Source organism: Rhinolophus sinicus, chromosome 18 (genome assembly GCF_057876585.1).
Source record: "Rhinolophus sinicus isolate RSI-liver-muscle chromosome 18, RSI-T2T, whole genome shotgun sequence".
In the NCBI taxonomy this organism is placed as follows: Eukaryota; Metazoa; Chordata; class Mammalia; order Chiroptera; family Rhinolophidae; genus Rhinolophus; species Rhinolophus sinicus.
The window spans coordinates 104,486,871-104,558,959 of NC_142518.1; the positions used below are offsets into that span (position 1 = coordinate 104,486,871).

The following is a 72,089-nucleotide window of genomic DNA, read 5'->3' on the forward strand; positions in this document are numbered from 1 at the left end:
GGGAGATTAAAAGTACCTCCAAGCAAAGCTAGCCTCCATGTGTGAAACTCTAACACAAAGAAACTTCCAGAAAACCATCAAATCCAATCTTTATTCTAAAATCATACATGAGATTTCTTGAAGCAATTTGAGCTGAGGGTGATTTTACAAGAGGACCAGAAAAGGTCAGCTTCTTCCTGCTTTTCATAGACGTACCCAACTAGCAGTGAATTAGAAAGAATGTTTTCACCTGAAAACTGGAAGATAGGGTTTCCAGTCCTGACTAGTGACAGTAATTAGCTATGTTGAATGTGAAGAACACACTTGAAGTGTCTGGGCCTCAGTTTCTTCATCTATAATTTGAGAAGTCTAGACTGGAGAGTCTTCAATGCTCCTTGTGGCTCGAACATTCTATGATTAACAAGTAATTTTTTTTTCCTGTCCCTTCTCCACGTGTCATACATAGTAGGTTGGTGCAAAAGTAGTTGCGGTTTTTGCGATGATTTTCAACCTTTTAAACTGCAATTACTTTTGCACCAACCTAATACTTCTGTGGCTCCCAGGAATTACTCTTTGATTGATAAACAGCTTTTAATATTCATTTAGAAGACATAGACTTTTTAATGAATCAAAATGTTCAATGTCCTATTTTGACATTTACAAAGATGAACGTAATATTAAACTCGTTTATTTTGTGTTTGACTATTCTATACTGCACTCCGAAGCTCACGGTCATGTGGGAAACAAAAGACACAAACAGGCATTAATGAGCAACATATCAAGGCATCTGGAGACTCTTCAATTAATCTGCTTTCCAGACTATTCTCTCAGGTTTCATCCTCTTAAAAACCTGCTATCTTTCCTCCAACAAGACAAGTCTTCACTAATAACTCACCAAAGCACTCCACTTGGCTAAAAGAGAGTAATTCACATAACTTACATAAGCCTTCCACATAGGTACATACTGAGCGATAAAACTTGTCTTCAACCCATGATGGAGCCAAGTGAGTGAAGAGTGACATTTCTGTGCCTACATATCAAGTAGCTTAGCAAAAAAACAGAGGCATTTTTATACATCTCCACGGGGAGCTTCCTACAATACTGGGACAAGCTATGTATCTAGGTGTCTGCTGAACTCTTCTTACGGGGATACGACAAAAACCACAGACTAGATTTTGTGATATAACCGCTATTTCAAAAAATTTTCCAGGGTCTCCATAAATGAACAGAATATCTTGAATATTCCAATAGTCTAGTATTCAAACTGCTTCTACCAGCACGTGTCTTGTAAAAAAGTAAAACACAGATCTTTCGTGTCACCACTCTGTTAGATCCCACCACATCTGGAAGCATATTCAGATGTGGTCTATTACTAGAGAGAGAATACTATTAGATCATAACCATACTCATCGTCCAAAGGATATGCAAAAGTTTCCTTTCCCATCTGGTTGCCTTGTATTGAAAAAAGAGACATTTTCAGTGAGCGTAAGAAGTTTTCTTTCCTCCATGTTTCGCCCCATCTCCTCTTTTTTACCCACCTCCTTCTTTCCTGGATTCCATCCCAGGAAGGTCAAAATCAGGGGACCTTTGTTTCCCAGCTTCCTCATGGGAGATTTGACTCCTTACATTTATCCTTATTGCCCACTCCAGGGTCAGCTGAGGACTTTCAGAAAAACAATGAATTACAGTTAAAACCTACATGCTGGGCACTGTCCAATCACTTTTTATGTACATTTGTTCCTCACAACCCTCTGAGTTAAATGCAATTATTATCACCCTCATTTTACAGATTAAAAAATAACTGAGGCACAGAGAGATTAAATGATTTATCCAAGGTTACATAGCTAGGAAACTGTGATACTAAGATTCAAAGCTCTGTTTGCAGTCCACTTCTAGAGTCAAGGTTCGTGCTGCCTGTTAAGACACAGAATGGAACATTACATGATCAACCTATTTCATGCAAATAGTGACTGCCTCTCATATCTCATTTTACAATGTTATTATGCTTAAAACACAAATCCTTCCCAAGAGATGTGGGGAAAGACAGGAACAAAGGGGGCCAATGGTTTTACCGAATGGAAAGGGTTTGTCCACCCAGCGCTGCAGACAGCCAATTACATTGACATTGGGATACAGCGAAAGAAAATGGCATTAATTGTATGTTGCTACACAATGGAGAACGGGCAGCTTGCGCTGAAAAAACCCGAACTACTAGATGTTTACGGACAAGGGGTTTTTATAGAGCAGAAATGGTCATGAGTAAGGGGTTGGGGGTTCTGGGTCTTGCTGATTGGTGAAGAGTGAGGTAAGGGCAGTAAATCATTATTTCAGGACTTGAGGTTGGCTTCTGTGTCCTTCTGAGACAGGTTAGTTAGCATGTTTTTAGGTAAACAGGGAAGTCGCTGGTAGAATAAATAAAGGCAGCCATATCTTGGAACTCCAGGTTCTGGAATGACTCATTCACTCCAGGGTAACACTGTAACATTCCTCTAGGGATAAATGGGTTATTTTGTAAATCTCTAGGTTGGACAAACAGAGCAAATCTGTTAGAGCGAATGCATCAAAAGGTGCCAGCTCCCTTCCCAAAGCATACAAGAAAAAGTATAAAATAAGAGCTTTTTGCCTTAGCAAGTGGGCATCCAAGTTTCAGGTATCCCCTCTCATAAGAGAGCTGTACTTTCGCTTTAATAAAAGTCTTTGCTCCTCTACCTCTCCTTCCGAGTCCGTGTTCTCATTCTTCGGGGACGTGAGACCATGATCTCCGGGCACCAGACACCAGAATCCTATATCATTTCTGTCTGGTTTCATGAGGATGTGGCCAGGGGGTGGGTCTGCTTTAGGGCTCAGGAGCTGGAACACAACTGAGGCCATGATGTTATCCTTAGCTTAACAGAAACCCATACCTATGGCCCTTAGTCCAGGCATGGCCACTGTTTCTGGCTGCCCCAGGGCATTAATGACCGGAAGGAAAAGGGCTAAAGCTCACAGGGCCCACTGTGAACAAATGAGAGAGTGCAGGGGATACGTATTAAATCAAAATCACACAAAAATCAGGACCCTGGGTTTCAGTGGGACACAAAATCCTGCCTTAATCCATTCACACATTTTTTATTTAAGTTTTGCAAAATCTGGTCAGTCCAGAGACATGTCCTCATGCCCTCCAGAAATAAAGCCTCACACATGCAAGTGGCCTGACTTACAGTACAGGTCAGCTACCACCTTGGGAGGAGGGCAAGATGCTGCAAAGTGCAGGATGCAATCTAACACAGAGAGGGGGGGGAAACAAAAACAGGATTGGGCTTTTCCTCGGTGGCCATCTTACGTATTCAAGGGGAAAGTTACAAATAATACCATCTTTACGTTAATGAGAAACATAGAGTTTCCTTTAAAGAAGTAATTTAAAGTTAGGAAAAACTGGACCAACAAAACTGTGTGACGTTAATTTTCTAAGACCTGTTTTTTGGTGTATTATTTTTCCCTATGTTCCTAAATAATTGTGGGGGGAGAAAAATAATTTCCCTCTACCTTTCTAAGGTTCTTGGCTAAAACCACCCTACAATAAAAAACATGTTAATAGGAGAAAAACAAACAGTTTAATGACATTAATACCTCCTGTATACAGGGGAGAGACTCAGGAAAATTGGATATCTCCTTGAAAAGGCCCAAGCCATCAGCTTAATTTACATCTCCAGCTAAAGACAAAAGATGATGGTGGGGGTGGAGCCTCAGTCAAAGTAGGTTACCAGGCAAAGCTCAGTAAACAACGGTACTGTTGTTATGCAGATTTAGGTCTTTTCCTTCTGCATTGGTAAGAGCTTCTAGACATTTAGAGTCTTCCTCCTCTTCCTGGTACTGAGAGTGGGGGCACCCTTACAAATGGAGATTTCCCTTAGGAATGTAAATGTCTCTTACAAAAGGGTAATTTCTATTCTGTTTTCACAGTTTTCCCTATGTCTGCTGTTTCTTAAAAATAACCAGCTCAAGATAATTCTTATGTCAAAAAGACATATTTTGGGGTGGCCAAATCTGCTCCCCTTCATAATCAAACATGGGAGAAAATTAACGCAGAAGAAAATATTTTTATATTAAGTTGAAGGTTTCAAAATCATAAATCAACACTGGATAAAACATTAAGTGATAACAGATGAGTATAGATACTCTGCTATTACTGCATCTCCCCTCATTTTTAAGCATATGTACCTCACAATGGAAATATACAGAAAATGTGGAGCTTCAGAAGACATAAAACAGTATTTGAATTTCTACCTCTTTTCTCTCAAAATTTGAACAAACAGAATATTGTTTCTGTCAGTTCCCAGTATTAGGCAGGAAAAGATTTAATAATGCAGTAAGCAGGGCTTTCCCATCTTTAAATGACATTCTAAGTCAGGTTTTACTGCAAGCTTAATTTTTTTTTCCACCAGAATTCCTTAACACACAGAATAAGAAAAAGAAAGCATTAGTGAAACCGGCACCATATTCTTTATTAAGAAAAAATATTTCAGAGATAAAATATTTTATATGTCAAAGAATGCATAACCTATACCTATTTAATGTATGACTCCCATTGGATTTATGGACGAGAAAGGGGCCACATACTAAACCTGACAAGCTCAAGGGAGGTCAGCATGGCAGGCCCTACACCGAAATTAACCACACAGGGTGGTCTGAACATAAAAATTCCCAACTAAAAGCGGGTCATGGCGGGTAGTGACATCCTAGGCCTGTAGCTTCCTTGACAAAGGTCAGTCTTTACCTTAAATGAGCCTGTCTAGTGTCTTTTTGCCTCTTAGATAACATACCCTTGAAATGTCAGAGTCATCCCCTTTTTGCGGACCCCTGAGGGCACAATCCACAGACACCAGAGCAGGAGACCACAGAACCCCTCATTGTTATCTTGTTCCCCGAATACCAACTCTATGTGCTGTAATGGTAATCATTAACTATCCTGTACCCACCAATGTAAAATAAGTCCATGTCTCTCCATTTTACTTTTTATCCAATCCCAGAGATTTCCCAGCTGTGCTTTCTCCCACCCCCTTAAGGATCTACCACCCATGGATTTCATGTAACCCTCCTTATGTCTCCTCCTTTGATTCTAAGTATGAAATAAGGTGTGAAACTACCATTCTCCAGAGCATTTTCTTAATCCATTCAGATTTTGCTTCCCGGCAATTGTTACCAGTTTGGCTCAAATAAACTCACAAAAATTCTCTACAGGTTTGGATGTTTCTTACTCCGACAGATTCTTTGTACAAAGAATGTGTTTCTCTTTAAAAAAAAAAAAAAAAAAAAAAAAAAAAAAGCGTGGTATGAAAAAAAAATCCCTTTGAAGACCAAAACCCTCTGGCATGTAATTGGCAGGCATATGCATCTACAGCTGGTCTGTATCAGACGTGCACCAGCAAAAATGTTCTAATACAACCACTCTGTTTCCTGTCCCTAAGTACACTAGAAGCCCTGTTTACTAACCTTGTCCACCACAAGTAGCCTTTGTTTGTTGATTGTAAATAGGCACTCTGGTGCCCCTGTGAGAGAAATCCTAAAAGACGTCAGCCACCATTTACTTGGTGGGTTTGAAAGATTTCTGAACAGAGACTTGGGCAAAGCATACCAGGGCCACTCTGCTCTCTGAGCTTTCAGAACTGGATCCTGTGCATTGTCCACTGGCCAAAATAACTCTCAAGAAAATTCACCAAAAGAGCAGTTTATTTGGGAAAAGAAAAAGAAAGGAGACAACCCCAGCAGTGTGTGAATGCATACCACCTCTGGCCGCGGCTCCAATTGGCCACCACCTGCAAAACGTATGTTCCCAAGATGGCCTCTATATTTATTTGGATCCCTCTCCCCCCAGAAGTTACCACAAAGTTTAACAGGAAGTCAGGACTAGAGAGTTGACAAGGGGCCCATCTCCACCCATAGTCCTCCCAGCTCTGTGGTTAAAATCATCTTAAGATGCCAGTTCACTTTTATCAGCACACACCTAGGTTCAGCACCCCCCCCCCAGTCTCAAGGGGTTTCTGAATTGTGGAGAAGAAATTTGTTTTTCTAAAATCTACCACCATCTTCTCAGGGTTTACTACAGAAGCAACCACATGGCACTGCCTTCTGTGGTAGGTCTTCTGCTTACTGACCCCATGGCGCATCAATGTAAACTGTGGTCGTCTGCATCCGTTTCCGAGTTTTACATGACCTGCCCACCACCCACTCATTTCCTCGCCTTACCCTGGCCTCTAATGAGAACACCTACTGTAGCCAGGGTCCCCTGCCTATTGCTTAGGAAACACTAAAATATAATCAAACACAGTGTCTACTCTCAAGGAGTTTACAGTTTAGTTGGGGCGGGAAGAAATTTAGATAAATAACTCTAATACAAGGTAAACATGTAGAGGCTCCTTATTGTACTGTTCAGAAGGAAAATATCCTTTGAATTCAGAGGAATTTGGAACATTTTATGGACGTGGAAGAAGCATCAGAGAATATTTCCCGTTGCATGTGCTATTCCATTATTTCTTCCCAGAGTGCAAATTTCTCCCTTGCAGACCCCACCCAATCTTCAGACACTTTACCTTCTGCATATCTTGCATATTGTAATGTATATTCAAATTATTTGTTGACATGGGTGCCTCCATATAATTTCTTGCATCCCATAAGAGCAAAGACCATACCTTAGTGACTGCTGTATCCCCAACCCCCAGCACAATGTTTGATGCATAATGATTGCTCAGTAAATACTGAATTGAATAATGATGCTGTTCCAGATGCCTTACACAGACATTCTCATTGAATGTACTCTGCAACACAGTGAGATTGAGACCCTTCCTACCGTATTTCCCCGAAAATAAGACTGGGTGTTATATTAATTTTTGCTCCAAAAGACACATTAGGGCATATTTTCAGGGGATGTCTTATTTTTCATGTACAACAGTCTACATTTATTCAAACACAGTCCTGTCATCTTCTGGAACATCATCATACCGTACTAAATGCGTCTGTCTGGCTGACGATCTTAACTGGGGCTTATTTTCAGGGTACGTCTTATTTTTGGGGAAACACAGTATCTCCATTTTAGAGACTAGGAAACAAAACTAAACCACAGATGGGTTGTGTAATGTCTTCAAGGTCACACAGCTAAGTTATCAGTCAAGACATGAACTCAGGCAGTCTTTTATCCAAGTCTGAGTTTTCAATAATTCTCCAGTCCTGCCTCTGTAAACATAATAAATACATGAGTTTGGCCTTAATGGTAGGATTTGGAATACATGGTTGGTAGAAAGAGATTCAAAGTGGAAGTTTTAATATTAGGAAAAGCGTATAAGAGGGAAAGTGTGGGGTCACATGAGGCAGAGAGGAGTTTGACTGGAATATGAGGTCTGACAATTAAGTTCATGAACTTGTTGCAACGATGTTGCTAACCGTTTTTGATATCAGAGAGATTATTCATTATGAATTTGTACCAACTGGACAAACAGTTCACCAAGTTTACTATTTGGAAGTGCTGAAAAGGCTGCATGAAAAAGTTAGATGAAAACGAGCTGAACTCTTCGCCAACAATTCATGGCTCTTGCATCACGACAATGCACCAGCTCACACGGCACTGTCTGTGAGGGAGTTTTTAGCCAGTAAACACATAACTGTATTGGAACACCCTCCCTCCTCACCTGATCTGGCCCTCACTGACTTCTTCTTTGTCTGAAGAAAAAGGAAATATTGAAAGGAAGACATTTTGATGACATTCAGGACATCAAGTGTAATACAACGACAGCTCTGATGGCCATTCCAGAAAAAGAGTTCCAAAATTGCTTTGAAGGGTGGACTAGGCACTGGTGTCTGTGCATAGCTTCCCAAGGGGAGTACTTCGAAGGTGACCATAGTGACATTTAGCAATGAGGTATGTAGCACTTTTTCTAGGATCAGATCGCGAACTTAATTGTCAGACCTCATACGATATGCGTATGTGAAAAATTGTCATGTATAAGACTTAAGAACTTAAAGGAAATGGCAGATGAAGACTGGAACTTCTTAGGGCCATCATTCCCCATCGTTCTTGAATAAAAGTGAGCTCTCTTTCGCTCCCTGCGTGCCTGGCTCACCACATGTAATCTCCCTGAGGTCCCTTGACTTCTACATTTTTCCTTAAATCCATCTCTTGTCCATTTCCCCCGCCTCTGAAGCAGAGCCCAAAAAATCACCAGCTTGGATTACTGAAAGCGTCACAGAGCTGCAATGTTTGCAGGCTTGAACCTTTTGGAAGCGCAACACTCTTGATTTCATTCTACCTGCCACACCATTACTCAAAAACCCTCACATCGGTCCTTGAGGAACAAAGTTGTGACAAAATTCCCCCCAGTCACTTCTGTCCTTATTCATGCTTCTGTGGTTGGTTGGTTGGTTGTGCTTAGGTCGTACTTATCGGCTTTTCATGGGCGCATGTGCCAGGTTCTGGACAGACGCTGACAGAACTCTTCAGGGAGACTCAGTGATACAGTTCAGAGGCTGAGCCATTTCACCATCCAAAGGCCAAAAGGTGGCACAGAATCGGAGCCCTCAGAGGTCTTGCCCCTCACAATGCCCTGGCACCCTACAAACTTGAAGCTTTGGAACAACCGGAAAACGTGAATTTGGCGGGAGTATTAGTGTTCTCATGATAGACAGTGATTAAGGGGAAGCTTGTCCAATGTGCCTCTGACATGGGGACCAGAGCAGGAGAGGAACAACAAAGCAAGCCAACACGAGGCATGGTGACTGCAGCTGCTACCCTGGTTTGCAGACTCACGTGAAGTGTCAATCTAGGGACTCCTCAACATATCAGGAGGACTTATTTTAAGAGTTAATTCATAACCAATTTTGAGGACATTCATGCCATTCGAATTTTGATTTAAAAAATAGGTCTCTTAGGCAGTGTCCTCAATGGTTCCCGGGATCTGTCTCTTGCTTCAACTGTGTTTGGACGGAACAGACCCAGGGATGCCCCTTCTTCCAGCCTCCGACCACCCTCCGACCTCTTTTCCAGTCACAACCTTCAGAACCATCTCAGCCATCCTCAGTCTCCGAGACCAGCCAACACCAGTTTTTTAGCTTAACTACTTATTGCTGAGCAGCCATGAGCTCTCAAGTTCGTCAGAATTATCCTACCGAGGTGGAGGCCACCATCAGCCTGCATCTGCGGGGCCTCCTACACCTACTTCTCTCTGGGCTTCTATTTCAATCGCGACAATGTGGCTCTACAGGGCGTGAGCCACTTCTTCCTCGAGTTGGCCAAGGAGAAGCGTGAGGGCGCTGAACGTCTCTTTAAGATGCAAAACCAGTGTGGCGGCCAAGTCTTCTTCCAGGATCTGCAGAAGCCTTCCCAAGATGAGTGGGGTAAAACTCAGGAAGCCATGGAAGCCACCATGGCCCTGGAGAAGAACATGAAACAGGCCTTTTGTATCTGCACATCCTGGGTTCTGCCCGCACGGATCCCACATCTCTGTGACTTCTTGGAGAGCCACTTTCTGGATGAGGAGGTGAAACTCATCAAGAAGATGGGTGACCATCTGACTAACCTCCCCAGGCTGGCCGGTCCCCAGGCTGGGCTGGGCGAGTATCTCTTTGAAAGGCTCACCCTCAAGCACGACTAGAAGCCTTTGGAGCCCAGAGGCCTTTGAGGGGTCCCTCTGCGTCCCCTGGTGTTGGGCTTCTGCCTGAGCCTCTCCCTGTAACCACGAGGCAGCCTTCTAACCACCCTGGAGCCCTCTCCCATGCCATGAACCAAACTGAAACAATACAACTTTTTGCAGAAGAAAGAAAGAAATGACTCTGAAACTCTTCGACTGTCACCAGAAAGTGAAAGTTGAGTCTTCGCCTAGACCAAGTAAAGAAAACATCTGTCCACTTGCTTCTACATTCTCCACACAAAACTGAGTCGCTAATCAGACTGGGTCAAGATTTGGGCCACTGATGAGGCCAGGTTTAATAGTGACCTGTGTCACTGTGTTACAAAGTCACATACGTGGATGTGGTTCTCTTTCTTCACACTCCTCCATCCTCCATCCTCCGGGACTGGTAAACTGAGCTGGGCCTGCATCCCAGGGAAATCGACAGCCACCTCAACCTCTTTTTCTTCTCTTCTATGTCATGTCTTCAAATAGCATGCTGAGACCTTGATCTCACTTGCTTCCTCTCGTGTTTAAGCTATGAGGACATCATTATGTGACTCCCTGTGGTCCACTGCTGATAATAGCTGGGTTTAGAGGGAGGAAAAGCTATCTCGGTCCACGGTAACACAGGGAAGAGGCATGAGGACTATTTTTGCAGACGAAGGAACTAGGAGTTTGGAGTCCAAGCACGCTGCCTGTGTGCTCCGAGACACAGAACTCAGGCAGACGTTAATCAATGACACAGAGCAAGCTCTTCGGAAGACTAGAGATTCCATTAGGACCCTCCCTGTAGCTAAGCCCACGGCAGATAAAATACAGGTTGTGCTTGACAAGAGTTAAAGACAAATCTGCCCGTATGCTTCTTGCCACTTACAAAGTTAAACTTCTCATTGTTCTTCTTTTCCCGTCTCCCACTCCCATACCAATGAATTTTCTGTGGAAGCAGAAAATACAGAGAAACCCTAGCCCGGGGGATGAAGGGGGGTCTCTCTTCCACTAGGGATTGGAGACCACCTCTCTATGGGCTGGCCTTTGTTTTCTTACTTACTCTCTGCTAAATAAACTTACTTTTACTTTAAACTCTCTATCGGCTCACGTTTGAATTCTTGCCTGTGTGAAGGCAAGGACACTCTTTTCCTGTAACAGTAGCACAGAACCATGTTATTCATTCTTCATTACAAAGTTCATCACTTATTCCAAGGATGCATGGCTGGATTACTAGCAGCTGGAAAAAAACTAGCAAGTCCAATATCAGTAAAACACTGTCGCCCCAAGCTGTGCACCTCTCCTCTGAAGTAAGGCGTCCTCAAAGATCTGTTTCCCTAAGTCTCAAGCCAGCCATCTGAGATACGTGAGATGCTTGTCAAACAAAACAGTGTTCTCACTGCGGAAACCACAGAGAGACTGCCCTGCAAAGTTCTTGGTTTTCCACAACTGATTTTATAGCCCCCTCTCAGTTTCTCTCTGAGTGAACTTGACCATCCCATTTCAGCCTCTTAGACAATCAGCCTGGAAACTCAATTTCAGTGTTCTAGAGACTATCAGTCCCCTTTAGTATCTCATACAATCCCAGCCTTGATGAGCACATGATGAAACTGTGACCTCGGTAGCTCTTATTTGGAGCAATGTTTTTAGTTAATAGAAACACATCCCAAACAGGAATTTCAATATTTATCTCTGCCTCTCTCAAACATACGAGGTCTGACAATTAAGTTTGCGAACATGTTGCAAAGAGGCTGCTAACCTTTTCTTGATATCAGAGGGGTTATTCATTATGAGTTTTTACCAACTGGACAATTAACCAAGTTTACTATTTGGAAGTGCTGAAAAGGCTGTGTGAAAAAGTTACATGATGACTCTGGGTGGTGAACACACAACGGGATTTATAGATGATGTAATACAGAATTGTACACCTGAAATCTATGTAATTTTACTAACAATTGTCACCCCAATAAATTTAAACAATAAATTAAAAAAAAAAAAGAAAACGTTAGATGAAAATGATCTGAACGTTTCGTCAACAATTCATGGCTCTTGCATCACGACAATGCACCAGCTCACACAGCACTGTGTGTGAGGGAGTTTGTAGCCAGTAAACAAATAACTGTATTGGAACACCCTCCCTACTCACCTGATCTGGTCCCTAATGACTTCTTTCTTTACCCAAAGATAAAGGAACTATTGAAAGGAAGATATTTGGATGACATTCAGGACATCAAGGGTAATATGATGACAGCTCTGATGGCCATTCCAGAAAAAGAGTTCCAAAATTGCTTTGAAGGGTGGACTAGGCGCTGGCATCAGTGCACAGCTTTCCCAGGGGAGCACTTCGAAGGTGACTATAGCGATATTTAGCAATGAGGTATGTGGCACTTTTTCTAGGATGCGTTTGTGAACTAACTGTCAGACCTCGTATGAGACAAAATTCACTGTCAAGTGACACTGATCCTACTTCGTACTCCAGCCTCAGCAGCAAAGCTGTTTCTAGGCCACAGAGATGGGGGATATATCCTAAAAAGGGACTCTGGCACCAGATACTGTAAGTCTTCACCTCTGCCAGATGACATTTTTCCGCTCTATTTTCTGATATTCTAATTGTCATTCCCAAGCTCTCTGTCTTCCTTTCCCCCAAAGGGCATGTCAAGTGTTCCTGGGGCCCAGCCTTCACTCCCACATTGTGCTGGGTTTCCCTTGTTGACTTGCCCTGTGACATTCACTTAGTCTCAGTAACTCCTTCTCCAGTTTCTCTGCAAAGGTTATTTCCAGCCTTAGCCATTGAAAATGAAAGAGAAAAGGGTCATCTCTAAAAGCTTGTACCAATCAGTAGTGAACCCCCAGCTCCTTCCCCCATGGAAGCATTTTAAGAATAACTCCTGGAGCTGGGGAATACCTTTGAATCATAATTCTTCACTTTTTGAAATACTGCCTTAACTCTGCAACCGTTCCCTTTCTATTTGCTTCCTTTGCTCCTAGAACACTTTTATTAAAACCCTATCCGTTACCTATTTGTTTGTTTAGGAGCCCAATTGTTTTTTGTTTCCTTGGGTCCTAGATTTGGCTTGAAATGCTCCCTTCTCTTCCAAATTTCATACATTCTAGGGAAGTAGAGGTTTTAGGAACCAAAATTGTGTGTGGAAAATCAAATTTTTATGTACATATAATAATTACTAGAATTTGTAATTACACCAAGTGTAATTAGTAAATTGATGGCTGCCCATCAGAAATACCACTGCTACATATTAGGAAATTATATGACCTTATTTCCCCTTCCTGGTCCTCCCTCCACTTTTATGCACTGGGGAAGATGCCTTTGTTTTATACCTATAGCTACCCTACCATACAAGGCAATCCTGCTCAGAGAGAAAGTTACCCATAGCCATCAACCTAAAATGTGGAAATACCCTGATCTGAATCTGCTTCTGCCTGGATCTAGAGACTACATACCTGACCTTACTATAAGCCCACTGAAGACAGTTCTGTAATTCTAGAAAACTATCTCAGAGGGGCACAAGGTCCTACATCTGTCCAAGGCTAAGGCTAATGCTTCATCCGCAACAGCAGCCATGTTGTAGATCCTGAAATATGGCTCATTAGAATGTCTCTCCTGAGCCATTCAACCATCTGACAAATAAACATCGGCTTCTCTTACAGGACGACCTACCTCATACTATCAATGGCCTTCATTTCTTTTGACATTTGGGATTCTAATCCTGCCTCAGCTTTTTCCTGGCATATCTGGTTGAGCTAATGCCAACCCCAACATAATTTCCTCCTTTGCACTGTTTCTTTATTACAGCTACTATATTCTTACTATCCCCTCAGTCACATTAACTTCTGCAATTTCAATATTTAATACAAAATTATGATTTAGAAGTATGTGCCAAGCTCTTACTATTCTTATGAAGTAGGGGGATTTTTCTGGAACAAACATGTGCACATGAAACTGTTATATCTGAGAACCAGATGTTCAAAGATTCAAACTGATTATATATCCAAGAACACAAGGCTCTAAAGCGAACCTATTTTTTAAAAATCTTAAAATTAAGCTGGAACTATTAAGTTTGGGGCACAAAATACGCGCACGCATGCGTACACGCACACACACAATTTTGTTAGATACTACAATATACTGCACTGATTTCAATAAAAACTTAACTGAGCTCATGCTATGTTCAAGGTTCTACTAGATTCAAAAAGGAATGACATAGAGGAATCTAAGATAACACAGAGTAAGGTAGAAAAAAGAGAAAAACGTGCTGTAAATACAGATCAAAGGAGGGAGATACTACTCCGGGTTACTGATATCAGAAAATGTTTCATATAAACTTCAGTACCTGAACCAGCCTCCCCCAAAAAGCACAAACACTTCTTAGAAAGAAATGAGGAAGAAAACATTCCAAGCAGAATCACCTGGTTAAATACATAGAGGTGGGAAAGTGAGGGGAACCTCTGGGGGGTGGCTTGAGCACAGAATATATCTAGGAAAGAAATGGAAAAGAAGCCTAAAGGGACGAGTTTCAAAGGAAGTCTTAAATCACATACCCAGGAGTTTTAACTGTAATTTTTACGTATTGAGAAATGTAGAATAAATAAGTGTGATTAAAGCTTCACTAGAAAAATAAATCTGGAATGGAAAGTGAATTAGGATGAAGTAGAGATACCGTATTTCCCCCAAAATAAGACCTACCCAGAAAATAAGCCCTAGCATGATTTTTTTCAGAATGCTCGCAATATAAACCCTACGCCAAAAATAAGCCCCAGTTAAGATCGTCAGCTAGACAGATGCAGTTAGTACGTCCTTTGCAACACGATGGATGTACTGAATTATAAAATAATAATATCAATATATATTTAAACATAAGTAAATATTATTGACTTTAATACTTAAAATAAATGATAATATAAATTATAATTAAGTATTTGTAAATACCCAACTGGGCACCTTTGGACAAGAGGTAAACACCTATGTAAACAGATGAACTCGAGACTTATTGCCGAATGACCAATAGGAATACAAACACAAAGCACGAATAACGTGCACCCTTGATAACAAATGGACATGGTTGTGTCTAATATGAATCTTCCTAATTCAATATGTTGTGTGTTGTAATGGACGTACTTAATGCACTCATGTGAAATAAAGGAACTTTATTCAATTTTGGTGCCTACAATTTTTCATCACTTTCGTGTGGACCATCATTCTTAACTGTCATCATTTTTGTTGCCACCCCTGTCTCGTAAGTCTTCAATTAACACTTGGTTTAATGGTATATTTGAAGGGAGTAATATTTTGACCCCTAGACAAGATGAGTACAAAAAGAAAGAGCTATTCCATCAAGTACAAGAAAGGAATTGTGGAGGACTCCCAGGGCAAGAATCCTACGGCTTTCTGAAAAGAGAAGTTGGATCTCCGAATGGTCCGAAAATGGTGAGCAGAATCCGATAACCTCAGTCAACCGGTGGATGAGGGAAATGCTAAGAAGCTCAAGTGTGGATCAGGTCGGCAACCATTATTTCCTGAGCTGGAAGACATTATCTGTGAATGGACTGCTGACAGGAGAGCAAAGTCTTTGGTTGTGCTCAGGGCTGATATTCAAGCATTTGCCCTTGCAATGGCACCTCAGTTAGAAATATCACCAGAAGAACTCAAAGCATCACAACACTGGCTGGATGGCTTCCTTCAGCCATGTGAACTGCCTCTAAGATCGACAACACTGTTCAAACTGGAAGATACTGAAGTTATTAAATGTGCACTTGCATTCAAGTCCTTTGTTGATGGCATCGACTTTTCTAAATACCAACTCTCCAACATGATTGTTATGGATGAAACTGCAGTGTTTATGAGCCAAGGATCTCAAACGACAATTGATCAGAGGGGTGCCTCATCCATCTACATTCCCTCCACTGGTTATGAAAGTACATGTGTCACCTGTATTTTGGCCATACGTCTGGATGGAAAGAAAGCCCCACTTCTAATCATCAAGAAAGATAAGGTTGAATATGTTTCAGGCATTTATGTTCTTGAAACCAAAAAAGCCTGGTGCACACAAGCAGTTATAAGGAAGTGGGTCGATTTAATGCTGCCACTTGTTTTGCGAGGTGGCCAAAGAGGTCTGCTAGTCTGGGATTCAGCCAGCACTCACCATGCTAAAGACATGAAGAACTTCCTTGCAGAGAGAAGAATAGATCAAATAATGATTCACACAGGAATGACTGCCTATCGCCAGACTCTTGATATTGCAATAAACAAGCCATTCAAGGACTATTTGCGCATGGAAATCAATGACTACACTGAAAATAGAATGGAGAGAAATCAGCATGGAAACTTTGTGAAGCCTAGCCTGCAAGAGGTCGTGACTTGGGTGAAGAATTCCTGGGATAAAATCACTGACAGCTGTATTGCCAGTGCACTACGAGCAGGCGACATGGACAAGAAATGCTCATTTAAGGAGAGCTCTATTGCTGGACATGTGAGATCGGGGCCCATGTTTCTACAGGAAATGGAGTCACAAGAAATTCAAGCTGAAATTCGGGGTTTGGAGAGTTATGACGATGTTCCAGAAGAAGATGACATGACTGTATTTAAATAAATGTAGATTTTTGTACATGAATAAATGAATAAATGAAGATTGTTGTACATGAATAAATGTAGGTTGTTGTACATGAAAAAATAAGACATCCCCTGAAAATCAGCCCTAATGCATCTTTTGGAGCAAAAATTAATATAAGATCTGGTCTTATTTTCAGGGAAATACGGTATAAGGCAATTACAGCAATCTACACAAGAGGCAATTTATTCATGCAAGAACAACCCTTACCTGGATCTCTACAACAGCACCTACTGGTCTTTCTGCCCTCCTCTTTGGCTCCCAATACAGGAAAACTGATCCTTTAGAAGTGCTTATCTGATGCCCTTCCCTTCATCCTTAAGCCCCTTGCCCTTGCATGAAAATTTCATGATATGGCCCTGATCTGACTAGTCCCAGGCGAGGTATCCTACCACACTTCAGAACACTAGGCTTCAGCCACACTGAAGCCTTTTGGTTCCTCAAATAGATCAAGCTCTTTCCACCTCAGGACCTTTGCACATGCTGCTTCCTTTGTCTGCTATGCTCTTTGCCCATTCACTATCTGGATTGCTAACTTTCTTCTGTCAGGCTTCTGTGAACCCTACCTAAAGTTGGAACCGCTTTGTTATTCTCTATTCATTCCCTTAGTTTTTTTGGAATCATTCCATTTTAACACAATTTAATTTTTGTTTGTTTCTTACTTGTTCCTGGTCTGTCTCTTCCCATTAGATCGTAGGCGGCATAAGGGCAGAGCTATATCTGTTTTATTCACTTCTACAGTCCCAGTGCTTAGCACAGAGTAGGTGTTTTATTAAGATTTGTTGAATAAATGTAAGTGATCTACAACTGTATGGCAGGCATTACAATAGAACTGAAGAGATTGCATCGAGTAAGATAGGATTGTTTTTAAGTAGCTAATGGTCTAGAAAAGGAAGACAGAGATGGAAACATCATTGCAATGGAGGCAAGCATACAGCCAAGCAGACCAACTAGGAGACCCTCCTAATTATTTAGGCAACACACTATGAGACTCAGAGAGATGTTTAAATGGAAAAAGCTATAGCACTTTTGGGGATGACAGAAAGGCTGAGTGTAGGATGTCACTGTGATTTTTGGATGAAAGACAGTGATAACAGTGGCAAAAGAAAGGAAAGGGCCGTTGAGAAACATTTTAGAAGCAGAACTTATACATAAGGCTTGGCACCTGATAAGGGTTTGAGGAAGAGGCAGAAATGAAACGATGACTGAGCTTTGAAGGCTGGATGATTGTAAGGATGGCACTGTCAGTATCCAAAGTAAAGATTCTAAGAGAAGAGGGAAAGAAGGAAAAACATAGATTTTCCTTCTTACTTGTCACAACCGTCTCCTGAAACTTAAAGCCTGTTTTTTTTGTTTTTGTTTTTGTGTGTGTGTGTGTGTGTGTTTTATGCAGTGCTCAGGAAGCACAGTTTTAAGTCTTGTTCACAAAAGAAAATTTTGAAGTTTCAACTTGAGAACAGCAATTTTCCAAATAAGCAGTTTCATCAATAGTGTCATAAGGATAGACAGGACTATAAATAAACACGGAACAGAGGCAGCAGTCTCAGCCCACCCACTCTGTGCACAGCTTCATCGGCACCTCTATCCTAGTCTACCCTACCCAGAGGTTGGTAAATATATTTAAATGGGAAAGATTTCATGTAGAGAGAAATATACTTAACAGAAACTGAAGTTGAAGTACATAATTGTACCCATCAGAGAAAGTTGGATATTAGCCCCTTATCAGAGGCGTTGTTTGCAAAAATCTTCTCTCATGCAGTTGGTGGCCTTTTTATTTTGTTGATGGTTTCTTTTGCTGTGAAGAAGCTTTTCAGTTTGATATAGTCCCATTCATTTATTTCAGCTTTTACTTCCCTTGACTTTGAGGTCAAATTCATAAAATCCTCTTTGAACCCAAGGTCCATAAGTTTAGTACCTATGTTTTCTTCTATGCAGTTTATATTGTTTCGGGTCTTAGGTTAAGTCAGACAGAAAAAGTCAAGAAGCATATGATTTCACTGGTATGTGGGTTATAAAACTGAAAACAACAAAAGAATGAGACAAACAAATAAAGAAACAAAAACTCACAGACACAGACAATAGTTTAGTGGTTACCAGAGGGTAAGGGGGGAGGGGGTGGTAGAAGAGGGTAAATGGGGTCAAGTATATGGTGATGGAAAGAGAACTGACTCTGGATGGTGGTGAGCACACAGTGGGATTTATGGATGATGTAATACAGAATTGTACACCTGAAACCTATGTAACTTTACTAACAATTGTCACCCCAATAAATTTAATTTTAAAAAAAAAAGGAAATTGGGTGACGTTCACAAGCTTTGCGCATTCGGAACTCTCCCTGGATGCTCTGATCAATGAATTCATGGGCTAGACACGATTATAAGTGATAGGGTAATCTTTCAGAACCAAAATAAAAATTTCAAAGATTATTTTAAAAGAAGTACAGACCAAAGTGCACCTCTGATGGTTAAGTTGGCTTGAACTTTCTGCAAACGTCACTTGGAACCAACTTTCTACCGTCTAAACTTTCCTGCTGGCTATGATTTATGTCCACGAATGGTGCTAGTGTACACATGCCCAATTTTCTATGGCTACTTGGAAAAACTTGGCCTCAGAATATGTTATACTTAGTGGCTGCCCAGAACTTAATTAAAATTCCCAACTGACTAAGCTGACTTCAAATGGTGCCATAACTGAACTTACTAAAGCTCTTTTGCAGAAAAATATGACATTAATCCCGAGTCCAGCCACTATCAATCTTACTTGAACACTCCAAGCGCCATAATTCATACTGAAGCTGTCTCTGCACTTGCAAGTGTTTTCCAAACAAAATTTATGTTTAGGAAAATGAACAATTCATTTGGGATAGTCTTAACAGACCAAATACATTTGTATTGGTACAAACTGATTTTGCAAAGAGTCACTGAGGCAAAACAAACACATTCTTTGAGTAAACTTGACTTGGTTCAAACACATATCCACAAAGTTTGCAAAAAGTAGTAGTTTCAATTTACCTAGTCATCCGTGAGATTTCACCACATGACTAGTGATACTGCTTGGGCAAAAATGTATTATTTAACAGTTTAATACCATAATAAGGAGGTAGCGTGTCTTAGTGGGGAAAAAAAAAAAAAGGATTTCGGAAGCAGAGACCTAGACTCCAATATCAATTCTTCCACTTACTTACTGTATGTTTGGCATGTAATGGAACCTCTTTATGCCTCAGTTTTCTGTGTTTTCCAAAGGGAGTCCATCACAGATGCTACATCAGTGCTGCAAGAATCAAGTGAGATAATGTACATAAAGAAACTAGAATAGTGCCTGATACAAGGCACACACAGGAGACACATTTGAGATAACTTTATTTTGCTGGAAAGGAACAGTCATGCACATGTTGAAAGATGCTCATTAACTCTTTGCAACCCTTGCCATTTGCCTGCACAATACATCTCTACGTCACAGCCCTGGGAAACATCATGAAGCCTTCATGTGTCATCCTTCATTTTACTTCTGTTCATATTCAAGTTAATTTATCCATCTGTCGTGCAGGGTGTCATGTGGGGTCTCTGCTCCCGCTCCCCACATAAGAACGCAGGACATGGTGAGGCCAAAAAGGAACACCCACGGAGCCATAGGTAGGGGAGTCATACCACTATATTCTCGCTGGCGGCTGGGTTAGAGACACAGAAAGCAGGAGCCGCAATCCGCCACCTGCTTCTCTGCCAGCCAACCAACCGACCAACGTAGCCACGGCAGTTGTATCAGTGGCTAATGGCTAACCGGTAACAGCTGATGGCCAACTAGTCACAGCTGACGGCCATCTACTACCCGAACCAGCACCTTTCCATGTGAGGCCAAAAGCCTGGAAACTGCTCTCTGAGACTCTGTCCCCGCAACAAGTCACTTAATCTTGAATAATTTTCTTATCTAAGAAAGATGCTACATGGGGCGGCCAAATGGCTCCATTGTTTAGAGCACAAGCTCTGAACAACAGGGTTGCCGGTGCGATTCCCACATGGGCCAGTGAGCTGCGCCCTCCACAACTAGATTGAAGAGAATGAGCTGCCGCTGAGCTTCTGGAGGGGCGGCCGGATGGCTCAGTTGGTTAGAGCATGAGCTCTCAACAACAAGGTTGCTGGTTCAATTCCCGCATGGGTTGGTGGGCTGCACCACCTGTAACTAACGATTGAAAATGGTGACTAGACTTGGAGCTGAGTGGTGCCCTCTACAACTAGATTGAAGAATGACTTGGAGCTGATGGGCCCTGGAGAAACACGCTGTTCCCCAATATTCCCCAATAAAATTAAAAAAAAAAAAATTCTTTGCATACTTGCTAAAAAAAAAAAAAGATGCTACAAATATCCACTGTGAGAATCAAGGTAAACATTATGTGGACTATACATTATACACAGTTCCTAAAGAATCCAACTGTTCAGTGGGAAAGATCATCAGGCAGCATATTTTAAATGATATGTAGAAATGTATTAGTCTACAATCTAACAACTGTGTATGTTAAGATATTGACAAATACTTAAATAATCAGTCGCTTTTCAAAACACACAATTTTCAGACTTTGCAAATCTCACATAAACCAGAACCTTTTCATTTTTATGAGGCAGTTGTTGAGGTATCTCATTCAGCAGAAAATGAAAAGTGTATCATCTTGAAATTACACATGAGCAACTAATCCCATTGTTGAACAAACATGTTCTACTTTGTTGGTTCAATAATATCATTCTTCTTTTTTTCTCAGTTGTTTTGCTATATCACTTAATCACTATGGGAGATTTCAAAAAAGCAAAGCTGTGCCGAAATATAACCACACTGCAGTTTTTGGTTGGCTTTTAATATTATGAAAAAGTACAATCAACTGAATTGAAAGACCCTCTATTTTCCCCAAACAGGAATACATACTGAAATCCACACTTAAACATATGAGCCAGGATAGTCTCAAGGACTATATGATTTGAGCACTAAATCTCCATGAGATAGACAAGGTGAGAATTATTCACTCATTTTTTCAGATGAGGAAACAAACTGAGAAAAGTTAAGTGACTTGCTCGAGGTCATACATCTTTCAGAGCACAGATAAGGAACCCAAATCCCTTAACTGCTGCTGCCAATTCAGCAAACAACCTCTTGCTTTAATAATCATACCCTGTTTTCCCGAAAATAAGACCTAGCCGGACAATCAGCTCTAATGCATCTTTTGGAGCAAAAATTACTATAAGACCTGGTGTTATATTATATTGTATATTATTGTATTGTATTATATTATATAAGACCCGGTCTTATACTATAGTAAAATAAGACCGGGTCTTATATTAATCTTTGCTCCAAAAGACGCATTAGAGCTGATTGTCCAGCTAGGTCTAATTTTCGGGGAAACACGGTAGTTAATTTCTTAAGAAAACTACAAATAAGCCATTAACTCATCAAATTACCAATGAAATACCCCAATTAAAATTGAATAATTTCCAACATGGATTTTTGCAATGTTAAATGAAATCCTGGAATATTCAATGAGATATAAGAAAACTCACATAGGCAATTTAATGAATTCAGAAATAAAATCAACAAACAAAATGAATATTTTACCAAAGAGAATGAAATTTTTAAAAAAGAACCAAATATTCTGGAGCTGAAGAACTCAGTAAAAGAGATGAAGAACGAAAGAGCCAGCTTAGGAAATAGAGTCCACCAGATGGAGGAAAGAATTAGTGATATCAAAGATAGAAATCTGGAAATGACGCAAATGGAAAAATAGAGAACTGAGGGTTAAAACAAATGAAAGAATTCTACAAGAACTCTCTGACTCCATCAGAAAGAGTGGTATAAGAATAATGAAGGAGAAGACAGGGAGAAGGGCACAGAGAGCCTATTCAAACAAATAGTCGCTGAGAACTTCCAAACCTATAGAAAGAACTGGACCCTCGAATCCAAGAAGCAAACAGAACATCTAGTTATCTCAATCCTAACAGGCCTTCTCCAAGACACATTATATTGAAGCTGTCAAAAATTAATGCCAAAGAAAGAATTCTCAAGGCAGCCAAGAAAAAGAAGATGTTAACCTACAAAGGAAGACCCATTAGATTATCATCCATTTTTTCAGCAGAAATTCTACAAACCAGGAAGGAGTGGAATCAAATATTCAAACTATTGAAAGAGAGAAATTACCAGCCAAGAATAATATATCCTCCAAAGTTATCCTTTAGATATGAAGGAGCAATAAAGACTTTTCCAGACATACAGAAGCTGAGGGAATTTGCTACTACAAGTCCTGCATTACAAGAAATACTGAAATAGGCTATTTTACCTGAAACAAAAAGACAAAAGGATACAAAACTATGAGTAAGATAACTAACAGACAGACAGAAGCAGGAAATGGCAACCCCTATACAGAATAGGGTACTATATACTTAAACATAATATAAAAAGCATATATTCTGACCACAATGCTTTGAAATTTGAGATCAACTGCAAAAAGAAAGCAGGAAAAACCACAAATACGTGGAGATTAAACAACATGCTACTAAAAAAATGGGTCAAAGAAGAAATAAAAGGAGAGATTAAAAGATACATAGAAACAAATGAGAATAAAAATGCATCATATCAAAATTATTGGGATGGAGAAAAAGCAGCATTAAGAGGAAAATTTCTATTATAGAAGCCAATCTCAAGAAACAAGAAAAATCCCAAATAAACAACCTAACGTTACATCTTAAAAACTAGAAAAAATAGAACAAATGAAGCCCAAAGACAGCAGAAGGAAGGAAATAATAAAAAGTAGAGCAGAATTAAATGAAATAGAGAACAAAAAGACAATAGAAAAAAATTAATGCAACAAAGAGCTGGTTCTTTGAAAAGATTAATAAAATGGACAACCCCCAGTCTAGTCTCACTACTGAAAAAAAAAGATACAAATGAACAAAATCAGAAATGAAAGAGAAGTTATGACAGTTACCAAAGAATTACAGAGGATCATACAAGAATACTATGAAGGACTATATGCCAACAAATTCAATAACCTAGAAGAAATGGACAAGTTCTTAGAAATATGTAATCTTCCAAGACAGTGTAACGAAGAGCTGGAAAATCTAAATAGACCGATCAATAGTAAGTAATGAAATTGAAGCAGTCATTTAAAACCTCCCCAAAAGCCATAGTCCAGGAGCAGATGGCTTCACTAGTGAATTCTATCAAACATTCAAAGAGGATTTAATACCTGTCCTCCTCAAACTCTTCCAAAAAATTGAAGAAGAGGCAATACTTCCTAACTTATTTTATGAGGCCAAAATTACCCTGATACCAAAATCTGATAAGCATAGCACAAAAAAGGAAAACCAATATCTCTGATGAATAGATACAGAAATCCTAAACAAAATACTAGCAAATTGAATACAACAATACACTAAAAAGGTTATATACCACAATCAAGTGGGGTTCATCCCAGGGGCACAAGGATGGTTCAACATATGCAAATTGATCAATGCGATACATCACATAAACAAAAAGAGATAAAAATCATATGATTATATCAATAGATGCAGAAAAACCATTTGACAAGATACAACATCCATTTATGATTAAAACACTTAATAAAATAAGTATAGAAGGAACATACCTTAACATAATAAAGGCCACATATGACAAACCCTCTCATAATTAACGGTGAAAAACTGAAGCCCTTTGCTCTACGTTCAGGAACATGACAGAGCTGTCCCCTATCACCTCTGCTTTTCAATACAGTATTGGAAGTCCTCGCCAGAGCAATCAGGCAAGAGAAATAAATAAAAGACATCTGAATTGGGAATGAAGAAGTTAAATTGTCATTTTTTATAGATGACATGATGCTATATATAGAAAACCCTAAAGACACCAAAAAGCTATTAGAAACAACAAACAAATACAGTAAAGTAGGTAGATACAAAATCAATGTACAAAAACCCACTGCATTCCTATATATTAATGATGAAATTTCAGAAAAAGAAATGAGAAAAACAATTCCTTTTGCAATTGCAACAAAAATAATAAAATACCTAGGAATAAACTTAAATTAACAAAGGATGTGAAGGACTTATACACTGAAAGCTATTAATATAAGATATTCTTAAAAGAAATTGAAGAAGACACAAAGACATGGAAAGACATTCCGTGCTCATGGATTGGAAGACTCAACATAGTTAAAATGGCCATGTTACCCAAAGCAATACGTAGACTTAACGCAATCCCCATCAGAATCCCAATGGCATGTTTTCAAGAAATAGAACAAAAAATCATCAGTTTTGTATGGAACCACGAAAGATCCCTAACAGCCAAAACAATCCTAGGAAAAAAGAACAATGCTGGAGGTATCACACTCCCTGACTTCAATTTATACTACAAAGAGACAATAATCAAAACAGCATGGTATTGGCAGAAAAACAGATACACAGACCAATGGACTAGAAGTGAGAACCCAGAAATAAACCCACATATATATGAGCAGATAATTGTTGACAAAGGAGCCAGAAACATACAATGGAGAGAAAAAAATGGTGCAAGGAAAATTAGAAAGTCACATGAAAAAGAATGAAACTAGACTGCTGTCACCCTGTACAAAATTAACTCAAAATGGATCAAAGACCTAAACATAAGACCTCAAACAATAAAATACATAGAAGAAAGCATAGGGACTAAACTTATGGACCTTGGGTTTAGAGAGGATTTTATGAATTTGACCTCAAAAGCAACGGAAGTGAAAACGAAAATAAATGAATGGGACCATATCAAACTAAAAAGCTTCTGTACATGAAAAGAAACCATCAACAAAACAAAGAGGCAACCAACCTAATGGGAGAAGGTATTTGCAAACACCTCTAATAAAGGGCTAATATCCAAAATATATAAAGAATTCATACAACTCAACAACAACAAAAAACAAACAAAATTTGGCAGAGGACCTGAACAGATAGTTCTCCCAAAAAGACATACAAATGGCCAACAGATACTGGGGGTGACAAAAAAACGTATACAAGTGGACATTTTGGTCAAAGTTGCTCAAGCAGTTGTTTGCCGTAATCAGAAGTGTCTGGATGCTGATGGTAACCACTTTGAGCACCTCTTGTAATTGCAGAAGTCAAACGTGACTTGTATTCATCTTTTGTTATCGGTATATATTGAGTATTACAATTTTAATAGTTTTTCTTTCTTAAAATGTGTATACAGTTTTTTTGGCACCCTCTCTATATGAAAAAATGCTCAACTTCACTAACTATTAGGGAAATGCAAATCAAAACCACAATGAGCTATCACCTCACACCTGTTAGAATGGCTATTATCAACAAGACAAGTAATAAGTGTCGGAGAGGCTGTGAAAAAAGAACCCTCATACACTGCTGGTGTAAGTAAACTGGTACAGCCACTGTGGAAAACAGTATTGAGGTTCCTCAAAATTTTAGAATAGAATTACCATATGATCCAACAATCCCTCTCCTGGGTATCTACCTGAAAATTCAGAAAACATTTATCTGTAAAGATATATGTGCCCTTATATTCCCTGCATCATTATTTACAGTGGCCAAGTCAGGGAAACAACCAAAGTGTCCTTTGATATATGATAGAGTAAAAAAGATGTGGTATATATACACAATGGAATATTACGCGACCATAAGATGAAATACTGCCATTTGTGACAACATGGATGGATCTTGAGATTTTCATGCTAAGTGAAATAAGTCAGACAGAAACAGTCAAGAACTGTATGACTTCACACATATATGGGATATAAAACTGAAAGTAACAGGGAACAAGACAAAAAAACAAAAACTCAGATACACAGACAACAGTTTAGTGGTTACCAGGGGGTAAGGGGGAAAGAGAAGGTAGAAGAGGGTAAAGGGGTCAAATATATGGTGATGGAAGGAGAACTGACTCTGGGTGGTGAGCACACAATGCAATATATAGATGATATATTATAGAATTGTGCACGTGAGACCTATATAATTTTACTAACCAATGTTACCCCAATAAATTTTATTTAAAAATAATAATTAAAACATTATCCATAACATTTGAAATGAAATCTATATAATTTTACTAACCAGTTACCCCAATAAATATAATTTAAAAATAATAATTAAAAAATCATCCATAACATTTGAAGTGTCTTCTGTAATTCTTTGTGCTTTAACTGGACCGAAACATAGAACCATGGAAAGAATGTGGGTTTTTTTCCCCTGTGGAATTAAAAACTCTAGATGTCTGGTAAGTCTTGGTAACGTTCTAGGAGGCCGAACAGGACTCTGTCGTCATTCGTGCATATGAGTACCTCACACTCTAGTGACGTATCTACCTAGGACCTAGGAAATCCTGAAAAATGATGAACTACTCCAAGTGATGGTCTGAGGCTGCCAGAATGAGATGCTTATCCTATGGGACCAGTCAGGGAGTGTAAGCTTGTTGAGGACAAAACCTGTGAGTGAGTCATTTATCTCCATCCACAGGAGAGGGCTTTGCCTATATTAGGTCTGTGGAGCTGAATGGTAGAAATATTGCTACGTAACCATCACACATCTAGTTTAGTAGAAACATACCTATGTGTAGAAAGGGGGTGAAATCAACTGTGATAAACTGTAAATCACCAATACTCACTTACAATGAAATTTAAGAGTAAATTATGGCATCTTCTAGTGCCATCTACTGCTTAATTCTTGAGATACAAAATGAGCCTAATAATCTTTCACAGTTTTAATGGCATGCATCCTTAAGATTAAAGCATGAGTAACTTTTCCAGTACAGCTATTATTTTGGCACCAATTCAAGGTAATAAAATCCCTTACATCACTAGTTACCGGGCAGGACTTCTCAACCTCAGTACTACTGACGTTTTGTTGTGGGAAGCTGCCCTGTGCACTCACTGTAGGGTGTTTAGCAGCATTCCTGGCCTCTACCCACTAGATGCCACTAGCAACCCCACCCCAGTTGTGACATCCAAATATATCTCCAGACATTGCGAAATGTGCCGTGGGTGAGGGCAAATCATCCTGAGACCCACTAGTATAGGGAAAAGAAATCAATATTCATGCATTCATTCACCCATTCTATAAATTATTTGAATGCCTACCGTCCATTAGGCTAGCCCATGGCAATACACTGAATGAAAAAGGTGTGGTCTCTGCCCTAACAGAACTTCCAGTAGAAAAGGGAAGACAACCAATCACCAAATGCACCAACACAGGCGTACGTTCAAAGTGCAGCAAGTTCTATGACAGAAAAGACAGACCTGGATAGGGTGGTCAGGGACGGCTTGTCTGAAGAGGTGGCATTTAAACTGAGACCTGAACACTGAGGAAGAGCCAGCCAGGGAAGGGTGTGTGGGGGGAGACAGGAAAGAGTGTTTGAGTTGAGGAGAACAGCACGTGTGAATGCTCTGCTGCGAGCCTGGGAGTGTGCTAGCCCCGTTCCATGCACTGTTTCATCTAGGTAGGGTGTCATGTGGCCTGGCTGTCTGCAGCAATCCCACTTGGACCTACGGCCCTCCGTGAACATTTGGAGGATGCATTATATTGCCACCCTATTATGAATTTGAAGGGGATTCTGTTCCTATGTCTATGTTACATATGAAGAAAACTGAGCCCCAACTCGGTTAAGTAATTTGGACAAGTTCACAAAGTTAGTAAGTGACAAAAGCGGGTCATAAAACCCTATCTGACTCCAAAGTCAATGCTTTTGACTACTCTGCTTTAATGTCTCCCATGGAGAGAAGATGACATAAGATACAAGTACAAGTATATATGAGGTACTAATAGAAGTGATCGTGTAAAATACAATAAATATTTGAAGAAATGATGTGCTATGCAAAGAGATCAAAGTTGGAATTGGCGTCCTTTGAGCTTGATGGCATGAATGCTCTATCAGGACCTGTGACCAAATGTTCATAGAAGACCAGAACCAGCTTCCTCACCAAAGTGGTACTGGAAAGCTTATTCATACAGCACCAGATAGATGGTGCAGCAGTGTACAACTCTAATAAAGGTTCAATTTCTGTCAGACACCTATTAGACATGGGACCACAGGTGACTTCCAACCACTGAGATTATTTCCTCATCTGCGCAATAGAGATAAGGGCACAAATTCGACCTGAATCAAGGTTTGTCAAAAGTGTTGTGCAGGGCCTGCCCGGTGGCTCAGGCAGTTAGAGCTCCATGCTCCTAACTCCGAAGGCTCCCGGTTCGATTCCCACATGGGCCAGTGGGCTCTCAACCACAAGGTTGTTAGTTCAATTCCTTGAGTCCCACACGGGATGGTGAGCAGCGCCCCCTGCAACTAAGACTGAACACGGCACCTTGAGCTGAGCTGCGGCTGAGCTCCCGGATGGCTCAGTTGGTTTGGAATGCGTCCTCTCAACCACAAGGTTGCCGGTTCGACTCCCACAAAGGATGGTGGGCTGCACCCCCTGCAACTAGCAACGGCAACTGGACCTGGAGCTGAGCTGCGCCCTCCAAAACTAAGACTGAAAGGACACAACTTGAAGCTGAATGGCACCCTCCACAACTAAGATTGAAAGGACAACAACTTGACTTGGAAAAAAGGCCTGGAAGTACACACTGTTCCCCAATAAAGTCCTGTTCCCCTTCCCCAATAAAATCTTAAAAAAAAAAAAAAAAGAGTGCTGTGCAAACTAAGAAGTGAAAGCAGGCTTTCTGAGCTGTTGCCATATCTGCTGCTGTACTCAGTCGATGCCAGAATTCTTTTTTCCTTTCAATACCAGGATTCCTCAGAAGAGCAGAAGAAATGCGAGTTCTCCAGGGAGAAATATAGAGATGACATTTTTGAATGCCTTGGTTGAATGTCTGGCCAGAAACACTAGCCTGGATCAGCAGCAGCTGGATGGATCTGTATGTCATTACATCAGTGTTTGCCATTCCACGGTGGCCCTCACAGCCCCACCTACAACAGAACTTACGAACTTATGGTAAAGGTCTCAGCTGTGACCTTGCTGTATGGCTCTCAGTTGTTTCTAGTTGGGGAAAAGACTAAACAAAAGAAAATCACTCTATTCTAGATAGAAATTTCCAAATATTGAGTTGGCATTGCGATGGCACTTTTTCATATCCATCTGTGCTGGCCGCTTGTACAATCAACACTTTATTGTCTGGGATTTCAAGCAGTTTAAAAAATATTTCTAGAAATACAGCACCCCTTGGACCTTTAATCAACCTTTCAATAGTTACTTGCTGTAACAGAAAAATGATGAAAAATGCTTATTCTTTTAACTCATTTTTTTCTCCCCACAGTGAATCACAGATTGGCTGTATTTTTTTAAACAGTAGAATGAAAATAAAACTTCTGAACTTACTTAGAAGGTGATTTTAAGTGATTAAAGTAACTTCCATACTGTCTTTTTTATTTTTTTTAACAACTTTATGTAATTCACATACCATAAAATTCACTCCTTTAAAGTGTACAAGTCAGTGGTTTTTAATATATTCATAGAGCTGTGCAACCATCACCAATATCTAATGTTAGAACATCTTATTCACCCCCAAAAGAAACTTCCTCCCCACTGACAGTCACTGCCCACTCCTAACCCCCTCTCTTCCTTCCACCACAGGCAACCACAAATCTACTTTCGGTCTCGATAGATTTGCCTATTTTGGACATTGCACATAAATAGAATCATGTAATATGTGGCCTTTTGTGTCTGGCTTCTTTCATTTAGCATATTTTCAAGGTTCATCCATATTGTAATCTGTTTCAGTACTTTATTTCTTTTTATCATCATAATAGTCCACTGTGGACAAACTGTATTTGCTTATCCATTCGTCAGTTGATGGGTTGTTTCTACTTTCTGGTTATTACGAATAACATTTCTACAAACATTCATGTACAAGTTTCTGTGCAGATATTTGATTCCATTTCTCTTCGGTAATATTCCTAGGAGTGGAATTGCTGGTTTTCCCCAAAAGTTTTAACAATGGTTATCTGAAACAATTACTGTAGAGATGGATTATTATGATAAAATAATTGGAATTCTTATAAAACGACTGTAGGCGGGCAAGAATTGGTACTAGGAATATTTAATTTGAAAGTTAAGAAGACTGAAAGATTATTTCTCAGGTTTAATAGCTTGTAATTAAGTTGTTATCAACTTTAACAATTCAAAAAGCTATTTTCTTATTGTAACTGGTCATTATAAGTTAGGGTTTTTTTCTGCCAGTTTTAGGACTGCTATTCTTATTTATGAATTTCATTACTGTCAAATTATAAATTATACTAAGAAGAATGGTTATGTCAGATCGTAACTCATAGGCCATTCATATGTTTAATTTACAAGGTTTAAAATAGCTATGTTGTTATATTTGTGAATAATTAAATGAGTGAATACTGTGACAGAAAATATAAAAACAGATGAAAATAAAATGTGCCTGCAATTTCATTCATTAACTACGAATAAGGAGTATAGTTTTGCTATAAAAAAAAATCACAAAATACTTTGCTGGCTTTAGTCTGAAAATGCAAGCACTGGTTTTAAAATGATTTTCTTAAATGTAACATTAAATACATTTTAATTGAAGTGATTCATGCTCTAAAAACTGCACTGTCGCTCCTGCCTGGGATAGAAGGAGTTGAAATTCTAAGACTGAAAGCAGTGTTGTGGGGGTTACTCCTCCACTCCGACCCACTTATAATTAGTGATCTGCTCATCATGTACCCATTGTGTTCTTAGGAGCTAATTAGGCCTCTGGCTACCTTCTCTAAAATCTAGACTCTCCCCAATCAATTGCAGCCATGGGGGATTTCAGAACAGACCATGGGGTGAAACATTTGAGAACTTTAAAAAAAAATTTTATTAGCATTTATTTGATGCTGAATTTACTCCCAGGTAAAGTTTTCAGGCAGGAATTTCCGCCCGTTCTAAGGAATTTTTTTTCGCTTTCCCGTTCCCGAATGCCAAGATAGAAACTGTTTTCTGTTCTCCACGATGAATCGTTTCCACAAAGTGACGGCCAATACTACCAACCACCTGGGCTCAAGGAGTCGATTTTCCCGGTTTCCTGACCAACTTTTCTTGGGATTCAGGTACGGAAAAGTGAAAAAAATTCCCGAGAATGGGCGGGAATTCCCACCCGGAAATCCTAGAGATAAACAGGAAAAATGTCTAAGAGATACATTGTCAGTAGTACATTTATTTCCCATTGTGGGTATTATTGGGTTCAAGGAGCCGATTTTCCCGACTTCCCAACCAACTTTTCTCAGGATTCAGGAATGAGAAAGCGAAAAAATTCCCGAGAATGGGTGGGAATTCCACCTGGAAACCCTACTCCCAGGCCATAAGTTTTTGTCTCTTCAATTTCTTCTGCGATACCTTTTCTTCCGCGCAACCTCCTCTCTGGTTTGGAACAATCTGCTCTTTTGCAGTAAGGATCCCTCAGTGTGGCAGGGGGAGCTCACGTTTGGGTTCATTAGCCCATGAGCCTGGTAAGTTCCGCGCTGAATCTCGGGAGCTTTGTTCACCTGGATGTGCTCAGCGACCGGAGCATCTACATCGAAAGCCTTAAGTGCAGTATTCTTCTCTGCATTTTTAAGCATTTGCACCAAAATTCTGCAGCTTTTCGGGCCACCGACCCTGCGTCCAGCCCCACTGTTTGGCCTGGCACACCTACCAGCCCCATTACTGTACTGACGAAATGGCACTCATTGCTCCTGTGACGTCCTTCAGACACGTGGTGGCTGTTCAGATAAGCATACCCTTGATGGCCTGGGCAGTTTCACAAGTGTTCTAAAAATGAACACGAAGATTTGAACCTCTCGATTTACATGATTTTGTGGGATTTTCTGGGTCAAGTGACTAGCGAACCATTTTCAGAGGTCACCTCAGGCTGCTTACCTGAGGTGAGAACTTTCTAATGTTATAATTAACTTATGGATTTAGCATATGGAAAACAACTTGTTACGCCAGATGAAATATCCATGTCCTTAAATAAGACCAGTACCTCCACCTGTACCTTAGATCTCATCCCTTCCTACTTACTGAAGAGCATCACTCCAGCAGTTCCCCCCTCTTATTCTGGTATTTCCCCCTTTCTATTCAACTATCCCCATCAGCTCATAAACGAACATACTGTCATTTCTCTGATTTCACAACACAAACTTCCTTTGACTTTAATTCGTCTGCCAGCTATCTCATTTCTATGCTTCCATCTGCAGCAAAACCCTTGGGAACCATTCTTTATACATCCTGCCTCTAATTTATCTCCTGATTTCCCCTCTTACACATGCTACAATCAGGTTTTCACCCCCCACCTCCACTAAAGTTGATCTTGTCCTGCTTAATAATGACCTTCACGATATAAATCCCAGGGTCAATTTTCAATCCTCATCTTAGTTGACCTGTAGGCAGCACTGAATATAATAGACACCCTCTTCCCTTTTCTATTAAACTTCTTTTTTTAAGGAGGGTGCAGCTCACAGTGGCCCATGTGGGGATCGAACTGGCAACCTTGGTGTTATCAGCACACGCTCTAACCAACTGAGCTAACCGGCCACCCCAAGAAATAAACTTCTTCACTTAGCTTCCAGGAAGTAGACGCAAAGCATTTGATCATTGCACGTGATGATGTATAGTTTGTGATAAGAAAAAATCCTGAAAATGATAGCAATCAAAATAAATGTAATCAATTGGATTTACTCATTGAAAGAGAGCGAGTATCACAACAGATTAATATAACACAATGTACAGTTATACAGACTACTTAAAGAGACACATTATAAGTAAAACAACACAAAGTTTGAAGATAAAAAAATGACGGGGAAATACTAACAGAAAATGTAAATACCAAATACAAATAATTTACATAAAGAACATTCAGAGAAACAGAGATACAGCATAATAAAGGCACAGCTCCCCAAGAATGATTAAAATCAGGGATTTTTATGTCTCTGACAAAAGAGCAGTATGGCCTGATTTCTGATTTCTGACGTCACCTACTCTCTGTGGATCTCCAGACCGAAAGGACATGTAGCTCCTGCTACTCTCTCACTTGTTTCACCTTCCCATTTGGTTTCCTTGCATTAATGTTACCTGGTAACCAATTCGCTGTATGAAATTTGCTCTTTGAAAAAACACTTTGAGTGATTTCTGTTTTCCTACTTGGATCATGACCGATACAAAAATACGTATTTTTTGAGCAAAAATAAAACCTATTCAAATCACGTGGTGTCACAGGTCATAAAAACTGCTGGTTCTTTTCCATTTGCCCCCCTCCACCAGTCAGTCTCTGTCCTTCTCGCCTTTGTTCTATGCCTTAGGTGGTAACCCCTGTGAGCTGCATTCCCTGGACTCCTTGGACTCTGGCTTCCAGTCACGTCTAGCTACTGGGAGGTATTAGAGAACATGAAGAAAGAGAGATTAGGGCAATTTTCCCCTGTTCCCTCCCTGCCTAAGTGGCTGCCATAGTTCTGACAGGAGCAGTGCCCTTTTGTTAACTTCACCTTCATAGAGAACATCCTGCTCCCACTGCTCCACCTCTCACCGGGCTCCAGCACTTTCCTTCCTTTGTGCCTTAAAACCTTGCAACCGTAATAGTCCCTTCTCACTGTTGATAGTCCCCAGGTGCCATGACCTCCCTCAACATAATTGTAAGTAAAATTTCGTCAAAATCCCCGTTGAGTTGTGCCATCTGTTTCCTAGACCCTGGGTGCTGCTGAAGCATAAGTGATACATAAAGGACGCTTAACCAATTTTCAAAGAACTGATATCACCGATGAAAGTATCTCACAACACAATTAGATTAGAAATCAACAATCAAAGTTAAGTATACATATACTTGTTTTGCACTGGTGTCAGCCAACCAATAACTTATCTAGTGACTGGACCAGCTCTTGTGGTTCTTATGAAGACTATAAGATCCCTGGGCCATGATGGCACAGATTCAAGAGCAGCGAAGCCACCACTACTGCTGGAGGTGTGAGGAGATAAAAACGATCAGAAGGCCCATAATAACAGTTCTTCAGCTGGGGTTCCTTCAGATTCCTTGGGAGCTGCTGAAAACTGCAAGTACTGCAGAAAAGCTCACAGATCACATGATACAGAATCCTCACGTTTTGACAGCCTTACAGAAATGACTTGACATTGTCTCCCATACTCCTTCAAGCTCCATCAAGACTTTACCTAAAGCAGGAGAAAAGAGTCAATGCGCTGACACAAGTTCAAGTAAAGTGTGCTCACACAGAAGCCAAGTTCTATGATGAGGTCCATGATATGAAGAACAAGTACGCACCCCTGTACCAGCCTCTCCTTGACAAGAGAAGGGAATTTGTCACTGTTGATGTTGTGCTGACAGATGCAGAATCGGAATGCTGAGGAGGAGCAATTGTCTGGAGATGTGAAAAATAAAGTAGTCATAGCAGAAAAAACAACAGCAGAAGAGCCAGGCCCCAGAGGGATTCCCATATTCTGGTTCACCAGCTTCAGAATCATGGATATGCTAAGTGAGTTAGTCCAGGAATGTAATGAACCAATCTTGCAAACACCTGTGGGATATTAAAGTGACATTTTCAGACCCTGCACAGCCTGTGTCTCTTGTATTAGAGTTTTACTTTGAACCCAATGACTACTTCACCAATTTAGCGCTGACAAAAACGTACAAGATGAACTCGGAGCCAGATAAGGCTGACTCCTTTTCCTTTGAAGGTACTGAAATAGTTGACTGTGTTGGGTGCACTACTGACTGGAAGAAAGTAACAAAATGTTACGGTCAAAACAATCAAGAAAAAGCAGGAACATAAGGGTCGAGGCACGGGCAGAACAATTACCAAACAAGTTCCAACAATTCGTTTTTCAACTTCCTCAATCCCCTGAAAACATTGGGGAATGGAGAATCACTGGATGAAGACACCGAATTTACATTAGCCTCTGACTTTGAGAGTGGACACTTCCTTCATGAGCAGACAGTCCCATGGGCTGTGCTGTACTTCACAGGGAGGCCATAGAGAATGACAATTTGAAGAAGGTGAGGAAGGAGAAGAGGAGGTGTCAGGAGGTGATGAGGAGGGAGCAGATGAGGACGATGCCAAAATTCGCCGAATGCAAACAGTGAGAAGCAAGTTTGCCTCCGCTGGTGTGGCTGTTGCCCGCACGTCTGTCAGGACTCGTCAGGGCTGCAGCACCATCATACTGATAGTGCTTACATCTGACTTGTTTACAAGTGCATGATTTTCACTTCAACTTTTCCGTTGTCCTTATTATTTTGCTTAATCTGTATAGTGGCAACTTAAATGCATTTCAGAAATAGCCGATTTAATTCCAGCGTGCTCGATGGACTTTGGAGCAGCTCCGTAGATTTTCCCAGGCCCTGCCTTCTGGAAGGCCCATTAGACCCTGTAGAGGAGGGTCCTGTTCTTAGAGTGTTCTTTCTTTGGTTTTATTTTCCTTGGGGTGGGGGTGGGGATGGCGTTTGTAGATCACACGACCCAGAGGAGTGACTTACGTGGTTCACCCTTGTATTTATTTGTTCTTTCATGCTGTGAGTGCTTGGGACGCATGCTGTCGCTTGTCCTTGGAGTTTCTGAAACCATGTTTGTGACGGGAGACCTGGTGACTTGGCCAGGTAGACGTGGTGGCATCTCTTCTGGGAGGGAGGCCTGTGTGGAAGAAACCGCACCCACTCCTGCCGCCAGCTGCTGATGGCAGGAGAATGGTTCCATGACATGCAGACTACACTACTACACTCTGCTTTAAGGGTGGGGGTTGGGGGCAGAGCCCGAATGTGCCCATCTTCTGTGGTGAGGAGCTTGGGCTTGGAGGCACAGCTCTCTCAGTGTATAAATGTCCTCTCTCACTCTCTCAGTATCACCCATTTCTCAGCCCCACATTCATCTTGTCTTAAAAGCTCTGCATTCAGAGTGATGTTTCCTTGGCTGGTGTGTGGGGTTCGCAAGTATGTGACCATGGTCCCTGGCAGCTGGGGGATGCCAGGTCCACACTGTGACCTGGCCTGAAGAATGCTCAGCCTTACTTATGATACATTTGTAACTGAATACAGTGCTTTTAATTTGGACAGAATAGAATATTCTATTAAAGTTGTGAAACAAGAAAAAGAAAAAAAAGGGTGCTCGCTTCCGCAATACATATACTATTAGGTTGGTGCAAAACTAATTGTGGTTTGAACGGTTAAAAATAATTGCAAAAACCTCAATTACTTTTGCACCAACCTAATAAAATTAAAACGATACAGAGAAGATTAGCATGGCCCCAGCACAAGAATGACATGCAAATTCGTGAAGGGTTCCATATTTCTGAATTTGCAAAGGGGAATGGAGATAAGAAGCATGCTGAACAAAAAGGACTACTGTACATATGAAACTTTCTTTTACATAACTTAATGGTAACCAAACACACACAAAAATCCAGAACTGAGACACATAACAAAACAAAACAAAAAGATAACAGAAGTAAAAATCATAGAACACCACCAAACTAAAATAACAGACAGAAGCAAACAGGCAAAAAAACAATGGAGACACTGAGCTAACAGAAAGCAAAATAAAATGGCTATAGGAAATCCTCATATGTCAATAATCACCCTAAATGTAAACAGACTGAACTCACCAATAAAATGGTACAGAGTGGCAGACTGGATGAAAAAACAAAACCCAACCATATACTGCCTCCAAGAGATACATTTCAGCTACAAGGACAAATACAGACTCAAAGTGAAATAGTGGAAAACGGTACTCCCATCAAATGGAATCCAGAGAAAATCAGGTGTATCCATACTTACATCCGACAAAACAGACTTCAGGATATAAAAGGTAACAAGAGACAAAGATGGACATTTCATAATGATAAAGGGGACAATACAAGAAGACATAACACCTATCAATATATATTGCCAGAATCAGGGAGCACCAAAATATATAAAGCAACTACTAACAGAACTCAAGAGAGAAATTGACCAAAACATAACGATAGTAGGGGACCTAAATACATCATTGACGGCTATGGCTAGATCATCCAAACAGAAAATCAATAAGGAAATATGAGTCTTAAAGGACACATTAGACCAAATGCACCTAATTGACATTTATAGAGGACTTCATCCTAGAACATCCGACTATACACTCTTTTCTAGAATATATGGAATATTTTCAAGGATAGACCATATGTTGGGACACAGAACTAGCCTCGGCAAATTTAAGAAGATTGAAATCATACGAAGAATATTCTCTGACCACAAGGCTTTGAAATTGGATATCAACTGCAAAAAGAAAGCAAGAGAAACCACAAATATATGGAGATTAAACAACATGCTATTAAAGAATGACAGGGCCAATGAAGAAATAAGAGATAAAAGATACACAGAAACAAATGACAATGAAAATCTGTCATATCAAAATTATTGTCATGAAAGCAGTAGTAAGAGGGAAATTTATATCCTTAGACACCTATCTCAAGAAACAAGAAAACTCCCAAATAAACAACCTAACATTACATCTTAAAGAACTAGAAAAAGAAAAACAAATGAAACCCAAAGTCAGCAGAAGGAAGGAAACAAAATTAGAACAGAACCAAATGAAATAGAGAACAAAAACACAATAGAAAAAATTAATGCAACAAAGACCTGGTTCTTTGAAAAGATTAATAAAATAGACAAACCTTGGCTAAACCCTGAGGTAAAAAGAGAAAAGACACAAATAAAAGCAGAGATGAAAGAGGAGAAGTCATGACGGATACCAAAGAAATACAAAAGATCATACAAGAATACTATGAAGGACTATACACCACCAAATTCAATAACATAGAAGAAATGGATAAGTTCTTAGAAACATATACCTTCCTAGGCTGAATCATGAAGAACTGGAAAATCTAAACAAACCAATCGAAAGTAAGGAAAGTGAAACAATCATCTAAAACCTTCCCAAAAAGCAAAAGTCCAGGACCAGATGGCTTAACTAGTGAATTCTACCAAACATTCAAAGAGGATTTAATACCTGTCCTCCTCAAACTCTTCTAAAAAATTGAAGAGGCAATACTTCCAAACTCATTTTATGAGGCCAACATTACTATGATACCAAAACCCGGTAAAAATAACACAAAAAAAGAAAACTACTGACCAAGATCTCTGATGAATACAGATGCAGAAATCCTAAACAAAAATACTAGCAAATTGAATACAACAATACATTAAAAAGATTATACATCCAATGGGATTTATAGATGATGTAACACAGAATTGTACACCTGAAATCTATGTAATTTTACTAACAATTGTCACCCCAATAAATTGAAAAAAACAAACAAAACACAAACAAACAAACAAACAAAAAAAGATTATACATCATGACCAAGTGAGGTGAGGTTCATCCCAGGGGCACAAGGATGGTTCACCATTCGCAAATCGATCAATGTGATACAGCACATAAACAAAATAAAGGACAAAAATCATATGATTGTATCAATAGATACAGAAAAAGCATTTGACAAGATACAACATCCATTTATGATTAAAACACTTAATAAAATGGGTACAGAGGGAAAATACCTTAACATAATAAAGGCCATATATGACAAGCCCTCTGCTAATCTCATAATTAATGGAGAAAAACTGAAGCCCTTTGCTCTACGTTCAGGAACACGACAGGGATGTCCCCTATCACCTCTACTTTACAACATCGTGTTGGAAGTCCTAGCCAGAGCAATCAGGCAAGAGAAAGAAATAAAATGCATCCGAATTGGGAATGAAGAAGTTAAATTGTCACTCTTTGCAGATGACATGATGCTATATATAGAAAACCCTAAAGACTCCTACAAAAAACTATTAGAAATGATAAATGAATACAGTAAAGTCGCCGGCTACAAAATCAATGTACAAAAGTCCGTTGCATTCCTATACACTAACAATGAAATCTCAGAAAAGGAAATTAAAAAATAATAATAATTCCTTTTGCAATTGCAACAAAAAGAATAAAATATCTAGGAATAAACTTAATCAAGAATGTGAAAGACCTATACACTGAAAGCTATAAGAAAACTGTATTTCTAAAAGAAATTGAAGAAGACGCAAAGAAATGGAAAGACATTCCGTGCTCATGGATTGGAAGAATCAACATAGTTAAAATGGCCATATTACCCAAAGCAATACACAGATTTAATGCAATCCCCATCAGAATCCCAATGGCATTTTTTAAAGAAATAGAACGAAAAATCATCAGATTTGTACGGAACCACAAAAGACACTGAATATCCAAAGCAATCTTAAGAAAAAAGAACAATACTGGAGGTATCACACTCCCTGACTTTAGCTTGTACTACAGGGCAACAATAATCAAAACAGCATGGTATTGGCAGAAAAACAGACATATAGACCAATGGAATAGAATTGAGAACCCAGAAATAAAACCACATAAATATGGACAGATAATTTTTGACAAAGAAGCCAAAAACATACAATAGAGAAAAGACGGCCTCTTCAATAAATGGTGCTGGGAGAACTGGATAGCCACGTGCAAAAGAATGAAACTAGACTGCTGTCACCTTGTACCAAAATTAACTCAAAATAGATCAAAGACCTAAACATAAGACCTGAAACAATAAACTGCATAGAGAAAACATAGGTACTAAACGCATGGACCTTGGGTTCAAGGAGGATTTTATGTATTTAACTTCAAAGGCAAGGGAAATAAAAGCTAAAATAAATGAATGGGACTATATGAAACTTAAAAGCTTCTGCACAACAAAAGAAACCATCGATAAAATAAAGAGGCAACCAACCAAGAGAAAAATCGGAGAATATTTTTGCAAATAGTGCCTCCAATAAGGGGCTAATATCCAAAATATATAAGGAACTCATATAACTCAACAGCAAAAAAAAACAAACAATCCAATTAAAAAATAGGCAGAGGACCTGAATAGACATTTCTCCAAAGAGGACATACAAATGGCCAATAGACATATAAAAAGATGCTCAACATCACTAATCATCAGAGAAATGCAAATAAAAGCCACAATGAGATATCACCTCACCCCAGTCAGAATGGCTATTATCAACAAGACAAATAGTAACAAGTGTTGGAGAGGCTATGGAGAAAAAGGAACCCTTATACACTGTTGGTGGGAATACAGATTGGTGCAGCTGCTATGGAAGGCAGTGTGGAGATTCCTCAAAAATTAAGAACAAACAAACAAACAAAATAAGAACAGTGTTACCATATGACCCAGCAATCCCTCTCCTGGGTATCTACCCCAAAAATCTGAAAACATTTATCCCTAAAGATATATATGCTCCGATGTTCATTGGAGCTTTATTTATGGTGGACAAGACATGGGAACCACCAAAGTGTCCTTCGATAGATGAATGGATAAAGAAGTTGTGGTATATATACACAATGGAATACTATTCTGCGATAAGAAGAGATGAAATAGTGCCATTTGCGGCAACAAGTTTGGATCTCAAGATTATTATGCTAAGCAAAATAAGCCAGACAGAAAAAGCAGAGAACCGTATGATTTCACTGACGTGTGGGATATACAACTGAAAGCAACAAAGGAACAAAACAAACAAAGAAACAAAAACTCGTATAGACAGGCAACAGTTTAGTGGTTACCAGAGGGTAAGGGGAGGGGGGTGGTAGAAGAGGGAAAACGGGGTCAAATATGTGGTGATATATTATGGTAATGTACACTTTAAACCTATAATTTTACTAGCCAATGTCGCCCCAATAAATTTAGTAATAATAACACAAAATATCGCAAGATGCCCTTCAGCAATAACCATCAGCAATCTTTGAAAAGATACAGATTACTTACAGCACCTGGAGGTTACACATCATACCTGGAGCCACACAGTGACATGGGGGTGGGGGTGGGCAGCAAGCACAAGCCTGGGGTTCAGCTTTTATTAGGGTCGAGGGGTGGGGCCTAGCATTTCATGGGTTCACTGTTTATTGGTTAATTTAAAGCATAAAAGCATGAATTTTTAAACTTTTATTTATTAAGTGTGTTTTTCCAGGACCCATCAGCTCCAAGTAGTTGTTTCAATCTAGTTGTGGAGGGCGCAGCTCACAGTGGCCCATGTGGGGGTCAAACTGGCGACCTTGTTGTTAAGAGCACCGCGCTCTAACCAACTGAGCTAACCAGCCACATCCAAAAGTGGGAATTTTTTAAAGCAGGGAAGAGAAGAAAAACAAGTAACTTGAAAAAAAAGGTCAGTTACTAAAATCAAGCAAGATCTCTAAAACAAAGGAGCCTCAGTGCTGGGAGGCGGCCTGGGTCTATCTAGGCTGGCAGTGTATTTGTGAAACTAAGGGTCCTCATAATTTTGATTTGGTTTGTGACTATAACTTTAGAAATCTTTTTTTTTAAAATCTCTCTACACATCTCATAGCCCTAGCCTTTCCCCCTAATAATCATTAACCCCTGAAACAGCAGAAGACAAGTCATGACCTGAGGTCACAAGGTCTGGACCTCCAGCAGGCTAACGATAACTTTTTTGTTTCAATTACAGTTGACATTCAATATTATGTAAATTTCAGAAGTACAGCACAGTGGTGAGACATTTATATAATTTACAAAGTGATCCCCCTGATAAGTCTGGCACCCGCCTGACACTGTACATAGTTATTACAATATTATTGACTATATTCTCTATGCTGTAGTTTACATCCCCGGGACTATTTTGTAACTACCAATTTGTCCCTCTTAATCCCTTCACCTTTTTCATCCAGCCCCCAAACATCCCCCATCTGGCGACCATCAGTTTGTTCTCTGTACTAAAGGTAACACGTTGACCTAAGTTATGCTTAAGCTCCTGAACCCTAAAATGGAACTGCGATGCACTGGCTACTTTTCCATGAAACCAGACAGAGGTGACACAAGAGCAGACCTCAGAGCTGTCCTCGAGACCTGAAAAAATGATTCATTACCCTTACCTCACCTCCAGCCAGTGAGCTCCTAACACGACCCCGAACTCCTAACCCATGGTGTCTTGTGCTTTTGTCCCATCAAATCTGTAACCTACACGCCATGGGGGTGTCAGGTCTTTCAGAGCATGAGCTCGCTGGTGCTCTGGAATGGCCAATCCTGTAATAATAAATTACTTCCTGTCCCCACTACAAACCCTTGCTCATTCATTTTTTTTTTTTTTTTGGCTAGTGCCCTGAGGCAGATGGACTCACATACTGTGGTTCATGACATCCAGATAGCCATCTTTGAAGTAGATGCCTCTTTGAAGTGCATGCCTGGACAATCAAAACTCAAGTCAGGCACCTGCATTATAAAAAAGAAAAAAAAAAATGTCAGGGCTTACACTACAAAACTCCTAAATAACTGAGATTAAGTAGATCTCACAATGCAACTTATAACTGAATTGTAATAAAAGCACTATATTTTGTTTGCATCTCAGATCTTCCTTCTGGAGTCTTTCTTCTGCCTGGATAAACTCTTTAGAAGTTTCTTCAATGAAGGTCATTTCTAAGTATGCTCTCTCAGTTTTGTTTATCTTACATGTCTTTATTTTCCCCACACTTTTTAAAGATGGTTTGGCTAGATGTACACAATTGTATATTGATGATTATTTTCTCTCAACTCCCTGAGAAATATTATCCCATCTCGTCTTCTTGGTAGTTGATTCTGAGATCTCTGTCTGTGGTTTTCTATAGTCTCACAAGAATGTGTGTATTTCTTTTTGTGTCTCCTGCCATGTTTACCTCTTGTCTCCTGTATACAAGGATTCATGACTTTCATCAGATCTGGAAAACTAATGAGGCCTTATATCTTCAAAAATTACTCTTCTTTAGCCTACACTTCTTGGTCTCTGATTTGATATACAGAATATTTATTTCATATAACAAAATGACAACAGGTTAAATCTGCATGATAGGTATGTGGGTATTTCAGTATATTTGAACAATTTGATAATAAAAAATAATAACTGCCCATGGCTAAGGATTATCAAGTGCTTAAACGTTTCTGAATGGATGAGCATATCATAAAAGCAGAAAATATAAAAGAAGTTATTAAAATGATAAAACCTAAAAAGTATAGCTTTCTTCCAATTCCTCACTAGCATTTGAACTACCTCTGAAGACCAATTCAGCTATATTAGATACTAAGGAAAGATTCCCATATTTCCCTGGAAAATTCTGGAATGTATCTTAAATTCTTAGTATTAGGGTCACGGAACGCTGAGCAGTAAAGCATTATATCCTTGCTAACAATCGCATCAGTTTGTGGCTTGTTTCTCATAGAGGAACTTTTCATTTCAGTGTTATTGTCCGAACATCAAGTGTTGAGACTTTATCTAATTCAAGTCAACTCTGTATCTCCAGGGTCCAACACAGCAGCTGACAGCACAGAGACACCCAATAAATGTTTAATGCAGCAGTTCTCAAGCTTTAATGAGCATAAGAATCCCCTTGGAGAGCTAGTTACAATAGTTTCTTGGCTGCCATCACAAGAGATTTTGGATTCAAGGTTCAGGTGGGGGCCATGAATTTGCATTTCTAATCAGTTCACAAGTGCAGCCCATAGGGCTGGTCTGAGGACTACACTATGAGTAGAACTGGTTTAATGAACGAAAAAAATGTATGTGAAGATATGTTGCTTGGGGAAAGCACTGAAATTTGCTTGTTATTATCTGATTCTCTTTTTGAGTGATTTATATAAAGAGTGGTCTGTTTTTAGTTCTTTGAAGAGGCCCCGAAGGTGATCAAGCCCTCACAATCAGGCCTCATTTGTCACTTTGGTCTACGATCTTCATACTCCAGCCACACCAATCTACTCTACTGTCACCTCACTCACATGCAGTTCCGCACCCAAGTACCATTACATATGCTTTGCCCTCTGTCTGAATGTCTTACTTTCAATCAAAACTTCATTCAAGGTTTAGGGGCGGACAGGTGGCTCAGTTGGTTAGAGTGCGAGCTCTGGGCAACAGGGCTGCCAGTTCGATTCCCACGTGGGCCAGCGAGCTGCGCCCTCTGCTACTAGAATGAAGTCAATGAACTACCGCTCAGCCTCCAGGTAGCCAAATGGCTCAGTTGGGTGCTCGGGCTCTCAACCACAAGGTTGCTGGTTCGACTCCTTGACTCCCGCAAGGGATGGTGGGCTGCGCCCCCTGCAACTAGCAACGGCAACTGAACCTGGAGCTGAGCTGCGCCCTCCACAACTAAGACTGAAAGGACAACAACTTGAAGCTGAACGGCACCCTCCACAACTAAGATTGAGAGGACAACAACCTGACTTGGAAAAGCCCCGGAAATACACATTGTTCCTCAATAAAAGTCTGTTCCCCTCACCACCCCCCAAAAGAAAACTTCATTCCAGGTTTAGCTCAAACATTTAAATTCAATTCTTCCTCCATCCCAAATATGAATCACAACTTGTCACCAGCGCTCCACTCCCTGGGAACTGTCATATCTTTCCTACCATCCAAATTACATTAGGAGTGGTCATTTATGTCCCTCTCCATCCAGCTTACCCTCCAGTACTATACCCAACCTCCAACACTGTACAAACATCCATTACAGAACTCAGCACATAACAGATAGTTAATAAATGCAGGCTGAACTAAGAGGACAACTTTAGGTCGATGTTAATTCAGCATTAAAATTCCAATGGAACAAGCACTATTTTCATGATGCTGTTCATGAGATGGTGTGAGCCTATGTTCAGGTTAATGCCTGCTTTCCCTGCATAACATTAACAGGTCCCACTGTCACTCTCAAAAGGATCTTATCTAGAAGGGTAACATATGGTTGCTTCATCATTAGCCCAGGTTCACTTACAGTAAGATCTGGTCAAATGGTGCCTCTGGTTTTCACTTTTCCTCACTGGCCCCATCATGTACTCAGCTGGATGTCATCTGATGCACGTCGGATTCAAGTAGACAAGCTACACAGGCCATCCTCATATTTTTAAAACTGTTTCTCACTTGCTTTCTTAGTGTGAAAAGATGAGCCACAGGAGGAAGAGGTCTCACAGAAGAGATCAATCCAAGCACATGCTTGGACAACTGCAGCAGACATGCAAATAAAAAGCAAGCTTTTGTGAGGAGGAAAATCCCTGACTCAATACTCTAGTACCTGACATCTAGAAGGGGACCGGGCCAACCATTCATTTTTAATATAGATTGTTACGGTGTTTGCCCGAAAATAAGACCCAGCCGGACAATCAGCTCTAATGCGTCTTTTGGAGCAAAAATTAATATAATACCCGGTCTTATTTTACTATAAGACTGGGTATAATATAATATAATATAATATAATATAATATAATATAATATAATATAATATAAGGCTGGGTCTTATATTACTTTTTGCTCCAAAAGATGCATTAGAGCTGACTGGCTAAGTCTTATTTTCAGGGAAACATGGTACAAGCAAGCATGAGAATGATTATTTTATCAGCTAAAAAGAGCTCCATAGTAAACCAGTTAGCCAAATATGTGACAAGTGACAGTGTTTGACAACTGCGAAATAATCTATAGTTATGTAGTTTTAAATGATAAGCATATTAGCTTGGCTATCAATGAGGACACTTGTTTTGCACAACAAAGAAATGAATGACGTTACTGAGACGCAATGTGGCGCAATGAAAAGAATGCATCCTTAGAGTCACGCAGAAGTAGGTTTACATTTCAGTTCTGCCACTCGCTACCTATGTAGCCTCTGGGCCCTGGCTCCCTCATCTATAAATACGGAGTAATAGCACCTACCAAACAGGGTTGCTGAGAATAAATGAAATTTATGAAGAGTCTAGCATATAGAAAGGATACAATGAATACCTATTATATTATTTTATTGGTTTTCAAAAACACAAAGTATTGTACGGATACATTTTTACAGTTAAACCAAAGTTTAAAAATTCTCACCGATTGTTTTTAATATAGTAACTCAGGGTATTTTCAATAGTCCTCTAGGTGTTCTTAGTGAAAGAAGAGAGTGATAATGGAATAATTAAGCTCATTATAATTTTTGTTTGTTTGTTTCATTTCACAACAGCACAACCACCAGTAAAAGAGTAACTGGACACACAGATCTATTGACTGGATATTAACCTTTAGATGCTAACGAACTAGGTATACTTTCTCTTTCTCTCACCATTAAATTCACTGAACCAATCAGTTTTTTTGGAAAGTTGTGACCACAGCCTATATTTATTATGGACACTATCTAGATTTGACAATGTTTCATTGAATTGCCGCAAACATACTGATTTGGGGCTGAAGTGAATCCTTTTTCTGAAATCATGTTGATTCCACCAACTCAAAGTATGTTTGGACTGAAATAATATATTGATTGTAGGCTTATATTCAGAATATATCTGTCAGGAAATCTACTCGAAAAGTAAAAGAGGATGATAATATAAGTATTGATGATTTGGGCCTGACTATTAGTGACACTTTTCAGTACCGAAGTGTTCTTTATGGACTCCAATACTAGAGTACCCCATACATGCAAAACATGATGTTAAGAGCTGCGAAGCAATCTCTTTCCTTAACAGCAAGGAGTGTTTGTTATCTTCTTCCTTTCTGATTCTTCAACATCTATGCAGTGCCTGGTACTTCATTCTAATACGTAAGAGGTGAAAACATAATGCTTTGAGAGGTCACAGCGGGGAATAGTCCCTTGGAGTTCCCCCGCTGGAGTGTGCAGACAGGCTACAATCAGTGTTGTGATGGTTAGTTTTATAAGTACCCACTTATCTAGTCACACTAATCTAGGTGTTGCTGTGAAGGTGTTTTATAATCAGTAGACTTTAAATAAAGGAGACTATCCTTGATAATGGAGGTGGGCCTCATCTAACAAGTTGAACAGCCTTAAGGGTAAAACTGAGGCTCCCCTTAAAAAGGAGACATTCTGCCTGAAGACTCCCGCCCAAGTTTCAGATTTGCCAGCCCCCACAATTGCATAAGCTAATTCCTTGAAATAAATAAATGCACATGTATACGTCTCTGTGTGTTACTGATTCTGTTTCTCTGCAAAATCCTGACTGATACAAATAGAAACCTAACGGCCACACAGTAGACATATACCAATATTTTGTCTAAATAACTGCAAGGCTAAAGGGGTACAGAATTTGTCACCCCCAAAATATGCTTCTTTAGCATAAGGATTATTTTAGCCTGATTAAAAAACAACAACAAAACAGCACACCTGAGAGAAGCTCTGAAAACAAAGTAGAAGTTAGTAACCCTTTTGTAACAGACACATTTATAAGGGAAATCTCCATTTGTAAGGCTCGCTCTCTCTTTCTCTCTCTCTCTCTCTCTCTCTACCAGGAAGAAGAGAATGATTCTAAATCTCTAGAAATTCTTATCAATGGAAGCAAGAACTTAAATCTGCAATAACAAACTTACCCTTGTTTACTGAGCTTTGCTAGAAAACCTTCCATAACTGACCCACCCACCCCCAACATCTTTTGTCTTTAGCTGGAGATGATATTTAATCTGGTGGCTTGGGCCATTTCAGGAGTTACTCAGTTTTCCTTGGTATCTCCCATGTATACAGGAGGTATCCATGTTATTAAACTTGTTTTTTCTCCTGTTGATGTCTTTTTATTACAGAGGGGGTCTCAGCCAAGAACCTAGAAGGGTAGAGGGAAAATTATTCTTCCTCCCCCACAAGACAAATGCCTGAAAGCTTTGATCCAGGGATCTTTAAGTTGAGTGGCTGGTATTACACCCTAGCAATGAATGTACAAAATAATTTGGTAGCTTGAAGAAAATTACCTTTTAAAAAAGTATTAAGACAGGGGAATTATAATGATGGCACTAAATCTTCTATTTTTGAGATTTGGCTCTCTGGTATAATTTGATTTAACCAGTGATATTTAGCTTGGGACTTTTTGAAAGCTTTTCTTTCTCCGCTTCCTTTCTGCCAGGCCTTAATGATTCTGCTTCCTATACATTTACAATACATACCAGTTTCAATGTTTCTATTTACTTCCGCCCAGTGCTGGCCCTGTGACTTGGGAGAGGTTTTGCATCTGTATGGGATCCACTCCTGGCTCCAACTTAAATCTGTACAACATACGCAAAGGTTGCGATAAACAGCTTAACCGTACCTCCCCCCACCCCAATGAACAGAGCCGAACTCAATAGTAAATTGCACTACAGGCCGAAGCAATTTATATCTTGGTTAGAAAATATAAAACTTGAGACCAAACAAAGACTCAATGCTGTAGTTTGCAGTAGTTTCCAGCAGATTCTGCCCAGCCAACTCTCCTCTTACTTTAATAAATCTTCCTTCTATATTTCTACCTGCCTCGTGAATGCTTTCACGACCTGCGAGCGAGCAGCCACAACCAAAAAAGTACAGTGCATCAGACCTTGGACTTAAACCTCAGTTAAAATTCCAGTTTTGCCTTTTACTAGCTTCATCACCTTTGACAAAATAGTTAATCTCTGATAAAGTTTCTTCAGCTTCAGTTGGAATGATGATAATAGTATCAACTTCAGAGATTTGTTAGGAGGGATAAACTTGACAATTTTTACTTTTATTATTTTTACCCTTTCAGCAGTATCTCCGTTTCCCCCATCTCCCAGCCACTGGCCACCACCATGCTACTCTCTTTCTATGAGCTCAATGTTTTTAGAGTCCACATATAAGTGAGATCACACAATATTTGTCTTTCTCTGTCTGACTTATCTCACTTAGCACAAAACTCTCTAGGTCTATTCATATTGTGACACATGGCAGGATTTCCTTATTTCTTAAAGCAGAATAATATTCCATTACACACACACATGTATATGTGTGTGTGTATGCGTGTGTGTGTATGGAGGTATTTTATAACTGTGGTTATATCTATATCTCTATATCTATATATAGACACATGTATGTCTCACATGTTATTTATCCATTCATTTCTTGAAGAAGTTTAGATTGTTTCCATATTTTAGCTATTATGAATAATGTGGCAGTGAACATGGAAATACAAATATTTCTTTGACACAGTGATTTCATTTCTTTGAATAAATACCTGGGAGTGGAATTGCTGGGTCATAAAGTAGTTCTATTTTTAGTTTCTTGAGGAACCTCCATACTGTTTTCCATAGTGGCTGCACCAATTTACATTCCCACCAACAGTGCATGGGGGTTCCCTTTCCCCTACATCCTCGCCAGCATTTGTTGTCGCTTGCCTTTTTAATAGACAGCCTAACAAGTGTGAGGTGCTATCTCATTGCGGTTCTGATTTGCAGACAATTTTTACTTTAAAAAATAAGACATTTTAGCAAATACCTGGCACATCCAGGAGCTCAATACAACTCAAATAATAATTTGTTTTCTTAGCTTGTGATTACCATTTGATGACAAAAAGATACCCCTGCCACATGTGTATACACATGTATGTATGCACATTAGAACCATCCAGATGGGTTTTAAAGACTATATGATTCCAGGTGCCCCAGGTCCTCTTTCCTTTCTTCTATCCCTTTGCGCCCATCCTGACTACCAAACGATTCTACTGTGGCCACAGTTAAGAAGCATTCATCTGATTCAGGCCTCATTTTCCAGATGGGAAAGTGATGTCTAGGAATTAACTGCTTTGGCCCAGGTCTCGCCTCACTTTGGAACCTTACAATTCTTTGCAATCGAGAGCATGACATTATTCTGAGGCTCAAAGGAGGATCCTTGCTCATGTCACTGGGGGTCACTCCTGTGCTGACTTGCTTCTGCTCCATCCCCTTTAAAGATGAACAGACCCCCCTATGAGTTCGGTTTCTCCAGTTTTACACTGGCTTAGACCTTGAGAGGTTCCAAGAGCAAGTGCCACTTTTTTAAGCACCAGTGGAATGGAGAGTCAAATAAATTATCTTACTACTGTCAGTACCGCTGGGCTGTCAGAATAACAGCGTGCGATTTCTGCCATGAGTGCTCGACTCAACCCCTTAATTGCTTCGCGTCTCGGGATGCAGCACGGAAAGAATTGTCCATTGAAAGCAGATAAGCAACAGTGTCAACGGGAGGGTATCGCACATGAATAATATGTGGCGTCAGGATTACTGGCACCAGCACCCAGCCCTAGGAGGGCTGCCTGCTCCATCCTTGGAGCCAACTGCGATGACCATTCCCTGTGCACCCAGCACAGGCCAACACACTGACATTTCTTGTGCCACAGCATGCTGGCCTAGAAGGACACGTTCAAGTTTTAAAGTGTCGGTGTATTAATTTGGAACAGAACCGTCAAAAGGATTTGGAAAAATAAATCACCTTATTTTACCTCTATAATCCTGCCATATCAGTGTCTGTTCCATTTATTTGCATGTTGTCTGTACGTGTATATCTGGTGGGCATACAGAATCAATTTTACGGTTATAATCCACTGAATATGCAATTTAGGGTTTTATTTTCCTTTCGTTATAAGTATCTTCTGAGTCAGGGGTTTGCAGAGTCTTTCTGCAAGGGTCCATAAATACTTTAGGCTTTGCAATCATATAGTCTCTGCTGCAGCGACTTACCTTTGCCGTGTAGCATAAGAGCAGTCATACAAGATACAGAACGGAATGGCATTGCTGTCTTCCAATAGAAACTTACTGACAAAAATAGGCAGTGAGATGGATTTGGTCCAACTCAGTCATAATTTGCTGACTCCTGTAGCAAAACAGGCTCCATAGTCACCATTTTTAATAGTTACATAACATTCTATCTAGTGGGGACACTAACTTACTTAACTACCATGTTTCCCCAAAAATAAGACCTAGCCGGACTATCAGCTGTAATGCGTCTTTTGGAGCAAAAATTAATATAATTATATTAAAATAAGACCAGGTTTGATATAATATAATATAATATAATATAATATAGTATAGTATAGTATAGTATAGTATAGTATAGTATAGTATAATATAATATAATATAATGTAATATAACATAACATACTGGGTCTTATACTAAATTTTGTTCCAAAACACACATTAGATCTGATGGTCCGGCTAGGTCTTATTTTCAGGGAAACACGGTATTAACTATCACTGAGCACTTAGTTTTCTTTCTGTGGATGGGGGTTCAAATAATTAATGTGCTATTATAAATAGCATTTGAGGGAGAGATAGTCTTTCTCAGTCTGGGTTACTTTTCTTACCGTACATTTAAATGTGAGGAATCCAATGTCTAGGCCAAAAGGTGCCAAACTGCACTAAGTGGGTCAATTTTAACACCATCAGTAATAAATACCTGCTTCTGCACACCTCTGTAAACGTCGGATTTTAGTTTTACTAGGTTAGGTGAAGCAAGTCATTATTCAAGAGAACTGTTCCAAAACCCACTTTTTATAGTGAGTTCTCTTTGCAGGATATGCTGAGTGGCTTGCATGAAGTCAAACATCCAGATAATGGGAGGGCTGAGAGCTGGACCAGGTCCTCTGAGCACCATTTTCCATTTCAACACACTTCCTCATAGGAGCCATTGTTCTCAACCAACTGTCAGAAGAAGACAATACAGACTGTTGTTCCTTCCTTGTCTTAAAACTGGGTCATAGGGCTGCCAGATGGCTCAGTTGGTTAGAGTGCAAGCTCTTAACAACAGGGTTGCTGGTTCGATTCCCACATGGGCCAGTGAGCTGCGCCCTCCACAACTAGATTGAAGGACAATGACTTGGAGCTGATGGGCCCTGGAAAAACACACTGTTCCCCAATATTCCCCAACCAAAAATAAACATCAAAACTGAGTCATATTAGCCATCCTGACTTGCTGTGGCTCATTTATCAATACCACACCCCTCAAGATGCACAGAGAGACTGTGAAGACATAAAGTGGTCAAATATTTTAGTAAGACCAATTTTATGACCAATATCCGTAAGTAAGATAGGACTTAACCACCGTCATATGGACCATGATAGCTACATTCCCAGAATTTAAGGGAAGCTACTGGAATATAACCAACCATAAAATTTTAAAGCCATCGCTAAGGACAGTGAAGTGGAAATGTTACATTTTATTATTTTATTACTATTTCACTTGATGGATGGAAATAAAGTAGTGCTTAAGAAGTGAGAAAGGAATTCAGCTCCTGATATGGGAATAATATTCCAAGTGAGTCACTTTACAGTATCAGCCTTTGCCTCTGCTGCTCTTTGTGGACCTCGTCGTCCACATCGTCCCCCCCCACTTCCTGGGTTACACCTTGCAAAAAACGAGTCACCACATACCTCTCATATATCATCTAAGTCCGAGAACAATAGATGTTAAGTCTTGCGGCATGGCACCAACTGAGAGGCACGAGAAAGCAGCTGGATTTCTGTAGGTGACTAAGGCATCACTAACTTGATCCAGATGATAACGTGTGTATCTGTGTGGGGGGGGGCGGGGGGGGATGAGAAGCAGTCACTTAGTGAAAGTGTAACCACCACAGAGAAGGAGACTTAGCAACGGGAGCTTGGCAACAGGGCAGTCTAGGAAGAGGTGAGCAGCGTTTCCTGGGAGGTATGTGGAGAACAATTTTAAAAAAACAAAACCCCAAATCAATGAGAAGTACACACGCTAACGGAGATCCCTCATCTAAATGCATGAACGGGGCATGGAGGTCAGTGCTGGGGCTGAATTACGGAGATAGGTCTCTAGCCCTATGTGTGTGCTTCTAAGAGTGTGTATGGGGGTTTGTGTGCAACGACTGAGTGACCAAACTATTTTCTAGGAGACACTGTCTGGGTTCAAATCCCAGCTGTAACACCTAATAGTTATAAAACTTTGGGCAACGTACATAACCTCCCTGTGCCTCAGTTTCCTCATCTGTAAAATGGAGAATAAATGTATTTATCTCATAGAGCTTTAGTGAGGATCAAATTGGTGTGTGTGTGTGTGTGTGTGTATACTTACATACTAAGGCAGAATCTGTACCACAGGTGAGTCACAATCAAAATAATCTACCCCAAATTGAATGCAGCGTAATTTTCCTGAAGAATTTACCTGAATGTTAAAAGCAATTCTTTTCCTCTAGGACTCCCTCTCTCTGATTTCTTTGAGGCAAGCTCAAAGTACAGACTGAGCTCAGGAGGAATTACAGAGGTCGGAGGCATCATTGCCAGGTACAAACTTTTCCAGGTCTGTTGTGTTTGTTGAATCTTTCGTTATGTTAATAGAATGATCAAATAGTAAAGTTCTTTTTTTTTTTTTTAACTTTTATTTATTTGTGTTTTTCCAGGACCCATCAGCTCCAAGTCAAGTAGTTGTTTCAATCCAGTTGTGGAGGCGCAGCTCACAGTGGCCCATGTGGGGATCGAACCAGCAACCTTGTTGTTAAGAGCACCAAGCTCCAACCAACTGAGGTAACTGGCTCCCCCAGTAAAAACAGTTTTATCTGGGCCTTATTTGACACATCAATTTTATATACCAGGGGTGCCAAAAAAATGTACACAAGTGGACATTTTGGTCACCGTTGCTCAGGCAGTAGTTCACCGTAATTAGAAGTGTCTGGACGCTGATAGGAAACACTTTGAGCACCTCTTGTCATTGCAGAAGTCAAACGTGACTTGTATTCATCTTTCATTATCAGTATATATTGAGTATTACAATTTTAATAGTTTTCCTTTCTTAAAATGTGTATACATTTTTTTGGCACCCTCTGTGAGTGTGATAAATCACCATTGTACTGCTATATGAAAGAGTAAAAACATGTGTTAAGTACACACATATAATTTATATTGGAAAAGTAACCTACATTTGATTAACAATCTAATGATCTTTTATAAGTACTGGCTTTTACACTATCATTAACACTGCTGGAAACCCAACAGTAGTACGCATTTTTTAATTTTTAAGGTGACAAAACCCAAGAATGTATTAGTCAATGAGCTATTTTATTGAGCAATCACTGTGTCCAGCATAGTATCTTTTTCCTCAATGCAGAAGTAACTGCCAATAGCTTCAAAACATTGGCTTAGGCCTTGTTTTGTGAACACTACAGAGGTTACTCATTCCTGCCACTTGAACAAAATTTAGCGAATACTGTATTCCTATTGTGATATTCTGGAAAATCATTTAGTTCTAAATACCACTAAATTCACATCAGGCAGATGGATAAACACTAGTATCCTGTCAGTTTTGTTTATATCTCATATCCCCAAAAAGCTGTCATCAAGGAAGTGTGTCCAATGTTTAGCAACAACTAAAGTCAAACAAAGACTCATTTTCATTGAAAGTAATACAAACATATATATTTATATATATATTTGACACATCTCCATATTAATACTTCTTAGGCTTGTATGATTCTACCACTAATGTTATCTAAATTGTCACGTACAGAGAAAATTTTGCATCTTTCCTCACCCATCTCATTCTCCTGCTTGCGATGTCTCAGTATACTCTCCCCAAATCCTCCTCGTTTATTTTTCTAGGCTCATTCCAATTGCCAAGTCCTGTGAATCTTTACTCAGATGCCGAGGGAGAATGAATACCCAAACACCTACTCTAATAGATAGTGAACATTCTAAGAGCAAGAGCTGTCTTGTTCATGTTTTTATTGGGCTCAGAGTCTAGCCGTTACTTAGAGAAGATGATGTTTATTAAAACCAAGGTACTTATTATAGCTGGATTGTGTCTTCCCCCCAAAATCTATATGTTGAAGTCCTAACCCAACTATCTTAGAATGAGACCACATTTGGAGACAGGCTCTTTACAGAAATAAGTTAAAATGAGGTTATTAGGGTGGGTGCTAATACAATATGGCTAGTGTCATTATAAGAAGAGAAGATCACGACAGATACATTCAGAAGGAAGACCACATGACAACGTAGGGAGCAGTAGACCATCTATGAGCCAAGGAAAGAGGCCTGGAACAGATCTTTCCTCCTGGTCCTCAGAAAAAAACAACTCTGTTGGCAACTTGATCATAAATGACTAGCCTCCAGAACTGTGAGCAAATACAATTCTGTTGTTTAGGGTATCCAGTCTGTGGTCCTTTGTTACGGCATTCCTAGCAGACTCACACAGCGCTTCCTGTGGCTGGTGGTATTTCCTGTTCCCTCAGTTTCAGTGGGCTTCCTCCCAACTTTGGCCTAGTCAGCTAACATAAGCCTTGCCTTGCCTTTCCTCTCACAGAAACTCTTTAGTTGCTGTTTGCATGAAGTTTAAAAATCCCACATGAATTTCGCCCTGTGGTATTTACCCCCACAATACCATTGTTTATTTGGCCCTTGACCCACCACTTCTCCCAACTTCCTGTTCTTGAAATACTCTGTTTTAAGGCCCTCAGCATCCAGACCCATCCCCATCCTTGGGAAGGAGGAGGAGGAAGGTAACTACTATGAGCAGAGCACAACTCCTACCGGGAGGCATTCTCCCAGGTCTACCACGTTCCCCTTATCTACGCCTCCGAAACCAGTATGATACCCTTGGCCATTCTGGACCATCTTGTAACCTTCACATGTTCAGCTCTCTGATTTTTTCATTACTGCTTCACTGGAATGTGGGCTCCTATGAGTCAACAAAGTGCTTTATTTCAGGTATTTCAATATAGAATGATCAATAAAGGTTTGATAACTGAGCTGAAGGGAACTGATCTCATTCAGATATTGGATTGTTAATTCAACATTTGAAATTAATATATACAATTAAAATATCGGAAAACTGAGTTTAGGATGTCTCTGCCCTTGATTTACGTACAGGTTCATTGCCATCCACTGACCCAAGAAGCCACACGCTCACTGTTCTGGTCTTGGATTCCAACCTATGATCAGTTCTGCTTTCAATATTCTAAACCCATAGAAGGAAGGAAGCCCTGAGCTACTTCAGAAAGTCAGGTATCTTACCTAACCCAAAATTAATACATTCCTTTATTGTTTCCCTTCAACTCTGTTCTAATGCCTCCAAATGTCAGGATCCCCCTCACCCCCACTTTAATATGCTTTTCTGTCTTAAGTTCATTAAATATACTCCTACCCTTAAGAATGACAGTAAAACTATGGTACCATAATTCTGATATATAAATATTTCTTTCCCATAACTCATAAAAGCCATAGAATTTATTGATAAGTTGTCATTATAACCATATTTTCATGGAAATTGTGTTGAGTTTAAGAAGATCAAGAAACAGATCTTTTCTTCCTTAAATCAACAGACGTTTTTACATATATAGCTGAGAAATCAACCAATGGTAAGAAAAAAATGTTCTGACCCTTGTTAAGCAACATAGAATGAGGAGACATAAAATCACAAACATCAACTTGGACCTGGGAAGGATTGTAATTTTTCTATAAGTTGAGAGTTGCAGACATCAATGGGTGATGAAGACTTTTTAAAGAGATATACAGAAATGTGACTAAAAGGGGTAAACTCTAATGTAGTATACAGATGAGTAGAACTAAATATTTATACAAGTTTGCAGTCATGATATTTGTTCACAAGTACTCACTGTTATTAAAGTGGTGAGACTGTGGGATGGTAATACAACCTCGTTCTTGTTACCAATGTTAAGTGTGATAAATATTTTATAAGTGCTAATTCCCAAATAAGTCACCATACATAAACTTCAGGTGTTTAACAATGTGTTGAAGTTCGTAAACCCACAAGATGTAGAAGCATTAATATTAAAACATTGAATTACACTGACAAATTCTTATCATTCAACTAGGTTTTGACTCTCCTTTTTCATACACACGGATGCTCCAAACTAAGCATGAACTATTGAAACAGAAACTGCATAAATGGCTGCAGAGAACAGGAAAGGTTTCCCAAAGAATGACTGTTCAGTCTACTTCATCCATTCTAGACCTAGGTTTCTGTGAGCTGCGAGGGTAATGAAGTCTGATGACACTCAGACTGAAGCCTCTTTCTGCTTACCCTCACACTCATCGCTTCCAGCAACTTAGGTACCATCAAGGCAGCTTAATACGTCCTGGCACTTGTCAAGAACTTTCCTTTTGTAGCTTCCCTACTTAAGTCTCAGAGAATGATTTGGAACTGTTTGCATGCATGGGATTCTATACTATTTCTGGCTGCTCCCCTATCTCTATTGACTTCGTCTTCTCATTTCTATTTTTCTGCTTCTTTTACAGTCTGATCAATATCATCTTTACTGAAACAGCCTTTGTTGTTAGTAATGTTGATTTGGCTCTTCCTGCCAGTACTTTTGTCTGCAGCGCTCACACTGGTAATAGTGGTGTCTATGGCAAAGGTCACCTGCATCTTACAAATGGCAGCTTAGTAAGCTAGAGGATCCCTGGAACAGAACTTGCCAAGCAGTTTCTTTCTTTTAGTTAAAAGCTCTTTCTCCCTCCTACACTTTCACTGAGACAGTGGTCTCGTTGTCAAAGTAAGTCGTGAACATCTGGGTTTCCTTTCTAGGAATGGTGGTGTTTCTCTTGACAAGGAATGTCACATGTCCCCTGCTGATTCAATGCTCAGAGAGAAAGGGGGAACCTCAACGAGCAGGAGATCTCGCACATTCTCTGATTTGTCACCCAGGAGAATAGCTGCTGGTGCAGTTGTGCCATAGGTCACTGCCTCCTCACCGGTGATGGTCTCGTTGAGCTTCTTTCCATTCAAGAAATCTTGCAGCAATTGTTTGAACTCTAGGATACAAGTGGAACCACGCACTAGCATAATTTCATTAATCTGGCTTTTGTCAAGTTCGGCCACCTTCAGTGATTTCTCTACTAGCTTCAAGGTACCACGGAAGAGAAAAGCATTGAGCTGCTAAAGTGGGCTCAGGAAATGGAAGTGTAGAAATCCACATCCCTCTAGAATGAATCAATGTCAATCCTGGCATGAGCAAAGAAACAAGATACATTTTGTCTTCTCACAGGCCATCTGGAGGCAGAACGCTGCCTGCTTGTCGGAGGCTGTACCCTTCTTGGGTTTGCATTGGAACTCTCCAACTGGGTAATTCACGACACGTTTATCAAAGTTTTCCCCATGCAGGTGGGTATTATCAGCTGTGGATTTTACTTCAAAGATGTCATCCTGGATGTTTATGACAGCTACATCAAAGGAGACTCTACCCACGCCGCAGATCAACATGTGTTTCTCTTTTTTAAACTTTTTCTCCCCCCCCCCCCAAATCCAGGCCATGGATGATGGCTGCTGCAGTAGGCTCATTCATGATTCTTAGGATATTAAGGTCAGCGATGGTCCCTGCATCCTTGGTGGCCTGGCACTGTGAATCATTTAAGTAGGCTGGAATAGTAATTACTGCCTTTTCTACTTTTTCCCCCCTAAATAGGCTCCGGCAAACTCTTTCATCTTGCTTAGAACCATGGAAGAGATCTTTGGGGGAAAAACATTAGTCCCTTTATATTCTACAATTCCTTTGGGCTTTCCCTTTTAACAAATCACTTGGAAAGACCAAGTGCTTCATTCTGACTGAACTGTAGCATCATCAAACTCGTGACCAATCGGCCTCCTGGCATCAAAGATGGTACTGGTCAGGTTCGATCACCTCTTGGTTGTCAGGAACCTCATCGATGAGGTGTTCGCTTTGCGAAAGCTGCATAACTCGGACTGGTACAGTTGCTTTGTTAATTGGCAATAATCTCTACTTTTCTGTGCTGGAAAACACCTACACACGAATATGTGGTACCCAATCCAATACCAATCGGCAGACATCTTGATTAAAGAAAGAAAAGGGGGGGGGGGGAATAAATAAATAAATAAATAAATAAAATATTAAAAAAAAAGAAAAGAAAAGGGGGGAAATATGGCAGAAAAGAGTTTAAAAGAAATCAGCGTCAACAGCCACTTGTTCACCAATACATGAGGCCTATGTGCTCTATTTTCTCCACCACCTCCCTTTCACTGTATTTTGGTCCTTACCTGAGTCAAAGTCAAATATAAATGGATTCAGTGTGATAACTCACTCAGGTGGTACTGTGTTCCATTTGTTTTCTATTGTTTGCAGACCTCCGCTGCACTTGGTTATAGATGCCGGACTACAAGGTGACCACCAGAAGTATCAATGGCAAACAACAAGGCTTCAAAACTTTGGGGTCATTTTTGGCTTCTCTCATGCCCACATCTAATTGCTTTCCAGGTCCAGGCAATTTTTCCTCTTTCTCTGTGTCCTTATCCACCACCATCCCTCTAGTTCAAAGTTTTATTACTTCCTGTCCAGATTATCGCAGTAGCATTATTACTAGCACATCTCCTCTCTCTGATTTCATGACTCATTCACCATCAACATTCATTTATCTATCCAACCATCCATTCATTCAGTAAACATCAATTGTGTATCTACCATTTGCTAAACACTGTGTTGGATGTTGAAAGCAAAGGAATGATTGAAATACGACTGCTGTCTTCCAGAAACACCATTACACAGACCTCTTTCAGTTATGCCTTTTATCACACTAACCCTTGCTCAAAAACTTGTTCCCCATCACCTAGAATAAAATGGATCCAATTTACATGTCCAGCTACTATGCTTACGGAAGCAGACAGACAGAGAAAATCAAGTCCTGACTCTGCCACTTGTAGCTTTGCTAGTTTAATGATTCCGCATTTGCTTTCTAACCTCTCTGGTCCTCAGTTTCCTTACCTCTAAAGTATATTTACCATTTTGGTGCATAGTACATGCTTATTAAAAGTTATTTTGTCTTTCCTTGTCTTTAAATCATGAGTATCCCCAAACATAGATTCATAGAGAATCAGAATATAACGGATTCTAGATATCTCAAATAAAGCTCCCTGATTTGACAGTTGGTGAAACTCAGGTGCCACATGGGAACTGAGTGGCCCTCAGTGACACAAGGATTTTGTAGCAGGTGGAGATCTGGCAGCCAGTCCTTACTCACCATCAACGTTCTAAATGGGAGAAGCCAGGAAATGTTTATAGGGAAAATTTGAGGGCCAGGAAGGCAAGGACCATTCCTAACCAGAAGTGTGTTTAGCTTGACAATCCAGATTTCAAATATGCAGCAATGTTCTCAGTTTACAGGAAAAAGCATTTATTTTTTACCAAATGTCAATATAGAAGTTATTGATGAATCTAAAAAACTGAAAGTATAGCAAATACTCAGCTGAACGGCATGAAGGTAACTTATGTGATAGTATCTCCACTGGAGTTAAAGATGGAAATGAGACAGTAGGCAGAATGAGAAGGAATGAGTCATGGAACTATAGAAGGTTAATCCTGGGCTGGTTTTCAGAAACCACTGGATCTAAGACATTCAGATGACAGGTAAGCAAACTGAGGCCGAGAGAGGCCCAATTACTCAGCTATAAAAAAGAAAGAAATCTTACCATTTGCAACAATATGGATGGACTTAGAGAATATTATGCTAAGTGAAATAAATCAGACCGAGAAAGACAAATACCATAGATTTCACTTATATGTGGAATCTAAAACAAAACAACAAAACAAATGAACACACAAGACAAAACAGAAACAGACCCACAGATGAAACAAGCTGATGGTTGTCAAAGAGGAGAGGGTCAGGGAGTGGGTAAAAAAGAAAAAAAGGGATGGCCCAAGACTGCACAGATTCTTATCGACAGAGCTGAAACAGCTGACTTTTTAGTATCTTGCAGCTATTCATGTGCTTACACTGGCTGCTCAAATAGAAATACATTCATCACTTAGCATTTGCTGAATACCTCCTATGTGCAGACTGCCAAAAAAAAAAAAAAGCTAAGTTGGTAGGTAAGTTATACCTGGGCTGAAGATGGGTAAAGAGGAAAAGGAAGACAAGCTTTTCAGTTGTTCCATGCGTGTACGTACCTCCAGTTGCACAGGCAAAATAGCGGAGGTGACAAAAAAATGTATATATTTTAAGAGACATTATCTATGTATTACTTTTCAAAGTTGAATTGAATTATGGTAGCAATGTGTAGTATGACATTCACTCAAAAGATGGCATTAATCAAATGAATGCTAGTGTCATTCATTGTATTACAATTTTAACACAGATTTTTCCTTTCTTAAAATGTATATATATTTTTTTGGCACCCTCTGTACATAAATGTCTGTACTCACAGCCAGCCTAAGCAGGGTGACTCCAAAAGAGGTTGTTACACTGTCATTTAAAATTAAAATTTAATAAGTTATAGTTAACACGAGTTGAAAATATTCATAAATTTAATGAATCATCTAATTAAGTATTGGATATGCAACAGTATGGAGCAGACGGAGGGAAACCTTAAGAGTTATTTTTGTGCTTAAATGCAATTAGTAAGTGATGTTTTAAAAACAAAACCCTCTTGAATTTCATAAAGCTTTCTTTTCTAAAGCAGAAAATATTTATTTCATAAACCACCTCTTGTTTTCAGGAATTACAGGTTTATTTTTGCTTTCAATGCTAAGTAGTCAGCTGAAGTACACGTATACCAGCCACCGTGTTGTCAGAGTAGACTCAGCCAAGCCCAAGTTCATGCAGAATGATACGTCATCAAGTATTTTGTTGTTCTACAAGTATGATGCCAAAATGATTCCATGTTAACAGGCTACATTACTGGGGGGAAAACGACATTTTTTATATTCGGACATGACATCTAATTTCATTTATAATCTTTCCTTAACATGCTTTCCTTATCTTATATGGTGGTCAAGTTACCCTTTATTCTGAGAAGCTATTAATGCAATAATTTTTGAGTTAATATGTCAGCTAGCTTTAAGCCCAATATTCAGCGTAAAGTGGAAAGCTCAATTTGAAATTTGACAATTTGCTAGAGAGCTCATGGAGACCAAGTTTGGCACTACAGAACCATAGCATCCTGGGTTGAAATACTGCTCCCCACCCCTCTTCAGAAAGCCTTCTACGTTGGAACTTTAGTAATCCACAGAATATTAACCACTACCTTCCCAAGCAGCACGCTGACTGTAGAACAAATCGTCTCTTTCATAGTCCCAGCTGCCTGAGAGAGTTCATTTAGTCCAAATGAAATATGTTCAGATTTCCAAACCGCAGAAACGGTGAGCTAAAGCCTTGAACTCTAAGTAATGTTTAATTTCTTCAGCTGGGTGGTGTGTACACAGCTAATCATTCTATTATTCCTTTTATCAGTTTGGTATTTCTTAACTGACAGATCCATCTGTTTGAGGTTCATGGATATCATCAGTTCTTTAAAATAGAATAATTACCATAAGTATTGCATTTGGTAAAGAAAGAAATCCACGCAACAAAACCATATTACTTGTAAGCCTTCACCCAGGATACGTCATTACCCACCATTCTCAAAAGTGAATTCTCTATTGAGGTACACAGGATTTTGCTAATATAGCTGAATTGCCTCCCTGTCTGAGTCTGGGGCTACTGCCCTACGTCATTCATTTCCTTATATCGCTTAGCATACACTCGCTGGTCAAGGGTAAACTTTACTTCTCTCCCAATTCAACTATTCCTCAGTCCTTCATCTGTTCCCCCAACAGCTGTACTATCCCTAATGTAAAAATGACGATCTAGCTTTAGGGAAAAAACCAGGTTGAAGATCATAGATGGCTTAAGAAGATGAGATTAATGGCCTGAAATATATTACAGAAACTTATCGCACCCATTCTGAGTCTGAAGAAGAAAAGCAATTGGCTTTTCTTTCCCCTTTCCAGAGCAAAATGTGGCTCTGGAAAACCCAAGGAATGAAACAGAAAGAGATAAGATAATTCATCCAGGTCTATCTAACCAGAAATAGGAAAGGAACCATAGGAAAAAATCTAATATATGAGAAGTGTTAATAAGGAATGTGAAGAAGTTCCAAGAAACCTGCAGGTGTTGCTCTTAGTCAGCCGCATAGCAACTTTTTATATCTAATAATGCGTCATGAATTAAGATGTAGATGGTGCATTTGCTTACAACACAGAAACGGCATAATACCCCACGGCTTCACATTTATGCCTATTCCAAAAAGAAAATTCTGTGACATGGTTCTCTAGCAGATGTACAATGGTTAGGGTCAGGGAATATCAAAAGCGATCACCTTGCACCAACCAGGCTCACACACGTGTTATCTATTTGACTTTTGGAGACTTTGCAGGTCTAGAGGACTAAGGCACATGTGTCAATTCATAAAGGTAAAATGTGATGAAATGTTTCAAAGTGTTTTGTAAATATAAATTACTATAGAAATGCGATCTATTATGATTGATCTTAATGAAGATTACAGTAAATCAATTTCTGAAATATCAAGCATACATTTATAGATATACGTCTACATGCACAAACATACATATACAAGAACAGACATATTTATGTATGCCGTTATTCTTAGATACAAACTAAACTGTAAATATTTGAATACGAGTACTCATTTAAAAAATATGTGGCACTTAAAAATGCAGTATAGCTTGTGGGGCAGAGATGATTATGGGACCAGAGAGGGCGCATAAAGGGCTTAAACTGTACAGTAATGTTTTATTTCTTCAGCTGGGTCATGTGTATACAGGTAAGCACTGCATCCTTCTTTTCACCAGTTTTGTATCCTTAACTGATCGATAATATTATTTGAAGGATAAAGAATGCTCTATTCTAAACGTGTACGGGCATTTGAGAAAGAAAAAAAAATAAACAGGAAAATATCTAACTGCTGTTCAGGTACGGAACAAAACACAAACACACACTTGCAAACGAGCACACCTACACCCACATCGCCACATGGTGAAATGGGATCCGAAAAACGGGAATTCCGGTTTTGGCTCTACCACATCTTGACAAGAATAACCTTATATAAGTCACTTCACTTTGCTGAGGTCCAGCTGACTTGCCTAAAGATGGAGTTTTTAATACCTAGACAGGGCCACTGTGAAAATTACTACTACCGTATTTCCCTGAAAATAAGACCTAGCCGGACCATCAGCTCTAATTCGTGTTTTGGAGCAAAAATTAATATAAGGCCCAGTCTTATTTTACTATAACATAAGACCGGGTCTTTGTAATATAATGTAATAATATAACATAATATAATATAATACCGAGTCTTATATTAATTTTTGCTCCAAAAGACGCATTACAGCTAATGGTCCGGCTAGGTCTTATTTTCGGGGAAACACAGTATAACACAGATAGAAGCAATCTATAAAGTGAAAACCTACCACATCAAGACTAAGGTGTTATGACTTAGCAGGAACGGCAGAGGTGCTGATGCGATGAAGGAGGCCCTTGGTGCCTGTCCAGTCACGGCACGGCACGCTCACCTGGAGCCTGAAGTGAAATGAGAGGCTGCCTGTGTACGTACAAAAGTCAAAACTGTTTCCTGTTTGAAATGATCTTATCTTTCAAGATGGTGCTTTCTCAGGGTGTGAGTGGGAAGGTCGATACATGGATGGCAACCTGTGTTTGAGAATGGGGCGAGAGGGTATAATCTCCCTAAATCAGAGGCCAATGTCAGACTGGAAGGAGTCAGGACTCAACCTACAGATCACGGATTTATTGGACTTAATCATATTCTGAAAAACGTATTTCCAAATTATTTTACATGCATTCCTCATCTTTAAAGCCTGCCAACATCTTATATTGCGTGTTTTAGAGATGCGAAACTAGTTCAGCAGAAAGAAGTCTAATTTTAAAGGGTGAACAGCCACAAGCACCCTGATCCCCTGATCCAGGTCACCCACATTTCTGGCTCAGGACAGTATGACAGCCTTCCAGCAAACCTTGCTGCTTCTGCCTTTGCCCCTCCCGTGTTTTCTGCACTAATCAGACAAATCCCTCAAAAGCAGCGTTTCACACTGTGCGCCCATTTATATCAGTCACCTGATAAACCCTATTAGGTAATGCAGATTCCCGGGCTCCACCCCAGAGCCTCTGCTTTCATAGGTCTGGGGTGGAACTCAGGGGTTTACAATCTGGCAACACCCAGGGGAGTCCCATACTGCTGAAGTACAAGGGACATCACAAGTCATTCCTGTGTTAAAAACCTTCCAACTGGCTCCCCCTTACTCTCTAAAGGCCAAAGGAGGCATCATGGCCCACGAGGCTCTTCATGACCTAGCTGATCCCATCCTCAGCCCACGTTTTCTTGCTTACGACCGTCAGCCACTGTGAACTCTGTGCTCTTCCTACGCTGCTCCTGCCACAGGGCCTTTGCACTTACTGTTTCTTCTGCCTAGAATGCTCCGATGCTCCTAACTCACCTAGCTCATCCCTTCACTGTCTTCAGGCACCAGCTCAATGATTATTTCATCTCAGAGACGCCTCCTGGACCATCTCATATTGACTAAAACCCTCTTACTTGGCTTTATTTTTATTCAAATAACCAACTACTCCTAACCTGACATTTACTTGTCTGTCTCACCTCACTTCAACTGAGGCTCTACGACAGAAGGAACACTGCCTGGATGTGACTAATTGCCTGTGACAGTGTTCAGCACTTAGCGGGCCACTAACAACTATTTGTTATTTAAAAAGTGGAGGTTTTGCTTAAAATATTTTTATTTTTAAATCAAAAGAGATCTTTGCTCTCCTTAGAAAAAATTGGAGATCCAGTATCCCAAGCCTTCCTTTCCACACAGGGACAACGGGGATGGAACAGCAGACCAGTGGCCCCTTCAGTGGAGCATGGAATTAGCTCACCTCAAGCCCCCACACTTCCTTCAATGGGGTGGGTGGTAGGCCTGCTTTCCTCTTTCAGTTCAGTTGTCTGATTCTTGTAGGCTCTCCCCTGCCATCTCCTGCCTTCCTCCCAGCAATCTCCCTCCTCCTGCTTGCTTCCTCCTCACTCTCCCGTCTTCCCTCCCTCCTATATTCTCCATCCCTCTTGCCTTCTCCCTGCTTTCTTCTTCCAATCTCCCTTCCTAGTTCCTACCAGTATTCTCCCTCTATCCCAACAGTTCTCAACCTCTGTGTTTTTGCCTCCCACACATCAGAAAACATTTTGAGGTCTAGAGACATTTCTGATTGCCACAACTAGCCACAGTAGTGCTGACACCTGTTCCATCAAGACTAAGGATGCTACTGAGCATCCAATAACCTACAGTGCATTAGGATAGCCCCCCACAACAAACAACATTCCGGAGCTCAATGTCAATAGTGATGGATTTGAGAAACCCTGCTCTAGAGACTGCGACCTCCTCCTAAACTTCTCTGACTCCATATAGCTGCAACAATCTCCAGCAGGAAAAAGGGAACAACTTTCTTGTCTTCTTGAGGAATTCACTAACAACAGAAAATAGGAGCAAAGAAGTTTTAATGAGTATTACAATACATTTCTAATAAAAAATAAGAAGCCCTGGAGGATCTGAATAGACAGTTCTCCAAAGAGGACATACAGAGGGCCAACAGACATATGAAAAGATGTTAACATCACTAATCATCAGTGAGATGCAAATCAAAACCACAGGTGTGTGTGATATCATCACTTCACACCTGTCAGAATGACTATTATCAAAAAGTCAGCAAATACCATGTGTTGGTGCGGATGTAGAGAAAAGGGAACCCTCGTGCACTGTGGGTGGGAATGTAGATTGGTGCAGCCACTATGGAAATCAGTACGGAGGTTCCTCAAAAAATTTAAAAATAGAACTACTTTATGACCCAGCAATTCCACTCCTGGGTATTTATCCAAAGAAATCCAAAAAACACTAATTCAAAAAGATATATTCACCCTATGTTCACTGCAGCTGTATTTACAATAGCCAAGCTATGGAAGCAACCCACGTGCCCATCAATAGGCGATTGGATAAAGAAGTGGTGGTACATATATACAATGGATTATTACTCGACCATAAAGAAAGAAAAAGAAATCTTCCTATATTTTCTTCTAGGACTTCTATGGTTTCACATCTTACATTTAAATCTTTAATCCATTTTCAATTTATTCTCGTATATGGCCGAATGAGGTGGTCCAGCCTCATTTTTTTTTTTTTTGCATGTGTTTGCCCAGTTTTCCCAGCACCATTTATTGAATAGACTGTCTTTACCTCAATGTAAATTCTTGCTTCTATTGTCATAGATTAAATGACCATATAAGCATGGATTTATTTCTGGGCTCTATTCTGTTCCATTGATCACACACCACACACACACGCACAGGTGTGTGTGTGTGTGTGTGTATGTATGTACACGTAGTCACGGGATGTGGAGTACAGCATAGGGAAAAGAGTCCATGGAATTGTAACAGCTCTATACGATGTCAGAGGGGTAGTAGATTGGGGGAAGAGGGTTATCACTTGGGTGAAGGGTGTAAATATCTAAGTATCACATTGTTCTGTACACCTGAAGCTAACTTTTTTAAAAAGTGAAAAAATAAAGTATGGGTTATAGAAAAAAAGAACAAAAAGACTGATGACTGGTAGAGAAATAACTAGATATCTTGGAAGAGTCCAAGACATTAGTTTGACCTTTTCTGAAGGTCTAATATGGCTGAGTATCAGCAATTTCATATGATTCAACATATTCACTGAAACATGGATTAATACAAAACAGTAATCTTTTACCTCAACATGTACAGTTGTTTACATATCAGGATTTATTCATACTGTAATAAAGATGATTTTGGTGTTAAATGGGAAGAAAAGAAAAGAATGAAATCTTACCATTTACAACATGGATGGACCTAGAGGGTATTACGCTATGTGAAATAAGTCAGACTAGAAAGACAAATACCATATGATCTCACTTATATGTGGAATCTAAAGAACAAAATAAGAAACAAAACAGAAACAGACTTATACATACAGAGAACAAAGTGATGGTTGCCAGAGGGGAGGGGTTGGGGAGCTGGGTGAGAAAGGGGAAGAGATTAAGTACAAATTGCCAGTTATAAAAATAGTCACAGAGATGTAATGTGCAGCATAGGGAAGATAGTCAGTAATATTGTAATAATTATGTATGGTGTCAGATGTGTACCAGACTTATCGAGGTAATCACTTCGTAAGGTATATAAATGTCTAATCTCTAAGTAGTATACCTGAACTAATATAATATTGTATGTCAACTGTAATTGAAAAACATAAAATAAGATACCATTGGTTTAAACACTGAGGTCACAAATATCAGTTACGTTTCATAATATTCAGACATTAATATGTTTTACTGGATTTTAATGAACACTGGAGAATTTTCATAGTGAAAACACTAGAAGGATGTATAACAAAATATTAACCATGGTAAACTCTGAACTACAATATTGTACGGGAGGAGGAATAATTTTCTCTCTACCCTTCTAAGTTCTTGGCTGAGAAACAGTAATAAAAGACAGATTAACAGGAGAAAAACAAACAGAAGTTTAATAACACATAGATTTAATTATTAGATCAGCCAGAAGAACCTTGAAGGGTTAAAGAAAAGTTTCTTCCTCCCTCACAGTATGAAAAAGACATCTTAAAATTTCTCACATAAAACTTACAAAATAAAAAAGAAACACTTTTGATATGCCAACATTGGCTTTTATCCTGAATCAACAATTCTTTGGTTGTTTTTGTTTCTTAACTTAAAAAAGGCTAAAAATATTGATTAATTTTTTTAATTTTTTTTTTAATTTCTTAACTCTGAAAGCTGTGAAAAATTTGAGCCTGTTGACATTATGGACTTCCAAGGTTAGCTCAATTGGCAAGCAGTATCAAAAAGGGCATCTTAAAAATCTGCCTTCTTAAAACTTAAAAACATAAACACTTTTGATATCTCAGCGTCAGCTTTTACCCTGAACTAATCAATGTTGTCAGAATCCGAAAGTCAGACCAAGAATTGCTGAAACAGACCAGTATGGATTTTTTAGGTTGTGATATACCTCAGAATTATTAAAACTCTGGAAGCTATGAGAAATTTGGGCATGTTAATATCACAGTTTTCAAAGGTTAGCCCAATTTGCAATTTCATTACCAAGTAGTCTCACAACTAGACATGAACTCACTAAAGAAATACATTAGGGAAATCTCTCATTACAGATCACGAGTAAACAAACAAACCTTTAGGTCAACAAGCAAATGTCTCCTACTAAAGGCATTACACAGTAGTGGTTCATTCTTATCTATATTCTCTCTCATCTTCTTGAGTTTGGTATCTTTGAGAACCTCAAAGTTTTCAACATTCATAAGAAGGCTGAGGTTTTCAGGATAGTAGGAAATTCTCATCATTTCATCTAAAATAAAAGTCAAGTTGGATAAGAACCCATCTTGTTCGTTTACACTGTGTATTGTAATCAATTTAATATCACTTCCAGCAGTGTGGCACAGCACTTGCATAAACAATATGATAATTGGAATTCCTCTGCTCCCTGAATTAGTAAGCAAGTTACAGTGCGTATCAATCATGCATAATGAGTCTGAAGCATGGCTTGATTATATTTCATTTGCATAAGAATTTTCTGTAATTTTTTGAAACTGATCATTTTTAATTCCGAATAGATTTAAATGCTACAGAACTGCTGCTCTCCCCCTGAAATACTAAGCAATCTTTTTATATAATACAAAAAATGCTAATCAATTTTTTTTAATGCAGATCCTAGCTTGTTAACGAGTTTTCACCTTTCTAGATGCTGTCAAATCTCATTACACTGTCACCTTTCTAGTGTTCCCAATTGGAGCACACATTTATATAGTTCAATTCTAATTGCCACATTATTTCATTCCTTTTGCGAGGGAAACATCTTTTAAATAATCCTCGGATTGTCCAATTTAAAGGTTATTTTGCTCTCTGCATTCTGTGGTTTGTAAAACCCCTACTATTAATTTACAGAAATACTGGTTCAAACATGCCAAAACTCTAAAGAGTAAAAATGAAACAAACAGGAACCAACAGACAAATAAATAGAGATATAAAAGTTAAATTAGGAGATAAAAATGTAGAAATAAACATAGCTTATTAAATATAATAATCTAGAGATATATCTATTGGGAATTATTACATTAAAATAATTACTCATGAGATATTCAGAGGATAGGCATTTTCTTGAATTTCATATACAGGGGGTGCCATGGTGCCAAAAAAATGTATACACATTTTAAGAAAGGAAAACTGTATTAAAATTGCAATACACAATATATACTGAAAACAAAAGATGAATACAAGTCACGTTTGACTTCTGCAATTACAAGAGGTGCTCAAAGTGGTTACCAGCAGCGTCCAGACACTCCTGATTATGGCAAACTACTGCTTGAGCAACGTTGACCAAAGTGTCCACTTGTAGACATTTTTTTAGCACCCCGGTATATTTCTTACAGTAGTCGAAGATCTTGAAAGATTTCCACGTGTAACATGTTAAAAATTTTTAATAGAACATTTCCAAAGAGTAGCAACCAAGACATGGAATGAGGCAAGTGACTTGTTTTTAAAAACACACCATGTACTAACAATGACTTTTTAAAAATGCTTAATAGGGAAAGAAAAAAGAAAGAAAGAAAAGAAAGAACAATTTACATGGGAGACGCATGCACTTGGTGGGGAAAAAATCAATTTAACTTGCTAAGTAAACTCTTTTGATCCAAGGCTCTAAGCAATGCCAAGTACCAGCCCACAGACTAGAAGGAATGGTTCCTGACAGACCTCATTAACCACACATTGAATTTTCTATTCTTTCAAGGAAAAAAAATTCTTCACCAAGGTAACCTTTTTTTTCCCTCTAAAGAAACTGAAATTTTCACGGAGAAAAATCTGCGTGGTGAAAGGGTGTACTGACTCATTCTGAGGCATTTTTTCCATGGGTAAATTCCTAGTTTAGATGGTACCATGAATACACATTTGCTTAGGGGAAAAAAAATTTCTTTTGTTCGCTTCTTCAACTGCCCGTCTAATTCCTAAAATCTATTGATTCACTTTCATTCAGTCATATAAAGCTTCTAAAAACAGAATATGTAATATTCTTTGAAAAATGGCTTATATGAAATTGTAGTAAGCCGTTTCACTTCCAAAAATCACAAGATTCCTGACATTTCCTAGAAGAGAAGATTCATCCATGGCACAAGATCCAAAATCAGCTGTTTAATTTAGTGCAGCAAAGACAAACCAACTCTGTTCCCTCCCCTAAAAAGCAGCATTGCTTGTCATTAAAATAGAATTTAATTAAACGACCACTAAGGCATTTGTTCGATTGTAGGTTATAGGTGATTTTTAACAATACACCTGTTGAAAATCTGTAAAACAAACAACAGAAGGAATTTTTAGAAAGCAGTGACAAAGACTTTGATTAAACAGTGAAATAGTGCAACACATGGGGGGTGGGAGTGGTGCAGGACAACAGATAACGAACTGTGAGACTTTCTGGAGCCCTTATGCGCTAATGAGAAGGACCCTCTCCTAGTGACAGGGGGTTAATCCTGTCTATGTCCTACAGTGCTTCCCACTTCAGTACAGCCAGTGATGAGGCCACATGAGCGCTTACAAAGGAGAAGAAGCCTCTTTTCTCACAGTTAAGCTAAAAAACAGCAAACAAAATCCAATCTCAAGGTAAAGGTAAAGAAATGACCATGGACTCTGAAAGCTAATTGCGAGACTCTAGAGGTTAGCCAAATTATAACAAATGCAAACTTTAAAGGATAAAAATGGTTAGACATTCCCCTGTCCCCCAAAGGTAAAAGCGCCAGACACCAGGGAGGTGGCAAATTTCACCCTGCCCTGCCTCTCCTAGCCTACTCCATTCTGAAGGTTCTGGGGTCTCTGCAGAGTCCTGCCCTGCAGGCTCTCACCTGACTCCGGGAGGCTTGACCTTAGGCCCAGCGGTGACTGGTTCCCGTCCTCAATTGGCAGCCACATGATAGCTGTGCAACAGCCATGAGTCAGTCATGCTATACTGACGCACTGGCTGTGTACCGATGCCTATGCGTGCGTGTGCGCCTGCGCTCTTTCCCAAATCCCCCTCGACCGCCCTTCTTTCCTCCCATTCTCCCATGTGGGACCTTCCAAACAAATGTTCTCGTGTCTGTTTTCTCATTCTTGTTTTTCATCTCTCATTTCCTCAAGTGTCTCCTTTTGTTTCCGTCCCATTTCTCTTCCATTCTATTTTCATTCTTGCTCCCATTCTTTTATCTCACACTATTATTTTCTCATTACCAAAGCCTCTTAGTTTATTTCATCTCATTTCCTCATTT

At 39.6% G+C, this 72,089-nt stretch overlaps 1 non-coding gene and 3 pseudogenes across 1 annotated transcript; 3 read left to right on the top strand and 1 right to left on the bottom strand.

Annotated features, from left to right (window-relative positions):
• The first annotated feature begins 9,082 nt into the window (after positions 1–9,082).
• On the top strand, positions 9,083–9,599 carry LOC109456653 (ferritin light chain-like; annotated as a pseudogene).
• A 22,076-nt stretch (positions 9,600–31,675) lies between these two features.
• LOC109456645 (nucleosome assembly protein 1-like 4 pseudogene) lies at positions 31,676–36,003 on the top strand (annotated as a pseudogene).
• A 399-nt stretch (positions 36,004–36,402) lies between these two features.
• Positions 36,403–36,504, top strand: LOC141569846 (U6 spliceosomal RNA). Its single transcript, XR_012493628.2, has one exon. It is a non-coding gene; the product is annotated as a U6 spliceosomal RNA (small nuclear RNA).
• A 20,456-nt stretch (positions 36,505–56,960) lies between these two features.
• Positions 56,961–71,754, bottom strand: LOC148754688 (heat shock-related 70 kDa protein 2-like; annotated as a pseudogene).
• Positions 71,755–72,089: the final 335 nt, after the last annotated feature.